Source organism: Quercus robur, chromosome 5 (genome assembly GCF_932294415.1).
Source record: "Quercus robur chromosome 5, dhQueRobu3.1, whole genome shotgun sequence".
Classification (NCBI taxonomy): domain Eukaryota; kingdom Viridiplantae; phylum Streptophyta; class Magnoliopsida; order Fagales; family Fagaceae; genus Quercus; species Quercus robur.
In genome coordinates this window covers 6,178,905-6,239,852 of record NC_065538.1, presented here as the reverse complement: position 1 = coordinate 6,239,852, position 60,948 = coordinate 6,178,905, and the positions used below count along the sequence as shown (strand labels likewise).

The 60,948-nt window shown below is 34.8% G+C and overlaps 4 protein-coding genes and 2 pseudogenes across 6 annotated transcripts in view; 3 read left to right on the top strand and 3 right to left on the bottom strand.

Moving 5' to 3' along the window:
• The first annotated feature begins 1,808 nt into the window (after positions 1–1,808).
• LOC126727724 (uncharacterized) lies at positions 1,809–2,795 on the top strand. The gene has a single exon (XM_050433646.1). It carries the CDS (start codon positions 1,809–1,811, stop codon positions 2,793–2,795), a length of 987 nt encoding a protein of 328 aa, XP_050289603.1.
• Positions 2,796–14,705: 11,910 nt separating this feature from the next.
• Positions 14,706–19,546, top strand: LOC126724941 (40S ribosomal protein S3-2-like; annotated as a pseudogene).
• A 5,944-nt stretch (positions 19,547–25,490) lies between these two features.
• On the bottom strand, positions 25,491–32,297 carry LOC126724936 (uncharacterized). 2 transcript variants are annotated; one of them, XR_007655198.1, is made up of 8 exons: positions 31,892–32,297; positions 30,493–30,787; positions 29,929–30,226; positions 29,020–29,082; positions 28,751–28,924; positions 27,696–27,791; positions 27,405–27,548; positions 25,491–27,199 (listed from the first exon to the last, which is right to left on the bottom strand). XR_007655198.1 is itself a non-coding variant. In XM_050429361.1 (7 exons), the coding sequence occupies exons 1-7, from the start codon at positions 32,058–32,060 to the stop codon at positions 27,116–27,118; spliced, it is 1,179 nt and encodes a 392-aa protein (XP_050285318.1). In that variant the 5' UTR covers positions 32,061–32,297; the 3' UTR covers positions 25,491–27,115. The 2 variants fall into 2 exon arrangements, 1 of the variants encoding a protein (XP_050285318.1); XM_050429361.1 differs by lacking the exon at positions 27,405–27,548.
• A 4,095-nt stretch (positions 32,298–36,392) lies between these two features.
• Positions 36,393–47,304, bottom strand: LOC126727723 (DNA damage-binding protein CMR1-like; annotated as a pseudogene).
• A 7,513-nt stretch (positions 47,305–54,817) lies between these two features.
• LOC126724934 (protein ELF4-LIKE 4-like) lies at positions 54,818–57,005 on the bottom strand. Of its 2 annotated transcripts, none has more exons than XM_050429350.1 (2): positions 56,554–57,005; positions 54,818–55,508 (listed from the first exon to the last, which is right to left on the bottom strand). In XM_050429350.1, the coding sequence occupies exon 2, from the start codon at positions 55,467–55,469 to the stop codon at positions 55,125–55,127; it is 345 nt and encodes a 114-aa protein (XP_050285307.1). In that variant the 5' UTR covers positions 55,470–55,508; positions 56,554–57,005; the 3' UTR covers positions 54,818–55,124. The 2 variants fall into 2 exon arrangements, with proteins under 2 accessions (XP_050285307.1, XP_050285308.1); XM_050429351.1 differs by lacking the exon at positions 56,554–57,005 and adding an exon at positions 55,745–55,929.
• A 2,902-nt stretch (positions 57,006–59,907) lies between these two features.
• The window catches only part of LOC126724932 (uncharacterized), a 16,565-nt gene continuing 15,524 nt past the window's right edge, over positions 59,908–60,948 (top strand). The window contains exon 1 of the mRNA XM_050429349.1: positions 59,908–60,454. Within this exon, the coding sequence (XP_050285306.1) occupies positions 60,081–60,454 (374 nt within the window). The 5' untranslated portion in view covers positions 59,908–60,080. The remainder of the gene's footprint in view (positions 60,455–60,948) is intronic.

The window sequence follows — 60,948 nt, the reverse complement described above, 5'->3', positions numbered from 1 at the left end:
CTTCAGCCCAATTTGGTCCACTCAGTCAATTTTGGTCACCTTCAGTCCATTTTAGAGTAATTGGGCTTCAAGTAGCTCTAATGGTTGTATAAGAGATCTGGGGTTCAATTCCCGCCTACACCAAAAACTGATTGGTGTCTTGGTCTGATGATAAAGAGCTATCATCAGGAGCGGACGCCATAAGTTTGAAACTCTCTCAAAAAAAAAAAAACTTACCACTTAGAATTTGTTGTGAAAATATTGTGGACATAACATTTTTGACGAAGTTTCTCTGTAGTAAGTCTAGGGTCAAAAAAACCCTAGCCGCTCAGTAGAAGGTCGTGCCTATCTCTAGGCTTTACAGTTCTCCACGCTTTGTGTTTTTCAAACGTTGTGAGACGGTTGTTTTCTTGATTTTGTTTTGCAATAGTATCAAAAATGGAAGATCTCTCAGTGATGTGGAAAAATCTCTCATTAACAGAAGAGGAGGACAGTGAGTACAGTGGTAAGCCAGTAGAAGCACTCAGAGGAAAGGTTATAGCGGCCAAGTTTCACACACGACGTGTACTCAATATGGAAGCCATTGCGCGAACCTTTAAACAACTATGGTTAACGAAGAAGGGTTTTGAAGTCAAAGATATGGGCAATCACGTAGTTCTCTTTGTATTTTCGGACAAAACAGATGCGGACAGGGTATTGCTAGGTGATCCTTGGAGTTATGACAAGTATCTAGTTTCTCTGTGCAGGTTGGAGAAAAATGGTGCGTTGAAGGACTTAGTGTTTGACCGAACGGCTTTCTAGGTTCAAATCCACGACATCCTAGTCTGCGATATGAATCCAGAAGCGGCTGCTGAGATCGGTAAGGTCTGTGGGGAAGTGCAACCGGGTATTCGGGACTGGGGCAATCAAGATGGTAGCACGTTCATGCGAATTAAAGTACGGGTTAATACTTCAAAGCCTCTGTGCCGAGGATGAAAACTCCGTAGAGAGGATGGAGAGATTGGCTGGATACGCTTCAAGTACTAGCGGCTGCCGATAATGTGCTACTGGTGCGGAAAACTTTCTCACAGTGACAAAGACTATGAGCTATGGGTTAGGAGCAACGGGTCACTTACTGAAAGCGACAGACAATTCGGTGCGTGGCTCCGTGCCCCGCTGTTCAACACAAAAAAATGCTCGGCAATCTGAGTGGGTGGCGAAGATGAGGTGAACCTTAAGCATGGTGGATCGGACCAGGGGACGATCGGAGAGGTAGTGGAAGATTTAGGACGCCAGAGTGGGAATGGAAACAGCCCTGTGAACGACCGGAACCGCCGGCAGAAGGAGGAGACCTGTGGACCGTTTCCTACAAACAAGGAAACCGGCGCAAATTCCGTTACCGTTATCCCAGGTACAGAATTTAATGCAGAACGTGATTCTTGCGGAGTAACGGATTTTCAGGAGACGTTACGCGGGATTGACGAAGCCATTTCAAAATATGATAATTCTGGGGTGGACCTTAAGTCAAATGGACATACATCCTTTTTGGGCCAAGCTGAGGCCCAGAAAACATCAACCATGCTGGGAAAAAAGGGCCGTGCTTTAAGTGAAGATGAAGATATGCTCCCAGTAAAAAGCCCACAAGGAAATGATTTTAAGGCTCGTGGGTGGAAGAGATTAGTTAGTGACCGGCCTTATGCAGAAGTCCAGAATACACCCATGCAGAGAAAAAGAGCAGTACGTGACGAGGAGGATGAAATGGAAGTCGGGGTTTTGAAGAAGAAGCTCTGTTCCTTTGACACAACACAACAGCAAACGGTGGAGGCTGCGGGACAGCCCTGCCGAGAGCAATGAGTTGCCTTGCTTGGAACTGCCGTGGGCTTGGGAACCCACTGGCAGAGGATGAGCTTGAAACCATCATTCGAGCACAAGATCCCCTAATTGTTTTCTTGTCGGAAACCTGGTCTAGAAGAAAACGGTTAGAAAAGTTACGGTGTAAGATCAAATATGCAAGCTTGTTCACTGTTCCTAGTCCGGGTAGGGGCGGTGGTTTGGCTCTTTTATGGAAATCGAATATTTCGGTATGGGTAGACAGCTTCTCTAAGTACCATATAGACGCAGTGGTGAATGGAACAAGTCCGGAACCTTGGCGTTTCACCGGATTCTATGGTGAACCCAACACTCATTATAGGGAGGAAGCATGGAGTATGTTAAGGATGTTACGATCAAAACCGCACTTACCGTGGTGCTGTATGGGAGACTTTAACGAAATTCTACAGTCGGAGGAGAAGAGAGGTGGTAGAATCAGGCCGCATGCACTGATGCAATCTTTCCGTGATGTGTTGGATGTTTGCGGCTTTGTGGATCTTGGCTTCACAGGACCAGAATTTACGTGGCACAGTAGGAGACACGGTCACCTGATTTGGGAACGTTTAGATAGGGGGGTGGCCAACTATGACTGGCTAGCCAAATTCCCAGCAGCTCAAGTCCGCCATCTTCATTGTTTTTTCTCTGATCATCGTCCCATTAAACTGGTTTTTGATCCTAACAGTGAGTCACAAAGGTGGTTTCGGCGTCCCTTTCGTTTTGAAGAAATGTGGCTAGCAGATAAGGGCTGTAGTGATACGGTTCTAAGAGCTTGGGAGATTTCACAAGAAGGCAACCCCATGTTTAAAGTGTCCAAAGAACTCAAGAGGTGTAAAAAGATGCTTAGGTCTTGGAGTAAAGATCATTTTGGTAACGTCAAGAAACAGATTGCTAATAAAAAGGAGAGGCTGTGGAAAGCTGAAGAGGAAGCAGCCAAGGGTGGGAGTTATGGGATGGTTGTTCAGTTGTGAAGGGAACTTAATGTCTTGCTGGACAGAGAAAGCAAAATGTGGAGGCAGAGAGCAAGAACACAGTGGGTGGCAAAGGGTGACAAAAATACAAGATATTTTCAGGGGTGGCTACTCAAAGGAAGAGGAAAAATTTTATTAAGGGTATCAAAGATAGTGAAGGAGTTTGGCAGAGAGATGAGGAAGTGGTTTCGGCAATCTTTGTGGAGTACTATACCAGATTGTTTACTCAATCACATTTCCATGATCTTGACCGAGTCCTTGAAGGGGTTAAAAGGGTAGTCACAGTAGATATGAATGCAGAATTGGTGAAACCATATAGTATGGAGGAAGTTGATATTGCTATCAAACAAATGGCTCCTTTGAAGGCACCTGGACCTGATGGAATGCCACCCCTATTTTACCAGTCCTTTTGGCAGCACATTGGCCCAGATGTTACAGAAGCAGTGCTATCTTGCCTAAATTCTGGTACTCTCCTCAAATCCATCAATCACACTTTCATTACTTTGATTCCAAAAGTTAATAATCCTGAATTGGTTTCGGAATTTAGACCCATCAGTTTATGCAACGTGATTTATAAAATTATTAGTAAAGTTATTGCTAATCGATTAAAACCCTTTCTGAATTCTATAGTTTCAGAAGCTCAAAGTGCTTTCATTGCTGATAGACTTATTACAGATAACATCTTGATTGCCTTTGAATCCTTGCATTATATGAAAACTCAAAGCTCGGGAAGGGAAGGTTCTATGGCTTTGAAATTAGATATGAGCAAGGCCTATGATAGAATGGAGTGGAGTTTTCTAGAAAAAATCATGTTAAAGATGGGGTTTCAGGATTCATGGGTGGCTATGATTATGCAGTGTGTTTCTACAGTGACTTATTCCATACTCTTAAATGGTGAACCAAGAGGGTTTATACAACCATCCAGAGGGTTGAGGCAAGGTGACCCCCTTTCCCCCTTTCTCTTCTTGTTTTGTGCGGAAGGTCTAAATGCTCTTCTTCACAAAGCAGCGGATAATGGGGAGATAAGGGGTTTATCTCTATGTCGCCAAGGGCCAAAGATTACTCATCTCTTCTTTGCAGATGATTGCCTTTTGTTTTGCAGGGCCAACAAAAATGAATGTCAAAAAATCCAGCAACTACTTCATTGGTATGAAGGTGCATCTGGCCAATTGGTGAATAAGGACAAAACAACCCTCTTCTTTAGCAGAAACACATCGGAGGAGGTTCAACAAGAAATCAAGGTATTGCTAGGGGTGCCAGCTATCAAGCACTATGAGAAATACTTGGGCTTGCCGTCATTTGTGGGGAGACAAAAAAAAGCTTGCTTCATTCAGATCAAGGAACGGATTTGGGCAAAAATGCAAGGGTGGAAGGAAAAGCTACTCTCTCAAGCAGGAAAGGAAGTCATGATAAAGGCGGTTATTCAATCTATTCCCACTTATTCGATGAGTGTGTTTCGGTTACCAATTGGCTTAATCAAGGATATTGAGACGATGATCCGAAAATTTTGGTGGGGAAATCAAGATAATACAAGAAGAATGCAGTGGGTGAAGTGGAGTACTTTATGCTCTCCAAAGTCTCTTGGGGGTATGGGATTTCGTGATCTTCGACAATTTAATGATGCACTTCTTGGTAAACAGGTTTGGAGACTTTACCATGAGAAGGACACGTTATCGTACAAAGTCTTTAAGCCGAAATATTTTCCAGTGGGGAGTATCTTGGATGCTGAGTTCAACCCGCGAAGTTCCTTTGCTTGGAAAAGTATTTTACAGGCTAGGGAGGTTATATGCAAGGGAGCACGGTGAAGAATAGGAGATGGTTCAGGGATCAACATATGGAAGCACCGTTGGCTGGAGTCTTCAGGGGGAGGCCAGATTGTATCTCCTCAACTTGATCCTTCTCTGATCACAGTAAAGGATCTCTTCATCCCTGACACAAGAGTTTGGAATAAGGAGATCATTGAACAAAATTTCTTACCATGGGAAGCCGAGAGCATTCAAGGAATTCCTGTCAGCCATTATCCGATGGAGGACTTGCTTATATGGCCACACACCACGGATGGAAGCTACACTGTCAAAAGTGCTTATCAGTTGATGGCCGCTGATTCCAAAGCTGCTCTGCCCAGTCCGTCCGCTACAGGGGGTTGCAAAGCCTTTTGGAATAGAATTTGGGATATGCAAGTTCCAAATAAAGTTAAGCACTTTATTTGGAGAGCCTCAAATGAATCTTTACCCACCAAGCTCAATCTATTTACACGGCACATTCTCCCTGAGAACATTTGTAGCCTCTGTGAAGAACACACCGAAGATACTATTCACTGTCTTTGGCTGTGTGATCGGGTTAAATGTATCTGGCTTTCGGAGCCATCTTTCTGTCCATTCCAACCAAAGATTTTTAGAAATTTTGGCGATCTTGTTTCAGCGATTTTAGCTAATGCAAGCCCAGCCATAGCTGCTCTGTTTTCGATGGTTGCTTGGAGCATTTGGATGAGGCGGAATAAACTGAGGGAGAAGCAAAGTGTTTGGGGAGTAGGGGAGACGGTGCAGCGAGCTCGTGAGCTGTTACAGGAATTTTGGGACGTTCAGGATCGTCCATTTCGGTCTACGGTGTCTCGCACAAGACCGCCATGGACGCCGCCAAGTGCTGGTTTTTATAAGCTGAATTTCGACGGTGCCGTCTTCAAGAATTCTGGTAGAGCAGGTCTGGGGGTGGTAGTTAGGGATGTGGAAGGAATGATAATCGCAGCTCTAAGTCAGAAAATTCCGCTCCCCAGCTCTGTAGAATTGGTGGAAGCCATGGCTGCCCGACATGCTATCCTTTTGGCGCAGGAGATAAGTCTCACACGAGTGGTAATGGAGGGTGACTCACTAAAGGTAATTGAAGCCATCAATAGTCCAAAACAGTGTAGGACTCAGTGGGGCCACATTATAGAAGATATTAAAATAGCTAGTCTTTATTTGCAAGCTTGTAGTTTCTGTCATGTTAGTAGGGGGGGTAATAATTTAGCCCACTCCCTAGCAAGAAGAGCAGTTTTAATTGCTGATACTGATGTGTGGTTAGAAGAACTACCACAGGATTTGGATGATGTTTTCCAGTCTGATTTGCCGAAATAAAATTGACTTACCTTATTCTCAAAAAAAAAAAAAAAAAAAATCCCAATGCAAAAAAATCTAGCAGGTTACATCACCTTCTTTTTTTTTTTTTTTTCCACTCTAGCTTTCATATGTCATGAATCGAGGCGAAATCCCCTCCAAGTTCTAGTCAATTTTGAGTGTAGCATTAGTTGATTTTGTGTGTTTATATAATTTATTTTAGGTTTTACTTTTTATCCATATCTCAAGTCAGTCACGTATGAATAAAAATTGAAAGAAATTAGATAATTTGAATGGGTAGAAATCATTTTCTAAATAAATCATCATGTCTTTGAATGTTGTTTTTAGCATCCTATGATATAAAAATAATATTGCAAGATGTTTTTTCGTGCAATTATGGCACATTTAGTGTGGAGAATTCATAAAAGAAGGTAATGTATGGTTTTCTCTTTTTTTGTTTTCAATCTTTTTTACATATTTCAAAAATGCTTATAGGTTCTTACAAAAAAGTTGTTAAATAAATAAGCATTGGCAAGTAAGAGGTGGCTGGCATCTGCAATGTGGATAAGATTTGTGTCCCTAGAATTTGAATGAGTTCTCATAAATGTGTTTAAATATGAGATCTTGGGTGGAGGCACCCAATTTTTTTATTATTTATTTTGGTAAATAAGGAGAATATTAATCATTGATAATAGTACTACTATGAATAAGCCGAGGAGTCACTACAGCAATGCAATCCATGTTTAAAATAGGAGGTACATAATTTGGATCCATAAATAAGAAACAAAAAGGGCAAATTGATATTAGGGAGATCTTTACATTAGGGACGACAATAGGATGGGTTAAGGTCGGATTAGGGGTGCCCCATCTCCGCTCCGTTCTCCTCTTCGGGACAGAGAAAACGCGAGGGGTGGTGCAAGTTTAGGGCTAGTTGGATATATTTTACTAATCTAAATGAGACCGATGAGATAAAGATGAAATATAAAGGAAATTTTTAATATATATTAAATAAAATATGTATATACACATTGAGTCGGGACAGGCAGGACAAGCAAAACCTGTCCCCGTGCCGTGACCTCTTAGGGGCAGAGTGGGGCAAAGACAGGTCAAGCAAAGCTAAGGGTTTTTTTTTTTTTTTTTGAGAAATGAATTATCCAGTTATAATTCTCATTTGCTTATTAGGCCATTTACCAAAGATACTTGTTATTAAAAGTGTGCAAGAGTTGGGTTGTGGTTATTTTCATTTCAATCAAACTTCTTTGGGTATAAATTTCTACCCCAACCCATGATAACTCTTAAAACCAACCCAACCTAACTTGTAAGGATTGGGTTGGGTTGAATTGAATCATTGATTTGAGATCATAAAAAATTAAAAAAATTTTAAAAAAAAATTCTTTAAACTATTTAAATCTATTATTTAATAATTTTTTATAATGTATACAACAGGACATAATATTCCATTTTTTTTTTCAAAAATAAATCAAACTAATAAATTTGATTTTGTTTTAAACATTTAATATTTTGGGTTGAAAATTTTGCCAACTAAAACCTCACTTAAAAGAAGTTTCAAAAGATATATATATGCCCAATGCATCGAACCCATAAAATACCAACCCGAGACTTTGGGTTGGGTTAAGTTAGATTTGTCAAGTTAGTGGATTGAGTGCAAACTTCAACTTGTCAATATAGTAGGCTTTTTGTACCAAATATTCACTTTTTGCACACCAAAAAATAATAATATTACTAAAAAGCCTCTACCTGAAGTTATTTAGTTATATAACCTCTTTTGAAACACGATTTTGCTAAATTTTGAGTAAAGATCAAGTTTAGTGAACTTGAGTTTTAAGCAAACGGGAGTTCACGTGGTCCATGTAATATGATGTGGCATTTTAAAATTAAATATCTCACGTGAAACTCAAATTTAGTAAACTTTAGTTCCATAAAAAAAATTAAAAAAAAAAAAAAAAAAAAAAAACCTTAAAATGGAGAGAGGTGAGACAAAGCTATTTTATGTTTGATGCATGGGGAATTTTTCAGTTAAAAAATGTCATATCAAAAGGTCCATATTAGGGCTCATTTGCTTGAAACTCAAGCAAGGCTATATAACTAAATAATTTCGGGTAAATGTTTTTTAGTAATATATTTTACAAAGATTGAATACTCGGCACAAAAAAAAAAAAAAAAAAAAAAAAAAAAAAAAAAAAGCCCAATATAGCCACAAGCGAAAGACTATTGCATAAGGAATATCAGAGTAGGCAGCTCCTTTTTTTTTTTTTTTTTTTAAGAAAGAATCCTAGTCAACATTTCTAGTCACTCTATCTACCAAAAATAGCTTTTTGTAAATTTGCAAGACATTGAACTGCATAACTTCAAGATACAACAACAGTCATGTTTCACTAACAGGTAACATGAAGTATGAAAAGTGTGGTGCTGAAAGAAACTGAGGTTCCTAGCCCAATTTCCATATATAAACACGGCCCCAACATGTGGCTCCTGCAAGCATGCCAACTTTGTAAGGGTGTGCATCAAACCTGCCTAGAATCGCTGGCATACTCGGGCTAGTTAATATTGTTCTCTTTTTAGTTGAGGAGATAACATCAACTCCTCTCTTCCTATTGCCGATGAAAATGTATGAATCACCCCAACCCCATATTGCTCTGCTCTCACCAAAAAGATACGTTTAATTAATGTCAATCTTATTGAAATAATTGCAAGGTATTATATTCATTTGTCCACAATAATTGGCCATACCTATAATGACATCATAACACAATTACTGTCCAACTTATGCTAATCGCATTGTACCTAGAGCAGGTAAAACCACATTAAGTCTTCTCAAGCATGCAGAATCCTCAGCAGAAATGTTACCAATATTCAATAAAGGTAAAAAACAATGACATGCCAATGCATGACAATTTCAGGAGGGTGGTTGGGGGATGCCTATATCAGCTTCAACAAATGTTGGTAATTAACTTATATAAGTGATATTCATTCTAACATTAGCCTATTGCTCATATCAATGTGCATTGGTCTATGACAAAAAACATATACATTGCAAGTACAACAAAGACTAAAGCTCACATTAAAAAGATAAAATCATTAATGCCTTGTAATTCACCTATTGCCTATTTGTGTACATATCTTATAAAGAAATGGTTCTGCTACTCCAATTCACATCTAACCAATCCATAGTTTTGCATAAGCAAAAAAAATAGTGGCAAACACCACTGATATCTACTAAATCAGTAGTGGCCCTCTCATTTCTAAATTCCCTCACAGAAACTCTTATGTTACTACTAAAAAAATCAGCATCTTCCACAGGATACCATGTGATAGATAGTAAGATTGTTGAATGTTAAAGTTGTAAGGAGAAAATGGGCATTTACCCTTAGTTTTTAAAATATCTGGCACAATGTCCTCGTTTTGAAATTATTTAGCAAAATGTCCCTGTTTTTGAATCTCGATTTTAACAAAATTGAGTTTTGTGTGAAAGTCGATATCCTCAAAATCGAGTTCTGTGTATATTTTTAAGTGCAACTCGACATTAGCAATGTCAAGTTTCACTTAAATGTTTTTGAAAATTTAAGTAATTGAACTTACCCAGAACTCGATTTTTAGAAAATCGAGTTTCAAAAAAGAGACACGGTGCTTAATAGTTCCAAAACAGGGACAATGTGCTAGATATTTTAAAAAATAAGGGCAAAAGCCAATTTTCCCCAAAGTTGTAATAAGATAATACAATCTCAACCCACCATGTCTTGTGTGTATCTCAATGGCTTCATACAGGATTTTTTTTTTTTTTTTTTTTTGATAACGTATGGAACCTTTATAAAGTAGAGTCCTTTGAACTCACCTCTAGCTAGTAAAACTTATGGGAAACTGACCCCACCTGTCCAAATTAGTAGTCAGGCAATCCAAGAGCTTTCACTCCTACCAATGATTTCCTAAATCAATAGACATTTAAGGTCCAAATGCAAACTAAATGTGCATGCGGTTCATAATTTTAACAACTAGTTGACATGCCAACACTAAAATTTCTAGCCTTCTAGGCAATCAATTACAAACAATAGATAAAAATTTAAGTACTATACAACCAATCTTTCAATCAAACCAAATCATTACCTTTGAAAAGGAATGTTGATGCATTGAAATTCCTGACCACATTCACACTGGAATTAAAATCCCAAAACTCAACATTCCCAATCTCGTTCCTGACCACAATCGTTGTCACATTGCTACAAGGCAAAAACCTTAAATTCGTTATGCCCCTATTCCTCACTGGCACAAATTGCCTAATATACTCCTGTTTCCAACTCAAAGAACCCAATTCCAAACCACTCCCATTTTCACACACAACCTTTATGGAATTCCCATCACCAAATTCCTCATGGGGTTTCTTTGAAATTCTTTCGATTAGTTCTTTATCGAACCTGCCTCCACTATAAGCACCACTCATACTAATAGGCCCCAAGTGTGCAAGGGACATTATATTGAGATTGGGGTGTGAGAATTCTGGTCTCATTCCCTGAGTACGCAACGACCTTAGGGTTTGGGTTTCGGGCTTATCTTCCTCCGGACTCAAATTGTTTGATTTGGCTTCAACTCTTAAAAAAAATAAATAAATAAATAAATAATTGAGAAATGGGTTTTCTTTTCTAAGTGAAAAAAATTATGGGTTTTGGTTTTTTGGATGAATTATTACAAAGAAAGTATTTTCATGGAAAGTGAAATTTAGAGAGAAAGACATTTGGCGCTTTGAAGAGGTGGAGAAGAGCTGAGTGGCTTTGGAGTGGATTCTAAGGGCAGCTATCATTTCTTCATTGCGGCGAATGTTCTTGAGGTGCCCGCGCAGTTTTTGAGAAGACGCCATTGGAGAGCTCAGAGAGCCACTCACGCTCACTGTGTGTTTATGTGTGTGAGAGACAGAAGGACTGGTTATATGGGTGGCTTGTAAAGTTGCCTCTGCTTAGAAAACAATTCCACGTGAAAGTTGGTCTAGATGAATAACATTTTTCAAAATAAAAATCATATTATTGTATTATATTATATATCATATATTATATATAATAAAAATTGGGCTTAGATGTCGTGATTGTACCAAGTGGCAGCACCAAACTGAAGAAATTTTGTTAAATTTTTAGATTTTAAAAAGAAAAAATGGATATAATTTTTTTTTTCTTATCTTCTTCTTCTAAAATTTCTAAGTTAATAAAAATTTTTATTTAATTACAAACCAAATTCTTTTCTTCATTTATTTCTTCTTAATTTTATTACAATCCAAAATCTTCATCTTCATCTAATTCTTCTTCTTTTTTTTCTTTTTTTTTTTTCATTTAAATTACTACACCTATTGCTACACGTAAAAAAAAAATAATAATAAAAAAAAAAAAAAAAAAAGTGATATTTAATTGAGTTAACGTGATTATTTTTCACACCTCATTAAGTTGAATCCAAGAGAAATTGAGTTAAACTAAAACTCTAAGTCTACTAAATGGATATAATTTTTTTTTTCTTATCTTCTTCTTCTAAAATTTCTAAGTTGATAAAAATCTTAATTTAATTACAAACCAAGTTCTTTTCTTCATTTATTTCTTCTTAATTTGATTACAATCCAAAATCTTCATCTTCATCTAATCCTTCTTTTTTTTTTTTTCATTTAAATTAAAGTTGGGCTTAGATGTCGTGGTTGTGCCAAGTGGCAGCACTAAACTGAAGAAATTTTGTTAAATTTTTAGATTTTAAAAAGAAAAAATGGATATAATTTTTCTCTCTCTCACTCACTGTATAGCTCTGTTTGTGAGTGAGAGAGAGAGAGAGAGAGAGAGAGAGGAATGAATATCTCAGTCGCTTTTGGGGTTTCAGTTTTTTAATCGTTATAATGATAGTGACACTGATGAGATGACAGGTTTGTCCCACTCGTGCTTGAATTTTGAATCTACCAATTGAATATTTGGAAATAAAATATGAATTTACCAATTGTTAACAAAGCATCAAGGGAAAAAAGGATTAGTGATAACGAAGCACCATTCCTTTGACACAGACTTGCATGCCGTCGGGGATTTCTGGTCTAGCCGATGCAATATTTCTAACACTCAATCTATTGGGAGATCATCAGTGGTCGTCCTCATCTTCTTTTGCGGCTTGTGAATTGTTCTGACAGCCGAATTCTCGTATGAGATTAAACTACTCCTTCTTCTTTTTCTTCTTCTTCTATGATGTTTTTTTTACTTTTCTCATCTCCATCATTAAATCGGAGGATTTCTCTTTCTCTTCTACTTGCTTTACTAAAATAAAAAGAATTCTAAAGATTACAATTTGTTTTTTAAGAGATTGTCATCCTCTTATATGTTTATATGTATATATAGCCAAAGCCACCGACTATTACCATCGATGTATCCGTGTTAGTTACCAATCATCAATATAATTTTTTTTTTTTAACATTACCTAGTGGATGAGGAAACCTTCATCGTCAATTAGTGACTAGAGAGAACTCAGAGTTAATTGTATACTCACTATATATCTCTGTTTGAGAGAGAGAGAGAGAGAGAGAGAGAGAGAGAGAGAGAAGTGGTTGTTATATTTGTTAACTGTTACTGTTAATTGTAATTTCTTACAAGTTTAATGTGAGGTATTAGTTGTGTCGACGGAGCTATTGTCGATAAGAAAATACAGAAAAGAGAACGAGTGGGGTACAAAGAAAGTTGTGAAAAGAGATGCAATATTTTTAACACTAGATCTATTGGGAGATCATCAGTGGCCGTCCTCATCTTCTTTTGCGGCTTGTGAATTGTTTTGACATCCGAATTCTCGTATGAGAATAAACTACTCCTCCTTCTTCTTCTTCTTCTTCTATGATGTTTTTTTACTTTTCTCATCTCCATCGTTAAATCGAAGGATTTCTCTTTCTCTTCTGCCTACTTTACTAAAATAAAAAGAATTCTAAAGATTACAATTTTTTTAAGAGATTGTCATCCTCTTGCATGTTATATGTATATATAGCCAAAGCCACCGACTATTACCACCGACGTATCCGTGTCGGTTACCAATTATCAATATAATTTTTTTTTTTTAACATTACCTGGTGGATGAGGAAACCTTCACTGTCGATTAGCAACTAGAGAGAACTCAGAGTTAACGGTATACTCACTGTATATCTCTGTTTGAGAGAGAGAGAGAGAGAGAGAGAGAGAGAGAGAGAGAGAGAGAGAGAGAAGTGGTTGTTATAATTGTTAACTGTTACTGTTAATTGTAATTTCTTACAAGTTTAATGTGAGGCATTAGTTGTGTCGGCGGAGCTGTTGTCGATAAGAAAATACAAAAAAGAAAACGAGTGGGGTACAAAGAAATTTGCGGAAAGAGATGCAATATTTCTAACACTAGATGTATTGGGAGATCACTAGTGGCCATTCTCACCCTCTTTCGCAGCCTGTGGATTGTTTTGACAGCCGAATTCTCGTATGATATTACAGTACTCCTTCTTCTTCTTCTTCTTCTTCTTCTTCTTCTATGATTTTTTTTTTTAAACTTTTCTCATCTCCATCGTTAAATCCGAGGATTTCTCTTTCTCTTCTGCCTGCTTTACTAAAATAAAAAGAATTCTAAAGATTACAAATTTTTTTAAGAATAGCAAAAGATCATAATGATTTGTCTCTGTAATATACCTTAAGAATGTTTTTTTTTTTGGCAACATGTAAAACCCAAAAATCTGGGGCATTATATGTCCACGAAGAAGGCTATCAATTTTATTTAAGACATCATATATGCTTGCTTCTACGATAGATATGTCTGATTATAAACTCATTGAGAAGAATGTTGTTTTATAATTGCCATCATTTGAGACTTTTTTTTTAATAACTAAATTGATATCAATGTGTTCCTACTTTCTATTAATCTTCTTAAGTTAAGATTTTTACTAATTATAGTAAATTAGGTGTTACAAAACAAAGAAGGAGCTGGAACTGTGGGCCACAACGACTTGGGCAATTTGGAATGCAAGAAACAAAGTATACTTTGAGAAAGTTCAGACACAACCTAAAGTCATTTTGGATGTAGCTCTAGCATTGCTGGTGACATATCAGATGCTCTCGGCCACTCAAGCAAACATGATTATGGTGCAGAAGGGTCTTCGTTGTTTTGTTAGTTTAAAGGGAAGCCTTGTATGTTTTTTCTTCATAATTTGTATGGCTAACAAACTAGCCTGAGCTGTGTGCCCAGGTCTTTACCTTTGAACATGGTTTTTTACTTCTGAAAAAAAAGTCATTCTATTTGGTATCTCAAAAAAAAAAAAAAAAAAAAAAGGTGTTACAAAACAAACTGGTTGAAATTTATAAATCACCTTATTTGCTATAACAGATATATGATTGATAATTAAATAGACACAGACGCCATTCATTTCTTTAATTCTCCTGTGCATCGCACGAGCTAGTGACTAGTATGTATATATAGCTGAAGCTACCAATTATTACCACCCACGTATCTGTGTCGGTTACCAAATATCAATATAATTTTTTAAAAAAATATACATGTAATTTTTCTATAATAAAATATTAATGATTTTACACTAAAAACAAGGTTTTCCATTTCTAATTTTATATCACACAAATTTATTAGGCATTGTTTATTAGTCATGTATTCATATGTTTGCAAATCCAATTCTACCCTCACAACAATAGATAAATTCACATAATAAAAAATAGCAAAATAAGACACTTTTAATCACAACTGTTAAAAAAAGGCAACCCTCAGCCACTGACCGTCCGATCATGATTCCTCAGTACTACTAATACAACACAAAACCATAAAACTCTTCTCACTTTTATCTCTTTTCATTTTTAGGCTCTCTCTCAAAAAAACCAAAACGGCAAAACCCACAAAACACAAAGAATCGTTTTTTCGATCCATTTTCTCTCAACAACAACATGGCGACTCAAATGAGCAAAAAACGAAAGGTACGAAAAATTTTCTATCTTTTTTTTTCCTGCGTTTTCTCGGCTTCCAAACAGACTGTTATTTTGTTATTAATTGGTTTTTGATTGAATTGTTATTATAGTTTGTGGCTGATGGAGTGTTCTACGCGGAGCTGAATGAGGAATCAATGAGCTTAATGCAATAAATGGTGGTGAATGAGGAGTCTGGTGTAATGTAATTGTTTGGCTTCAATGGGTGACTGTTCAATTTTTAGAAATGGAAGAATAATGAAAATGGTCTAGGGTTCTGTGGTTTTGTTTGATGAGAAAATGTGAAGAAAGCAAAGTAATCAACTTTTTGTGTGGTAATGAGAGTTATTTGGTTGATGTAACTAATACTATGTTTTACTCAATTAGGTGAACTATGAAATTTCAGCTCATTGACTTGTGTTCTTTGTTTCCAAGAAACATATGACAATTCTGTGTGCCCATAATCTGCATCTGGTTGTGAAGAAATTTGAAGGGAAAGATTGTACTTGTTGTAGCTTTCTACATGGGGTTGATTTCTATCTGGGTAGGAGTTTGGAAGTTAAGTTTTCTGATTGTGCTTCTAATTGATGGGCTTAGGTGAGAAGGGAAGAAGAATTAGGGAACTCACATCTCTTGTTCAAAAACGTTTCAAGTTTCCCGAGAACAGTGTTGAGCTTTATGCTGAGAAAGTGAACAACAGAGGGCTCTGTGCCATTGCTCAGGCAGAGTCTCTGCGTTACAAGCTTCTAGGAGGGCTTGCTGTCCGGAGGTATATCTTCTACTTACTAAAATTGAATTTTAGCATGTTCATTGAGTTGCCATATTGGTTCTTCTTTGTGTTTGAGATTTTTATAGAATATTTGTAATATAAGAATCATGATTTGCCAAACTCTGCTTTAGAAATGTCTCCCTTGTGGTTAGCATTGATTATACTGATATACTACTCCATTTCCCAAAAATGATGGGTTAAGAGGGTCCCTGAACCTGAAAAATGCTTACATTTAATATTTGGAGTTTTGTTAGTCTCTTTGAACTGTTCTTTAGTTCTTGGAGTTCGGGAACTGCTAAATTTTAAAGTCGCTGAACTTCAGGGTATCTATTGCCTCTTGGATCAGTGTAACTCTCTCTCTCTCTCTCTCTGTGGCACACATACACATACTTGCATCTGCCCTGACTATTATGTGTATGAAGTTTTGAAAAAAGTCAGAGTGGCTCAGAAGTATTTAATCCTGAACTTATAGTGAGAACCAGCTGGGAAGTCTTCTTTACAGCTACTTATCAAAAAAGAGTTCTTTACAGCTGTCACTGGGATATATTGGGATTGGCCCAAAACAAAAGGATTGGGATAGGATGGTTTATGCATTCATGTACTGCTTGGTAAAATACACAAACATATTATTGCATTATTGATCATGCACAAACATACATATGTTGGTATATCATTATCCTACCTGTTTTCTATATTTATCCATTTCTAATTCTTAAAAATGTCTTGGGACCAAATCTATGTTGACGATTCTAATCATTTTTGTTCTTGTAGATCCATACAATATCCATTATTTAGCTATTTGGACCTACTCTTGTCTTTTTAATTTTGCTGCATGACTGTGTGGTCATGACATACTTTATTGGGATTGAAATGGATTTGTAAGAACCTTCCTGTTAGAAACCGTGGTTTGTCCAACATTATTTTGCAATGTATCTCATGTAGTCAGTATTGACTATACTTCTCCCTTCTCCGATAGTTATGGGTTTAGAGGACCATCAACAATGCTTACATTGAATTTTGGAGTTTGTAAGATCCTTGAATTGTTAGTTAGTGCTTGGAGTTTGCAAGCTCCAATATTTCATTTTTACTCCAGTCATTATCTGTGGAACGTAGTGCCTCAATTACTTCATGAACCAATATGAATCTCTCTCTCTCTCTCTCTCTCTTTCTCTCTCACTCTCACACACACACAAACTCTTACACCTTCATGCTCTCATGGTTTAGGTGTAAAACTTATTAAAAAGAAGTATTGAGAAGGTCGAGACTGCGCAGAAGTAATTTTAACCTTTGAATGGCAATTTAGCATGTTCATTGAGTTGCCATTTTGCTTTGTTTCTTAGATTTTATAGAATGTTTGTAATAGAATTATGATATGCTGAACAACGCTTCACAGAATCTCTGCCTTGTGGTTAGCATTGATTATACTGATATATTTCTCCCTTTCCCAAAAATAATGGGTTTAGGGGATCCTTCAACAATGCTTACATTTAATATTGGGAGTTTTGTTAGTCTCTTTGAACTGTTCTTTAGTTCTTGGAGTTCGGGAACTCCTAAATTGTATTCTCTGAACTTCAGGGTATCTACTGCCTCATGAACTAGTGTGATTCTCTCTCTCTCTCTCTCTCTCTCTCTCTCTCTCGCACATGCGCACGCACACACTCTGACATGTACACCTTCATTCTCTCATGGTTTAGGTGAAACTTGTAAAAAAATAAAATAAAGAGGTATTGAGAAAACTCAAGACTTCTCAGCAGTATCTAAGCTGTTGAATATCAATTTAGCATGTTCATTGAGTTGCCATTTTGCTTCTTTGTTTCTGAGATTTTATAGAATATTTCTTATAGAAGAATCATGATTTGCCAAAAAAGGCATCACCTAATGTCCCCCTTGTGGTTAGCATTGATTATACTGATATACTCCCTTTCCCAAAAATATTTGGTTAAGAGGACAACAATGCTTACATTTAAAATTTGGAGTTTTGTTAGTCTCTTTGAACTGTTCTTTAGTTCTTGGAGTTTGGTAACTCCTAAATTGTATTTTCTGTGAACTTCAGGGTATCTATTGCCTCCTGAATTAGTGTGATTCTCTCTCTCTCTCTCTCTCTCGCGCGCTCACACACACTGACATGTAAACATCATTCTCTCATGGTTTAGGTGAAAGTTGTAAAAAATACAATAAAAGTGGTATTTAAACCTTTGAATTTCAATTTAGCATGTTCATTGAGTTGCCATTTTGCTTTGTTTCTGAGATTTTATAGAAGAATCATGATTTGCTAAACAAGGCCTCACCTAATGTCTCTCTTGTGGTTAGCATTGATTATAGTGATATACTCCCTTTCCCAAAATTAATTGGTTCAGAGGAGCCCTCAACAGTGCTTACATTTAAAATTTGGAGTTTTGTTAGTCTTTTTGAACTGTTCTTTAGTTCTTGGAGTTCGGGAACTCCTAAATTTTAGTGTATCTGAATTCGAACCAATCAAAAAAAAAAAATGTGTATCTGAATTTGATTCCATCTATTTCTTCATGAATCAGTGTGACTCTCTCTCTGTGGCAGTTACACAGGTTTGCATGTGTCCTATTATATGTATAGAATTTGTAATGAAGTGTTGGAAAAGGTGAAAACAGCTCAGAAGTATTAAAACCTTAGACTTATTGTGAGAAAATCAGCTGGGAAGTCTTCTATACAGCTATCACTGGGACAAATCAGGATTGGCAAAAAAAAAAAAAAAAAAAAAAAATCTGCTTATGATGGTTTCTGCATTCATGTTTGGCAAAATGCATGCACACATTATTGAGCTATCCGCACATGCACAGTATATATAATTGTCCAATCAGTTTGTTATCGTCTTTATTTTTATCCATGTCCAGTGATAATTTTTAAAGATGTCTTAGGACTAATATTTGTTGTAGATTTATGCTGTATTTTTTTTTCCTTTCGGTTTTTATACTTCTATTGAATCGGCTTCAACCTCCTTGTTTTTAGGGCTTGCTATGGTGTTCTTAGATTTGTTATGGAGAGTGGAGCAAAAGGATGCGAGGTATGTAAAGGAAGCTTTTGGCCTCCATTGACTGTTAAATGAGCTTTTTTTTTTTGCTCTGTTTTCTTTACATAAGAGTGTCCTTTTTGTCACTATATCCAGGTTATAATTTGTGGTAAGTTCAGGGCTCAGCGTGCCAAAGCTATTATGAAGTTCAAGGATGGTTACATGATATCCTCTGGCCAGCCTGTCAATGAATATATTGACTCTGCTGTGAGGCATGTGCTTCTTAGACAGGTTAGCTTAGTTACTCCTTGAAAAACTCATTTCAGAATTGGATAAATGCAATTAGCATATCAACAACCTGCCTTGGTATGAAAAGTTATCTTTTTATTAATGTTTTTGCATTTAAAATTTGTTGCAGGGTGTTCTTGGTATCAAGATGAAGATAATGCTCGATTGGGATCCTAAGGGCAAGGTAGGCCCCATAACACCCTTGCCTGATCTGGTTACCATACACTCACCCAAGGAGGAAAGAGGAATACAACTTTACACCTGCATTGGCAGCAACTAACATAGAGATTGCAGCAGTTTAAACTAGGTCTCCTCTTGTCCAGGTTGCTTTCACTTTGTAGTGTCTAGGACAACAGAAACTTAAAGATGCCTGTTAAATTTTTTGCAAGGAATAGGATTTAAGTTATGGTTCCATCTAGTTCTTCTACGTGGAGTTGGTGACTTGTGAAGGATCGTGTTTTTGTAGACTGTGTTGCCTTTGTTTAACGTATCTTAGTTGCTATTTGTTGTCCTATCATGTATTATCCTTGAAAAGTTTACTTTTTTTTAATAATCCCGTTATAGACAGAAGCCATCATTTGAATTCCCAGTGTAGCTTGCTATTCTAGGGTCATAGATGGCCTGATCCCGATCGAGTTCATTTTGTTATTATGAAAATAGGAAGAAAGGCTTTGATTCTCACTTGAGCCATTTGGTCAAGCTCCAAGAATGTGTAAGCTACTAAGCTGAGTCCGGTGTGATGCATGAAGAGTGGACTATGGTCCTGTTTCGTAAAGTGGTAACAGAGTTTTCTGTAGACTGTACTTAACATTCGAAATAAACATGCCCTGGAAAAATTCATTGGTGAATAATAAAAATGGAATTAGTTATAGTCATAGATATATGAGAATTTAAACTCAGAAGATTGTTTTTTATTATTAAAAAAAAAAAAAAAGGATAAGAAAGATTCACCGGCCAGTTGAATCTAACTAATCGTTTGGGGGACAAAGGGCAAAGGTATACCCAATGGGACGTAGGAGTAGCCTAGTCGAGTAGGACCTATGATGCTAGTCATTTGATTGCTGAGGCCTTATTTTTGTCGTGCAATAGATGCCGGATGTATTGGTGACAATCCACCAGTTTGGCTGGTAGCAACTTTTTCTTTTTGGGTCATACTTGTGATTTGTGAAACGACTGAACGACCCAGTCAAATTTAAGTGAATTAGCATTTTCTGGGTTGTCAAACAAAGGCACAGAGAATTGGAGTTCATTCTTTTAGACCAGTTTTGTGGAACTGGAATGATGTGCTTGGTTGAGGTGTAAAGGGAGGAGATGAAAAAGGAATAGGAAACTATGATTTTCTATCATTTATTCAGGGAGAAAATGGAGAGAATAAAATAGGATTTTCATCCAGACTATCATTTTTGTTCATTTCAAATTGGGGAGAAAATGACTGTTCCTTTCAAATTGGGGAGAAAATGACTTGGAGCAATGAAATTAAAAAATTCTTCTCATTACCCCCATTGTTTCAAACTACACTAAGTGCAGGGATGAAAAGAAGAATAAAAATGATAGGAAACTATGATTTTCTATCATTTATTATGGGAGAAAATGGAGAGTAGGAAATAGGGTGGGTAGAATTTTTCACCCAGTTATTTTTGTTCCTTTCAAATCGGGGAGAAAATGACTTGAGCAACAAAACTAAAAAATTCTTCTCATTACCCCATTGTTTCAAACTACAATAAGTTCATAATAATAATAATAATAACAATAATAATATAATTTCTATCTTATCTTTCCACCATTTACCAAATATTTATGATGGAAAATTAAAATCTCTTTTAATCATTTTATCATTTTTTATCCTTACAAATTTTATTATCATCCCATACAAAAAGAGCTGAAGTGATGTTAATTTGAGATGTAACACTATCATATTGATTTGCAATTCAAGAAAAATACAATAAGACATATATATATATATATATATATATATTCATACATACATACATGTCTTCCTAGATTAGTTTTAGAAAGAAAAAAAAACATTAAATCTAACAAGAACTAGAATACATTTACAAGAAATAATATTCATAGAAATTAAATATAACAAAGCCACTATAAGCAACCATAAAACAAATAGCAATTAAATTCAACCAAATTAGACTATTTTGGTCAACCATAAATTCAAAATCAATTTCATATCTCTCAACTAAATAGAAATTGAACAATTTTTATTTTTTATAGAAAGTTTCAACCTATGACATCTGCTCTTGATGATAGCTTTTTATCATCAGACCAAAACACTAACTAATATTTGGTGTAAGCGGGGATTGAAACTCAGATTTTTTATACAACCATCAAAGACTTTATCAGTTAAGCTAACTAGAACCCACAAATAGAAATTGAATTAGAGAAGAAGATCATAAATCATAAGATAAATAATTAGGAATCGAACTAAAAGATCAATAAGAAAGAAGTACATTAGGCAAAGTAACAAGTACATCAGCATCTAGAGCAGCTGAAAACGGAGGAATTACTTCTATCCATCTAATACTATCCTCGTTGCCTACCTAGCATAAGAAGCTAATAGCTTGGCTACCCTATTAACAAACTTAACAAGGGACTACACTAAAACTCCAGGACCTGCACATGGATAGGAGAGTATGGACTTAATCAACAGGATGCCCATTAGCTCAAAAATTATCTCGAATTTTCTGCCTAGCACTAGTTCCTACTAATAGTCTAATACTATACCCTCACGGCCTCTCTAATCTCTAATGATAATTCCCACACCAGTACAACATAGATCCTTGAATAGCTATGGGATCTGGTCTCACTCAAGAAAAAAAGTGTGGGATATGGTTGACATGTTTTAGAGGAGGAAAGGAAAAGTCAAATTATGAAAAGTAGGGATTTGGGGTGGGGAATTTTTATGGCTGACGTATTGGAGGAAGGGCCAAGCTTTTCTCATAGGGGGCAGCTCTTAAATGAGAAGGTATGATACCTATTTCTTCCTACTATTATAGAGGTTTTAAAAAATTTTGGGGGGAGGGGGGGGGGGGGGGCTGTAGGACTCGTAAATAGTTGAGAAAATAAACAAAAATTAAATAAAATAAGTAGGTAACTTAGGTGGAACTTGAAAATAGGAGGAAAAATAAACAATAAGATGGCTTACAATCTAATCCTAAACAGGCAGTACTAATCTACTTTTCAAGTTTGACAGCCTAATTTTTTGTTTTCAGCGTACTAATATATGTGCCCACAACTCCTTGGTTTATGCTGTGGAGTTGAAGATTTGGAGTTGGTGTTTACTATGCAACCACAGATTGCAAATGGGTTTGTACAAAATTGAAAGATTAAAACACCCAGTTAGTAATTAGCTTAACTATTCAAACAAGGCCATCAAAATTATTTTTTCTTATTCTTTCTAATCAGTCATCACATCCCACAATAGCTATTCTTATCACCCATCATAATTTTTTTTTTTTGAAATGGAAAATGAGATATAAAATATGTTGCTAATGCTATAACAAATAATCAGAATGAAAATTCGCAAAGAGAGAGAGACCCTCGAAACGAGAAGGGAATTCAAGCTTTGTAGAAATTAGTCCAACTCTCTCTCTTGGATGTGGATTAGTTAGGATGTCAGCACTAGCAAGCTCCAATTGTGGATTTTAAGAGGAAAGCCGCCAAGGAGAGAGACAGAGTGTGTGTGGGTGTGCACCATAAGATAAGGCTCCTGCATCTTCTTTTACACTAAGAAGTAGTAGAAAACAAACTGATATAATTTTTTTTTTTTTTGGTAATAATATATGTGATTTGAATAATTTGATTATCCAATTAATTGGTGACAATTTTGTGGTAACACAATATGAATCCAAAAAAGGCGCCAGTTTACAGATGATTGTCATGCTATTATAGTAGTAGTTCTCAGCCTACAGTTGCTTTGATGAATTACAGGAGTTGCAGCTAATTTGGAAGCAGAGAAAATAATGAATGAAAAGGAATATAAATAAAAAATTTATATTGTTCTTTTTCTTCATTTATTTGAGAGTTTTAATTGATAGAATCTATTCACTTGTTTAGGAGTTTAAGTCCATTCCATTCCTTTATGATCATTTCTTGTGAACTCACAAACGAAGGCTTAGAAATAAGGTTATAATCAATTACAATGGTGACAAATTACACCTTAAAATCTCAATAATTGGTTTTTTTTTTTTGAATCCACAAATGCTCTACAATGATGTAAACGTGGAATATAAATTTTTGAATTAAATCTTTTATGAAAATGTAGTACTTGTTTTCTAGTTTTCAAACTAAAATAAGTGCATAATAATAATAATAATAATTTAATATATATCCTTTTGCTTTTCCATCACTATTACCGAACACAAATGGTGGAAAAAAAAAAATTCTATCATTTTTTATCTTTCAACTTTTCCATCATCCCAATCAATATAGTAGAATTGATATCAATTGAGACGTGACATTATTTTTTTAATTTTTTAATTTTTTGTTAATATAATTTTAGTATACTCTCTTTATGATGCCATATTCATATTCATGAAAATTTTGTGGTTGAACACATGGATATATGAGTTAAACTTGAAAACTTTGACAACTTATGTTAATTTAATTTGATCCACAATTTATTTATTTTTTATTTTTCATAATGCAATAGTTACAACTTACAATAATGGAGAGAGATGATTTGAATCTTAAATATTTCTGTTAGAAACATTAGGAGGTGCTAATTGAACTACAAAACTCTTGGTATAAAAACAACTATTTCATACATTCATATAAGTTACTATTCATTTTTTTTTCTCCTACAAAAAGTATGAAGTTACTTATCAATGCCCCATCATTATAATAAGGTATCTAATGCATTTGTTGCATGCAATAAGTGCCTCACAACTATGTTCCTTGGTTTGTGGATTCCTATTTGCTGTGAGACTTTTTTTTTTTTTTTTTTGAGAAACAAACACACACACACAAGGGAGAGGGAAAGAGATTCTAACACAAAAGCACACCACAACTCCGCTCAAAAGCTACGGTAACTTTTAAAGGAGGGTGGGACAAGTTATATTACACATAACACATTCTCTTAAATAATGTGGGACAATTACCCATTTTCATTTTTGAGAAACAAACACACACACATTGGGAGAAACTAAAATATAAAGATTGGATTAAATAAAATATAAAATAAATAAACTAAATGTGACTTATATTAATAATGAAAAATTAGGAGAAACTACGCTTTTCTTTTTTCTAATATGTGATTTTGACAAAAATACATTTTACCCACATAAGACCTGCTAATGTGGATGTTCATCAAACTTTGTTGTCAAAATATAGAGGCTAAGTGATCACGTGCTTGAGAAAAATATGACACCATTACACTTTGACATTTTTCCCACTTGACACTTGTGGTTTAGAAATTTAGCATTCTACCCACAAAATGGTTTAGAAAAAAAATCAAGTGCTTATCCATATAGTAGTGTCAATATTTATTGATTCCACAATAATTAATGGGAAGATGTGTCCACAAAAACATCTAGAAGTTCATTCAGTTTCAACTCACTGTGAATGTTGCTGCTGTTATTGTTAACTTTGTGGCATATTTGGTAATGAACCTTTCATCTTTGTTTCAAGATCATCCTTATACTTTGAGATGTTCCAAAAAAAAAGGCTCTTATTATTATCCAATGGTTTAAAAATACTAATGTTACAAATAGAATTCATGAAACCAGAAGTCACTTTGATGATGCGGAGCCTATGGCAAGGCATGAAATATTCCGTTTTGTCACATAAATGATAATAAAGTGGGAGATGAGTGTTTTCCACCAAAAGCAACAAATTACAGATTTGAGTTTGAAAATCAATATCTTCAATAAATTGGAGATAAGATTGCCTACCATAACCTCTCTCAGATCTCGTAAAAATAGGAGCTCCAATTTTGAAACAAAGTTCAGAAGGTTGAGTACCAAATATATAACTTAACCAAAAACTAAACCAGGACAATTTAGAAAGCAAAAAATTGAATTTGGTCTCAAAAAGTTCCAAGCACAAATTGAAGTATTTAATATTTGCTTACCCAGGCGGTCCAATTTCTCCTTAATGGACAAGACTACATTTTGTGTCACGAATGTAGCCCCCTCCACCAAGCATTCCTGAGGTAGGCCCTGCCCAATTCAAGCACTGTTGCCTTTCCTGATGTGGGAATACGTCTAGTTTGTGCAGAATATTGGTTAGGGGCGCCATTGCCATTAGTTCTTGACATCTTTTGAGTATTTGTGGCAAGAAGATGAAATTTGAGTTTGATAAAAATGGAGTCAATACTATGATAACAAGTCAACGCCAAGTTGGTATTCTAAAAACAAGAAGTTGTAAAGAAATACTAATAGTCTGAGAATTGGAAGTAGACTGATTTTAAAGACAATACCAGTTGCTGGGATGATTTTCTTGTCCCCCAAAAAAAAAAATTATTAATTTATTTGAACCATGTTATTTTCTTCTTCATTTTCATAGTAACTGGGTTGTCAAATGTTCTCTTATTTGAGTGACACTAGTTGGTCAAAATTTTTTTCTGATGAAATGGTTTGCAAGAGAAAAATGATATAAAAGTGAGTAAAATGTTAATCAAAAGAATATTAAAATGAAGAATATTCAAGACTCAAAGAGAATGCCAGTAATTGCCTAATTGGAACAAAATATTAGTCAAAAAGGATACCGATCTACTACATGAGATTCCAAACTTCCTTTGCTTCTTGTACCAAACTACTCATTCTTATTCCACAATGAAAATGCGCATAATCTATACAAAACCTTCATTCGATCAATGGCCTGGATTTCTAGTCACTCTGCCTAACAAAAGCAGTTTCTTGTCATTTTGCAAGACATCAAACTGCACAAACTCTGTCAATTTTACTCCAAAATAAAAAAATAAAAAAATAAAAAAAAATTCAAGATGCAACAGCAGTCATGTTTCACAGAAAGAAACTAAGGTTGCTAGCCCAATGTTGACATATAAACCTGCCCAAACAAGTGGCTCCTGCAAGCATGCCAACAGTTGAAGGGTGTGCATCAAATCTGCATGGAACAGCTGACATGTGTGGGGGCTTTGTAGAGTGAATATTGTTTTCTCTAGAGTTAGGGAGGTAACATCAACTCCTCTTTTCATATTACCAATAAAGATGTGTGAATCATCCCAACCCCATATTGCTCTGCTCCCCAAAGAATGAGATGTTCAATGACAATCTTATTTTCATGATTGCAAAATATTGTATATATTTGCTCCCAATAATTGGTCATGCCTATAATGACATCAGACCACAGTTACTGTCCAACTTATCCTAATCACATTTTACCTCTTTATGTGTTCTTTTAAAAAGTGGGATTTTATTGTGGTTGGGGAGAAAAAAAAGGGGGGGGGGGGTGGAATTGTGGGTGACGACATCCCATCTTTGTCAGACGGTTGATATCATCCCTCCTAGCTAAGAATCTGTTTCAGAGAATGAATCGACCAAACTTGTTTAATATTTGGCATCCTGATGTTTCTTTGGCTGGACAACTCTGACCCTGATGGAGGGATTGTATGTGATGGTGGGAGCAGCATTAATGCTAGAGATTCTAGTGTTATATGAGGGGGCATTGGAGCTGATTCAAGTTAAAGTGCTTCAGGTAAACCTGGAAGAGAGGGATTCTTTAGAATGGACTGGATTGTTGCAAACTCTAGTATCTTCAATTGCGCAGAAACCTGGGAAGCTATCAGATCAAGGCCGCAATTTGTTAATTGGTGGATGATGGTCAGGCATATTTCTACTACCCCAAGGCATGCATTCACCTGTTGGTTGGCTCCGAGAAATAGATTGACTACCCATGCTAGACTTAAATTGTTGGTATCAAGGTGTCATCTTGCATATATTTCACAGAGGGTATAGAAAAGAAGGGAGAACTTGAATTTTAAGTGCTATTGTCCCATGAGAGAGCATCAGATTGAGATATTATATTGGAATAGATTAAGGAGGCAGTGCTGAAATTTCTGCATGAGAGAGCATCAAATTTCTGCATATCAGAAATTTCGCACTAACACTTATGTTCTCTGAATCATTACTGGTTAATGGTTATGCAGTTCATGTGTAAAACAAACTCACTTGTAATGCCCTTTTCTCTGGCAAAACATTTCATGAGAACACTGCCAAGAACAAAGAAAAACAAATAAACATCAAATGATTGGCACATTTTTTAGCATGGTTTGGGTGTTATTATTGAAGCTGTTGCCCAGCTTTCTCCATCAATCTAGCCATACACTCTTGCCAATCTGAAATCTTTTCATCTCCATTGACCACCTATAGTCACAAAAAGCAGAGAACATTTGATGACCTAGTTTTCAAGAAAATGAAGAAGAAAATAACATGGTTCAAAAAAATTATAAGGGGTTGTTTATCGTGGACAAGAAAATCATTTCACTGCTCTAGTATTGTCTTTGAAATGGGTCGACTACATATTCTCAAACTATTTTGTAGTTTACTTTCAACTTGTTTTAGTATATACCAATTTGTCGATGACTTCTCATAGCTATGACTCCGTCTTTGTTGTTTTACCTTCAAAGAAGTGTATATGACCATATGTTAGACAGGAACCTAGAACTCAACGGCTGGTCCAATGCATGAAACATGCCAGGCAGGATTGATTCATCTGGTTCAACATGATAATAAAGGTAACCATTAAGCAGTTGCCTATAGCTGATGCATTAAAGGAGTTTCATTTGTCACATTTGTACAACAATTCGACCAATCAAATCAGTTTCATTCAATAAATTTGATTTAGTATATGTTTACCAACCTCAAATATAAATCCTCTTTGTGGGACTGCATCAAGTGCTTGCACACAAATAAAGGCAGCATCCTCCTTGCTAAGATTTCCTCTCGCAGCACTACCCTGTTATGAAGAACATTAAGTTTGATACTCAGCAACAGCAATAGAACAGACCTCATTATTGTTATCTTGTAAGGTAATTTTGTTAATATCCACCAGATGCTTGCCAATTCCCTAAAATTTTCAGTTAGAATCAAAATTTCAAGGGCCCATGAGATCAGATTGAACAAATAAGTTTGATAGAATGATCTATCTTCAAAGAAACAAGATTTCTTTTTCCTTTTTTCTGTGCATCAAAAGGGGGTCTATGTTCGTGCTAGAAAATGAAGAGAAGGGTCTATAATTGATTGTCTTTAGTATAACATTAGAATGTTTTGCCTAAATGCTTATGGACAATAACTAAAGCACTTTTGTTTAGTGAAACCAAATAACTTCAATGTCTACAATCAGTTTTTGACTTTTTGTGATGACTATATTTGCTCTAGAAAGGCTCCTTGGAAACAATAAGTTCTGGCATCCTAAAGCTATAGAGAACAAAATGGGACAATTCACTACCCTGCAATTTCCTGATGACCAATGAAAAAGGTCTCCTACAGCAATCGCGTCACTGCTAAAAACCTAAAACACATTGCAATGACCAACACATGAAGTTGTCTCATAAGTAAATTCTTTTTTAATAGTGGGTAGAATTTGCTCCATTATTTGATGACTTATGAGCAAACAGCCTTAAGAATCTTATACATAGAAAATGGTAGTTGCTCTTATGCTTCTCAATAATCATCTGTTGAGAGAGAAAGGAAGTAAATATAATGCAGTCCAAAAAACTAGAAACAGCACGGTGAATAATGTTGGGTATGTAAGGAGACTGCACAAAACACAGCAATGCCTGTTGACAATTATGCAAAATTTCCTCATGAATCTGACATATTATTTCTTTTCCAAACAATTGATTTGAGTAACTGAAAACCAAGCACCATAGATTCAATTTTATCCTATTCATGGTAAAAGGAGAAGAGTAATACCTCCTCAAAGCTAAAACCTTGTTGTCCACCTGGAGTGCTTTGTAACAATCCAGCCCTGATGATAGTGTAAGGGATTCCTGAGGCCATCAACAACGATTCATCTTGCTCAGCTAATTTTCTTGCATTGCTTTTCATGAGAGCTTGAATGCCACCAGAACCTCTATAAGCAGACAACTGCAACCTTATCAAACCACAATAACAAACAAGAATTTACTTAAATTGATGATGTTTCATGTTTAGACAAGCACACCTAAGAAGAAGACAGATACCTGAGATAAGAGAACTACATGTTGCACCCCTTTCAAGCCCTCAACATTGGATAAGAAACCTTCCTGACAAAACATTAAACAGAATACTTAAGTAGATAGGAAAGATGACCTTAAATAATAGGAATGTCCTGAAGTGGTAGAGAAGCAATTAATCTACGAATAAATAATTTTATATAATTAAGCTGTTGCAAATATAGCCAATATATATATGACTTTTGCATGGACAGCTAAAGCTTGTATGGTTTGAGTTTCAACAAAAACACTGAAACAAGGAGACTTTTTTCTGTTATGGAAATGCCAATATCTAAATGCCAGATTATTGTAAATGTTTTAGAGACAAATTCTCGTGGCACATTGGATGCTCTTTTGTGGCCATGGCAGTGTGGCACCATATCTCATATCCATTTTAAACATTGACACTTCTGCCATTTTAGTTTTAGTGTATGCCAGCTTAATAAAGATTTTGGTTTTGGCAGATTCATCACCTAAAGGATTTTTTTTTTTTAAGTCAGCTTTTAGCTTTCCAATATGAAAGCTTACTTAAGCTAATTAAATGAGAAGACCAGGGGCACTAGGACAACATGAATCACAAAGATAATAAGGATGGAAGATTCAACCCCAAATAGCACAATTGGTTGGGGAACATGGTTCATTAAGCTAAGGTCACCAGTTTGAATCTCCCATTTCCTTTTCATTAAGCAACACATTCAAATTAGTAAACAAAAATGTAGTATAACAGTTCCTCAATCAAAAATATAGTATGTCTCTCAATCAAAAAATCCTATAGGCAGCAAAAATTTCTTTGCTAGTTCTCTCAATCAATATCTAGTCCACCTTATGAATAACAACAAGTTTCACACTGGACAAGAACCAAAGTGTAAATGGATCATCTTCATTAAACATGTCCACCTCTTCCACAAGGACTGGCTCGTAAGTCCTGCTATTTGCATGATAGTACCTCGCATGATAACCGGGCCAAGGACAATTTAGGCTTAACCCCACTGCTAATGGTGAGCCCCACAAGTCATGCAGCACTAGAAGGAAATCAGCTACAGTCCTGATAGAGTCCATTTCAATGCCAGCAACGAATTCAAGTTCCATGCCTTCAAACTTGTAGATGGACGCAAATTTAATTGGCTCTTGAGCTGCTGTATGATCTAAGGCCGCCACAACATCCCCCATATTTCTCACAAATTTAGCGACATAGCTGAATAAAAAATTTAAAAAAAAAAAAAAAAAAAACAAACAAACAAACCATAAGCAGTGAAGAATAAAGTTTGATGCAGGGCAGTGAAGCAAAAAATTTGATGCAGGCAGTGAGGGAAAAAAAAGAACTAAAGTTTGATGCAGGGCAGTGAAGCAAAAAATTTAATGCAGGCAGTGAGGGAAAAAAAAAAAAAGAACTAATGTTTGATGCAGGGAAGTGAAGCAAAAAATTTGATGTAGGCAGTGAGGGAAAATAAAGGAACTTACAATTTTCTGCCATATATTGTTGTACCATTCAGATCATGCACAGCAGAATCAGCCGCGCTATCTAGCTCAAATGATACAGCACCTCTCCTCTTGCCACTACGTCCAGAAAACTCGCATTGGCGGACAAATCCATAGACAGAAAACAGGTCATTCAATTCCTGGTCATCAAGGAAAGGTCCATCAATTCTAATCCAAACCTTAGAACTAATGGACGGCGTTTGAACTTCGTTCCATACAATAGTCAATTCCCTTCCCTCCATTTTGGTGTCCTGCAGATTTTCTAATGCCTCCCTTGCTGAACAATTACAGTAAGAAACACAAAGAGAAAGAAAAGTAGAGGTTAAGAAATAGAATTCGAAAAGGAAGAGAAGAACACATATAATAGACAGACAGTTTAAATAAACTTATAGTTGTAAATTATTATTACAAATTGTGATTAGTCCTCCTCTTTTTGTCTTCATTCTGTTGATACTTACTGGTAGGACTGCATATTGAGAGTGAGCAACATCTAGTAAATTACTGAGAATTGTAGGCATTAGAGCCCTGGCATCCCAAGTCAGTTTTGAACATTCTGAACCCCCCCCCCCCCCCCCCCTTCCTCTCTTCCTCTATCTGTAATGTAATTCTGAAAATTATTGTCTTAGTGAATGGAAATGCTAAACTTTAAGATAGTCTCTCTTGTGGTGATAGCTCTACTCTACTATTGGTTTTGTCTTGATCAGACTTTCCAGTCTTGACTACATATGCTACAAAATATTGCCAGTGTTCTAGTAATACTTTCAGTACTTTATCATGTGAGTGTAGTGGTTGTGAAAATTTTTATATCCACGCAATAGTTTTTATCGTCTTATTTTTCTATCTACTCTATCAAACACTTTCTATCACCCAAAAAAAAAAAAAAAAAAAAAAAAAAAAAAAAAAAAAAAAAATCAACCAAACAGAGCACACTAGAAAACTTATTTCACGAAAACAAATGGAAGGCTACCTTTTCTTTTTCCTGCTAAATTTATTTTTCTTTGTAGAATACTAAAGCTAAAGACACAAACAAAGTCATTAATTTTTCAAATTTTACACCCGAAAGCAGGAAAAAAAAAAAAAAAAAAAAATCATGACGTATGAATATCAAATTATTTTAAATTCTATTTGTTGTATATATTATTGCCCATGAAATTTGACTCAAATGAAACTTTTTCCTTCCATAAATACGGATAAATAAAGGAAAAAACTCGTTAGTTCAAAACGCATAGAAAAAAAAGCAACAACAACAATAGTAAATAATTTAATGGCATTATCAAAATAGCACATATAAATGTCCACATTTGATTGCAGAAATGCAGAGAACAAAACATAAACCCCACTAAAACCCCAATCAAAAACCAGACCTCATCAACACACTCACCGTGGTAAAAGTTAATGAATTTCACCAAGGCGCAAGTAGACGTTTCGAATTCGATGCATTCCAACCGCCCAAAATTTGAGAACAGTCGGTGTAGGTCTTCTTCGGAGACATCCTCACCGATGTTCGACACCCTTAAGGTGTTAGGAGGCATTGGGCCCTTAATACCCATGGTGGTGGAGACAGAGACAGAGAGAATGGTGTTGGTGTTTGTGAGAGAGAGTGGCGGTGGTGGTGGTGGTGGTGGTGTTGAGAGAGAGTGGTGGTGGTGGTGGTGGTGGTGTTCGTGTTCGTAAGAGAGAAAGAACGGTGGTATTCGACCGTTGGTGTTTGAGAGAAAGGTGGAATTCGACCGTTGGTGTTTGAGAGAGAGAGAGAGAGAGAGAAGGGAATTTTGAATTTGAGTGAAAAAAATAAAAATGGGATTTTGAGTTTGAATGGTTTAATCCCTTTTTATAATCACTCGTGTTTATAAAATATATATATATATCTCTCTCTCTCTCTCTCTAATCGCTCGTGTACTATTTTTTTTTCTTTTGTTAGGCTAGAGATTAATTTAAATTGATTTTAAAACACCTTTTTTATCTTTTCCTTCTTTTTTTTTTTTAATTTGTTTCATTTCCTCACGATAACTCCTAGAATTTTTCACCATTTTTTTACTATTTAATTTTATTCACTTCACACTAGATTAGTCACCAATATCCTTGGAACTTATGGAAAAGGGAAGAAAATAATAATTCCTAATTGTCACTTAATACAGGATAGATTTTTTTTTTTTTTTTATACCACAAGATATATGAGTAACATTTTGTCCATTCCTAACAAGTTCTTAAATTAAACTTACGAATACTTTTTTTTTTTTTTTTAAAGGAAAAAACCTAAGATTGCTTTAATCTATATATATTAATAGACAAAGCTTAAAGATTGCTTTAATTTATCAATTATGATATACTAGTGGAAGACCCATGTAATGCATGAAAATAAATAATTATTTTGTATTGTAATATTATGTATAATTTTTTCCCTAAAAATTATACAATTTCTATTCGGTCTAATTAGATCTACTTCAACCCAATTTGGTCCACTCAGTCAATTTTGGTCACCTTCAGTCCATTTTAGACTAATTGGGCTTTTTAAGTTGATTCTTTTTATAGGTTTGCTTTTCAAGTTTAGCTAAAAATTTCATTTTTTTTTCTTAATTTTTGGATTGGAAAGTATGAAATTTTATTATATTTGGGCTAAACTCTTTAGTTTTGAGTAAAAAAATTCAAAGAAAATCGACATTAGAAATTAGAAATATGAGCCCTAAAAATGCAATAAAAATAATGAACATTTAAAAGTATTATTCAATCCACATTGGTTCCATTCGGTCCATTCTATCCTCTTCGGTCCATACATCGTAATCGGTTAATTCGGTCCTATTTAGTCCATTCTGTCCACTAAAGTTCTATTCGGCCCATTCGGTCTTATTCAGTCCACTTCGATCTCATTAGGTTAACATTGGCTCTATTTGGTCCACATTGGTCCTATTCTGTCCACTTCGGTCCTATTTGCTTTATTCTGTCCACTTCGGTCCATTCCTTGTGTCTATATATATATAAAAAATCAAATCTGAGAGAAAATTCAATTAAATTCTAACCTAATTAAATTTCAATTTTGGGTTAATTTTGTGACATCTGTTCACTTAAGTATTTTAATTTTTGTGCAAGTGAATTAATGAGTGCAAAATACTAAGAGTCTAATATTAATGAACTAAAATAATAATAATAAATCAATCGCATATCTACTCAACAAAATCACCTCACGTTTTATCTTATCGAAAATTAGAATAAAAATTATCGTAAGTAATATTAAATTTAGTTAAGAATTTTAATATGCATCTAATTACGATTATATTTCTAATAAAATTTGATTAATTATGTATATTTTGATGATAAAAAATGTGTTTATTTTTAAATGCATCCATATATATACATGGGTTATAAACTAATTATATTTATATCGCTAGAACAAATAAATACAACTTTTTTATTTTTTTTGTGCATTATTATGAAGTGAAGCAACCATTAATATTTATTATAAAAAAAAATAAAAAAATAAAAAAAATAAAAAAAAAAAACACACACACACACAAGTAATAGACAGGTAATTGGATTACGTTGATCTGACCAATATTTCTCAAGGTGCAATCTTTATTTCATGCTCACATATCTCTCTGGCCAAGGAATAATAAATCTTTATTTTTGACATACCTTTCTCTTGTTCTAGGTTCTTGCCTAACATATGCACTTCTTTGAAGGTACACTAAATCGACAAAAATGGTGTAATTGCTATGAGAAGTAGTCATCATCACCAAGTTGGTACGCTAAAAACATGTAAACTACAAAATAGTTTGAGAATTCGAAGTTGGCCATTTCAAAGGCAATACTAGAGACAGTGGATGATTTTTTTGTCCATGAAAAACAACCCTTTATTAATTTATTTGAACCATGTTATTTTCTTCTTCATTTTCTTTGTAACTGGATTGTCAAATGTTCTATGTTTTATGTGGCAATAGGAGGTTATTGGAGACCAGAAAATTTCATATTGGAAAGAATGTTAGGCTTGATTGATGGAGAAAGCTGAGCAACAACATCGATAATGACACCCAAACCATGCACAAAGATGTGCCAATAATTTATTTTGAATTTTTTTGTTGCTGGTAATGTTCCCCTGAAATGGTTTGCAAAAGACAAAGGGTATACAAGTGAGTTTACTGTGCACATGAAATGCATAACTAGTAATTATCGTTAAGAGTGATGATTCAAAGAAAAACATAAGGGTTAGTGCTAAATTTTTCATTTCAAGTAGTTCTTAAATCCCAATGCAAAAAAATCTAGCAAGTTATATCACCTTCTTTTTTTTTCTCCACTCCAGCTTTCATATGTCATGAATCGAGGAGAAATCCCCTCCAAGTTCTAGTCAATTGTGAGTGTAGCGTTAATTGATTTTGTGTGTTTAATTTATTTCAGTTTTTACTTTTTATCCATATCTCAGGTCAGCCGCGTATGAATAAAAATTGAAAGAAATTAGAGAATTTGAATGGGAAGAAATCATTTTCTAAATAAATCATCTTGTCTTTGAAAGTTGTTTTTAGCATCCTATGATATAAAAATGATATTGCAAGATGTTTTCTCGTGCAATTATGGCACATTTAGTGTGGGGAATTCATAGAAGAAGGTAATGTATGGTTTTCTCTTCTTTTGTTTTTAATCTTTTTTAGATATTTCAAAAATACTTATAGGTTCTGACAAAAAAGTTGTTAAAAAAATAAGCATTGGCAAGTAAGAGGTGGCTGGCATCTGCAATGTGGATAAGATTTGTGTCCCTAGAATTTGAATGAGTTCTCATAATAAATTTGTTTAAATGTGAGATCTTGGGTGGAGGCACCCAATTTTTATTATTATTATTATTAATTTTTTTTTTTTTGGTAAATAAGGAGTATATCATTGATAATATTACTACTATGAACAAGTCGAGGAGTCACTATATATAGCAATACAATCCATGTTTAAAATAGGAGGTACATAATTTGGATCCATAGATAAGAAAAAAAAAAAGACCAGATTGATATTAGGGAGATCTTTACATTAGGGACGGCAATAAGATGGGGTAAGGTCTAATTAGGGGTGCCGCCCATCTCCGCTCCATTCCCCTCTTCGAGACGGAGAAAACGCGAGGGGTGGTGCAAATTTGGGGCTGGTTGGATATATTTTACTAATCTAAATGAGACTGACGAGATAAAGATGAAATATAAAGGAAATTTTTTAATATATATTAAATAAAATATGTATATACACATCAAGTCGGGACAGGCACAACAAGCAAAACCTGTCCCCGTGCCGTCACCTCTTAGGGGCAAAATGGGGCAAAGCTGAGTTTTATTTTTTATTTTTTTTTATTTCATCCCTAAATACTCTTTCTTTCTTATGCATGGAAGATTGAACTATATAATTATCCAAGTATTTTTTTTCTTTTTTTTTGAGAAATGAATTTTCCAGTTATAATTCTCATTTGCTTATTAGGCCATTTACCAAAGATACTTGTTATTAAGGGTGTGTTTGGATAGAACTTATTTTGCTGAAACTGAAAACTGAAAACACTGTAGCAAAATAATTTTTAAATATGTGAATAGTGATGTGGGACCCATTTTTAATGAAAAAATTGATAAAAAATGAAATTTGTGGGTCCGTGAACAGTGCATATGTGCACTGTTTACGGTAGAAAGTCCACTTTTGCGGTTACTGTTCATTGAACAGTAACCGCAATACTCAAAACGCGTGAAAAAAAAAAAAAAAAAAAAAAAAAAAGGAAAACACAGCAAACGCAGGAAAACGTGGATCCAAACATACACTAAAAGTATGCAAGAGTTGGGTTGGGGTTATTTTTATTTCAATCAAACTTCCATGGGTATAAATTTCTACCCCAACCCGTGATAACTCTTAAAACCAACCCAGCCTAACTTTTAAACATGGCCCAATTTCCATATATAAACATGGCCCCAACATATGGCTCCTGCAAGCATGCCAACTTTGTAAGGGTGTGCATCAAACCTGCTTGGAATCGCTGGCATATGCGGGCTAGTGAATATTGTTCTCTTTTTAGTTCAGGAGATAACATCAACTCCTCTCTTCCTATTGCCGATGAAAATGTAAGAATCATCCCAACCCCATATTGCTCTGCTCTCACCAAAAAGATATGTTTAATTAATGTCAATCTTATTGAAATAATTGCAAGGTATTATATTCATTTGTCCACAATAATTGGTCATACCTATTATTGTGGAAAGAACTAATTGTTCAGGGGTCCGGGTTCTTGGTTAGACCACTGTAAATTTTATTGTTTTTTGTTTGAGTTGGTTTCAAAATTAATATCCAAGGTCTAATATCATTCAAGAGATTCGTTTTTTGGTTTCAAAACCATTTCTAAAGGAAAAAATAAAACATTTTAAATGCTATTATTTTTATTTTGATGACAAGATGGCAGAATTTCTTCGTTAATTAAGTGCTCAAGCAAAATTTAGAGACCAGCAAAAGGTTGTTATTAAGGAACAGTAACAAACTTGTTTAGCAAATGATTGTCATATTTGCCATAGAACATCAAGAAAATGGTCCAACAAAAGAAAGACATATTAGCATTTGATAATCTGGCAAAAATTCATACCTAAAAAAAGTAATCCGTGAGTTTATCTGATTATCAAGCTCAATCATTGAAATGTGCTCAAAATTAACTCCAGTCACTATACCCACCGTGTTGTCCACGCTACATGAAGACAATTGAAAATTAATTCCTAGAATTCAGGTCATATATAGATCTGTTCAAACTAGACCCACATTAGATTCCATACCCTAACTCTAAACAAGATAACTAACATAAATTAATTAGTGGCTAGAATTTTCAATTAGGGGAAAAACAAAAACAAAAACAAGAATTTGAATGTAAATATACCTAAAAACAGGAAACTAATTAGTAGCTAGAAATCCCTATAATCTCGCAACAACTATAAAATAAAGGGATCGACTTGAAGTCTTGAAATTTGGCTTTTTCAGCAAGTAGCTTATAAGGTAAAATTATATAAAGAAGCATAGATTATAATCTCTAAAGTGTACTTAATTTCTAACAGACTGTAAGATATTCAATCTGAAAATCAAAGGTTTAATACAACACTACATACCTTGTTGTTGCAAGGGAGCTTCCGGAGGGTGAGAAGTAAGCAGAGTGCACAGCCCTATTGTGACTAAATTCCTTTAGAGGTTTGGGCTGATCTCAAATCCCATATGCAGGCTGTTCCATCAGAGGAACTAATAGCCATGATGTTAAAGTTTTCGGAATTAAAGTCTATTGAGTTAATCGTCCTTTCATGCAAATTCCAACAGGAAGATTGTAAAATGTTAAAGTTGTAATAAGACAATACAATACAATCTTGGGTGTATCTCAATGGCTTCATACAGGTCTCTTTTTTTAGGACAACGAATGGAACCTTTCTAAAGTAGAGTCCTTTGAACTCACCTCTAGTTAGTAAAACTTACGGGCAATTGACCCCACCCGTCAGAACCAATTGTCGGGGGAATCAAAGAGCATTCAGTCCTGACAATAATTTCCTAAATCAATAGACATTTAAGGTCCAAATGCAAACTAAATGTGCATGCGGTTCATAATTTTAACAACTAGTTGACATGCCAACACTAAAATTTCTAGGCAACCAATTACAAACAATAGATAAAAATTTATGTACTATACAACCAATCTTTCAATCAAACCAAATCATTACCTTTGAAAAGGAATGTTGATGCATTGAAATTCCTGAAATGGCAGAAAGATGCGGGCGATACAAATAAATCCTTTCCCCTTCCCCTTCATCCACACTAGAATTAAAATCCCAAAACCCAACATTCCCAATCTCGTTCCCGACCACAATCGTTGTCACATTGCTACAAGGCAAAAACCTCAAATTCGTTATGCCCCCTATTCTTCCCCGGCACAAATTGCCTAATATACTCCGGTTTCCAACTCAAAGAACCCAATTCCAAACCACTCCCACTTTCACACACACCCTTTATGGAATTCCCATCACCAAATTCCTCATGGGGTTCTTTGAAATTCTTTCGATTAGTTCTTTACCGAACCTGGCTCCACTATAAGCATCACTCATACTAATAGGCCCCAAGTGTGCAAGGGACATTATATTGACTATTGAGATTGGGGTGTGAGAATTTTGGTCTCATTCCCTGAGTACGCAACGACCTTTGGGTTTTGGGTATTGGGTTTATCTTCCTCCGGATTCAAATTCCAAAAAGCTGCTCTGAAGCAAATGCGAATGGGAATTAGAGAAGAATGTGTTCTTACTTGGAAAATAAAAAATAAAAACCCCGAAACGGTATTGCTTTTTGAGAAAAACGACATGACGTGCAAAATATTAATGCAATTGCAAACGGGTATGTCGTTTTATTGCGTGCAAAAGCAAATTTTCCTAGTCTATATCAATATAACTATTATATTATACTAACTCGTTACACGCATTTTGCGACTCTTTTTATTTCCAAATATAATATTCAATTGGTAGATTCAAAATTCAAACTTGAGTGGGACTCACAAACCTATCATCTCGTCCTTTGGTCCATCAATCTAATTTTTCTTTTTTCTATTACTCTCCTATTTGTGGAATAACCTAGTATTTTTGTCTCCCGCTGGAAGCCATATTGCTTTGGACTGCTGTCGCCAAAAGACTTCTTCTTGGTGTAGTAGCTTGGTGATCTCTGCCCTCTTTTTTTGAATCTATTCCAGGTTGTTTGCATATCCTAGATTGATAAAGGTCTCCACCTCCTTCCATTTCTCATTAATTCTGACTTTAGTGTTGCCAAAGGTCATATGGCTCCATGCCACCAGTTTAAGACGACAATGCTTTATTTTCTCAAGAAGTCTGAACATTAGGCTACCGCTTTGTGGGTGTATCCTCCAAGCCTCTCTTATTACTTTCTCACAATCTTAGTGTGCTAACCACCTTTCTTCAAAATGGTGGAGCCACCTTTTTCGATTTTGCCTTGGCTAGGTAGTATGCTGGGTAGTCAAGAGTATCTAGTCATGGTCTTAGTAGGATACCCGCAAGTGAAAAATCCGTGCTTCAGGAAACAACACTTGCCAAGGAGGGGCGGCGCAGGCTCTGTCCAGCCTTTCTTGCACAAAAGCATCCCCTGGTCATCCATTTCTCCATGTGAAGATATGTTCCTAATGCCAAGGTCTTCAAGGCCATTTTGAAGTAGGGCCTTTTTGAAAGCAAGCATCGGAGCCAACGGCTTAGGTATGCCACCTTGTTTCTCATGAAAGTGTAGAATCTCATTGAAGTCTCCTCGGCATACCCATGGTAGCAATAGTAGGTGGTTGAGGAATTCCCATGATTCATGCTTCCTATGTCCCTCTGGTCAACCATAGAAGTCGATTATGCGCCAAGGTTTCTAGTCAGGTGTCAAGATATGTGCATCAATGTGATTAAGGGAGTAGGTTTGGATGTGTAGGTTACACTTTGCCTTCTAGAACATACCCAGTCCTCCACTCCGTTCATCATTAGGTACTGCCAGGATCGATTGAAAGCCGAGGTCTAAACATATATTCCTCATCTGTGCAATATTCTTCTTTGTTTCCATAAGGAACAACAGTGGGTCCTTTACTTCTCACCATGTTTGTGAGAATGTCCACTACCAGCTAGTTCCCAAACCCTCGGCAGTTCCAACTTATAATGATCATTGCAATCAGTGGGGCTGCCTTGCAACCTCCACCGTTGATGAGGTTGGATAGGGACAGCCCACATCCAATTTAGTTCTTTTTTCTTTCCCACTGGTTTCATCTTCATTTTCCACCCCTCCTACTACCTTGGCTCTTTTACGGCCCACTGTCACCTTTACCTTTGTTTCCTGTTTTTTACCCTCCTAATATGGTCCACGAGCAAGTCTCACCCACGTTGGTTGTTTTGGTTGAGTGCTAGTATAAATGGTCACGTGCCCTGCATGGTCACTAAAGTTGTCTAACTCCATGTGATTTGCATGGCTATGTTGCATGCTCGCCTCTTGTTGGTTTGTGATTATAGGTTTTTTGTGCATGTTTGTACTAAGTGGTCGGTCATGTTCAACAATCATGTGAGATATTCATTCATCTCCCTCTCTCTCTCTCTCTCAAACAAAGCTATCTATAACGAGTTCATTCTCGGATTATCAACCAATCCTTCTCTACTCATCGATTGAGCTTCTTTCGTAAAACTCCTTCCTGTTCTCACATTTTTGCTGTTATTTTTCCGTTAACACTGAGTTCTCTCTAGTCGCTAATCGACAGTGAAGATTTCCTCATCCACTAGGTAATATTAATATAGTTTGTTGTTGTTTAAAAACTTTAATTCGATTTCAAATATTCTCATTTGCTTGTAACCTGAATTGAATGAACTTTTTTTTTTTTTGGTTAATTAAAACAAAGCTAGGATTTTTATTTTTCCTCCCCAAAAAAAAAAAAAATTGGTAACCGATACAGATATGTCGATGGTAATAGTCGGTGGCTTGGGTTGTTTTGGTTGAGGTGATGAATTCTGGATCCATTTGCGCCCACAACCAGGAGAATTTCATTGCTACAATTCAAAGGGCTCTGCCCAAATTCTGAAATTCCCTTTCTTTTTTTTCTTTTTCATTTTTTAAATTCAAATAGAAAGACATATTGATGCTAATGTGGTGGAGGTGTGGGTTTTGGGCCCTCTCTTATGGCCTATTTAGGTTGAATAGGGAGGAGGGGGAGCATGGGGAGTAAAGTTAACCTGATCATTTGAGTAAGCATTTTTAAGAATTATACGAACTTGATGAGCCAAATTCGCCTCCATGAAGATTAAGGAGGTGTTTGGTTTGTGTTTTCAAACAACCATTTTCAATCTTTAAATAACATTACACGTATTTCCACACACTTTTTTACCCACATGTATTTTCACAAATGTTTTCAAATAACAATTTTCAGTTTTTAAACACATGTACCAAACGAGCCCTCCTAAGCATTTCTTTCACAAAACCAACTAGTTAATAGGCTTGCTAAGAAAAATACTACATTGCAACACAAATTTTTTTTTTTTTTGGAACTTTTAATAATCCTCCTACTAAATAGTTGTTTATTGTTATTTTATGCCTCTTTGGATATGTAATATAAGGGAAAATTATAGAATACTCAAGAGTACAAAAAATGCATACTCTCTCCTTTTACATGAATACTGAATCTCACCATAAATTTAATTAGTGATACACACTATTATGTGAGAAGAGAGAATAAACATTTATTGTACTATTAAAGTATTATATAATTACATGTACTATGAGATGCTCTATACTCCTAATTTTATCCCCCCCCCCCCCCCCCCCCCAAAAAAAAAAAAGGTTGGGGTGAATTTGAATTCAATTTAAACTATGCATAGCTTGTAAAGTTGCCTCTACTTAGAAAACAATTCCACATGAAAGTTGGTCTAGATGAATAACATTTTTTCCAAAATAAAATTTTATTTATAAATCTATTCACAAATTTAATATTTTGTATTGATTTGAAAATTATTTGCATATTTAACAATTATAATATGATAAGAAGATTTAGGATGAGAATTTATACATGTTTGTACATAGGAGTTTGTGTGAATAGCAATTCTTTTTTCCCAATGGACTACTTATGGATAGAGTTGTGGATTAGGTTAGGAAAGATCAATGCACAATAATGAAGAATGTGGTATGTTTATAACTTTATATGACTTCTGTGATATCAATTAAATTTATCTTGCAAGAACATATGCTTTTAAGTTTTAACATTTTATTTCTCTTGTACATACACACAATCACCAGAAGATCAACTGAACTGAAGCAACCATTATTTGAGAAAACACATGTAATTGGATTAGGTTGATCTGACCAATATATATCTCAAGGTGCAGTCCCTATTTCATGCCCACGTATCTTTAGCTAAGGAATGGTAAACCTTTCATTTTGATATACCTTTCTCTAGTCCTAGGTTCTTGCTTAACATATACAGTTCTTTGAAGTTACACTAAAACAAGAAAAATGGAGTCATAGTCTGAGAATTGACCAAAACAATAGTGAAGTTGTATTCATTAAAAACATTCAATTCTATGTAAAGTAGTTAAAAATAAGGATAAATGGCATATTTGGTCATGAACCTTTGATCTTTGTTTCAAGATCATTCTTATACTTTGAGATGTTCCAAAAAGGGCTCTTACCATTATCCAATGGTTGAAAAAAGCTAATGTTATAAATAAAATTCATGAAACCGAAGTCACTTTGATAATGTGGAGCCTATGACAAGGTATGCAATATTCCATTTGTCGCATAAATTATAATAAAGTGGGAGGCAAGTGCCTTCCACTAAAAGCGACAAGTCACAAATTCAAGTCTGAGAATCAATCTCTTTAATAAATTAGGGGTAAGGCTACCTATCATAACCTTTCTCAGTTCTCACAAAACTGGGAACTTTGTACACTTAGTACAACATAGGTAATAATAAAAACCATTTTAAAATAATTTTGAAAATATAGGAACAAAAGTGAAATATTTTAGAGTGTGTAAAGACAATTTTGAAACAAAGTTCAAAAAGTTGAGTACCAAATATTTAACTTAACCAAAAACTAAACCAGGACAATTAAGAAAGCAAGAAATTGAATTGGTCTCAAAAAGTTCCAAGCACAAATTGAAGTACATAATATTTTCTTACACAGGCGCTCCAATTTCTCCTTAATGGACAACTTTACACATTTTGTGTCACGAATGTAGTCCCCCACCAAGCATTCCTGAGGAAGGACTTGCCCAATGCAAGCACTGTTGCCTTTCCTGGTGTGGGAATACGTCTAGTTTGTGCAGAATATTGGTTAGGGGCGCCATTGCCATTAGTTCTTGACATCTTTTGAGTAGTTGTGGCAAGAAAGACGATGAAATTTGAGTTTGATAAGAACTTAGGGAGACTTGTCAATCATAAAAATGAAGTCATTCTATGATAAAAAGTCAACGCCAAGTTGGTATACTAAAAACAACAAGTTGTAAAGAAATAATAGTCTGAGAATTGGAAGTAGACTGATTTTAAAGACAATACTAGTGGCTGGGATGATTTTCTTGTCCCCAAAAAAAATCTTATTAATTTATTTGAACCATGTTATTTTCTTCTTTATTTTCCTAGTAATTGGGTTGTTAAATGTTCTCTTATTTGAGTGACATTAGTTGGTCAATGGAGACAAGGTTTCAGATTGGCAATTTTGGCTAAACGGATGGAGAAACCTAAGCAACAGCTTTAATAACAACACCCAAACCGGGCACAAAGACGGAAACTTCTAGAGTTCAAATCCCCCCTCCCTCATTGTAACTATCAAATTATCAACCAAAAAAAAAAAAAAAAACTTCAAATCATCCTATCCTCCTAATGCCAATAGATCCAAACAAAGCACAAATCATCCAAAAAGGAATCCACAGATTCCAATTCCCAATCATGTGCTGCTTGAGTAAAAGATGGATGCCAATGACGAAAACCATCAGACAGTTAAATAATTAGCCACCGTGGCTGCTTTATCTCTAGCAATTTGAAATGATTCAAAATACTGATCCCTAAAAGGTTCAACTCCCCACCAATGAACGAGCCAAAACTTAATTCTAACCCCTGTGCCTACCTCATATTTCACATATTTAGAAAACGTTCTCATCCCTTGCTTATATACTTCCAAAGACACACTCCATAGGTCCCTCTCACAAAAGTTGTGCACTAGCCACCCGTGTGAGAGCCCATATAGGTAGCAATCGCCCACCAAAAAAAGATTTGTCTCCACTCCGGAATCCCATAGCCATTTCCCTAACAAGGCTTGGTTGAAGATCATCACGACTAATCCCCAATCCTCCCTCCTAAAGGGGATAACACATGAATCCCAATTAACAAGATGAAATTTAAATTCATCCACCACACCATCCCTTAGGAAATCCCTCTGACAAGGCTTGGTTAAAGATCATCATGATAATCCCCAATCCCCCCTCCTAAAGGGGATAACACATGAATCCCAATTAACAAGATGAAATTTAAATTCATCCACCACACCATCCCATAGGAAATCCATCTGACAAGGCTTGGTTGAAGATCATCATGATAATCCCCAATCCCCCCTCCTAAAGGGAATAACACATGAATCCCAATTAACAAGATGAAATTTAAATTCATCCACCACACCATCCCATAGGAAATCCCTCTAGGACATAAAATATTTAGGGGATTGGAAAGCGTACTTTAAAAATAAAGCCCTCCCCCTTTTGAAAGATTAATCCTCTACCACCCTGCCAACTGCTTCTCCATACATTCAAAAATATGTGCCAAATAGCCAACACTTAAAACGAGCTCCTAAATAGAAGCCCAAATATTTCAAAGGTAGGTTCAAAACTTTACAATCAGTAGTATCTGCTAGAGCACCCATATCCTCCATCTCTCCCATTGGGACCATTAGGATTTGCCCAAATTTATTTTCAACCCAGAGACTCTTTCCGAAAAACAAAAGGGTACAACGAAGATAACTCATTAGAACTGGTGCATCACACATAATGAGTGTATCATATGTGAATAGTTAATGAGAAATCATCATCGTATCAATATTCTCTTAACTGAGAACCCGAATAAATGGCCAGCTTCCTCCGACCTGGAGAGCATTCTACTCAGTGCTTCCACTACAAAAACAAAAAGAAGTGGAGATATCCCCTTGCTGGAAACCCCTAGTGCTTGCAAAAAAGCCACTCAAAGTTCCATTCACAAACACCAAAAACTGAACAGAAGAAATACAGGAATACATACACTTCAACCGCTGTTCCCCAATCCCACATCTCCGCTATATAAGAAGAAAATACCAATTCACATGATCCCACGCTTTTCCTACGTCAATTTTACAAAGTAGGCCAAGAGCTTTTTCTTAAAGCCTACTATCCAGGTATTCATTTGCAATCAAAATAGAATCAAGGATTCAAAAGTCAACAATTTTGAATCAGCTGTCACCATATGAATCTATGAAATTCAACATGTGTCAAATATTTCTAGGGTGTAAAAGCATGTGACCAGGAAGACACAGCTAGAGTCGAATGACATTTTACAAGAGCCAGAGCAATTATATTGTCCTGCCCAAAGCAAACAACTCAACATGAAGATAGAGTCATACAGACCAAGCAAAGTCATGTGCATTCTTTTATTCAAATTCAATGGAACTAAGGTATCCTAGAACATGTACAGCCTCATCAAGTCTTCTCAAGTATACAGAACCTTCAGTAGAGTTGTTAACTGAAATGCTACCCATATTCAATAAAGGAAAAAAGAACAGTGAAATGCTGATTCATAACAATTTCAGGAGAGTGGTTGAGGGAAGCATATATCAGCTTCAACAAATGTTGGTCATTAACTTATCTAACTGAAGTTCATTCTAATATTAGTCTACAGATCAAATCAACGTGCATTGTTCTATGACGAAAAAAATATACATTGCAAGTACAAGCAACAACTTCAACAAAAATTTAAAGTTTACGTTAAAAAGATCAGCATTATTACATAATGATTAATCTGTACCTAATTGTTGACATATCTGATAAAGAAATGATTCTGGTACGCACCAATTCAATCCTAACCATAGTAATGCATAAGTAAACGAATCAGTAGAGTCCTTTCCATTTCCAAATTCCGTAACAGAAATTCTTATGTTGTAAAAAACTGAGCATCTATCTCAACCTACATGATAAACAATAGCAAACATTTAAGTAGTATAAAAGCAATCTTTGAAATCAAATTATAACCCTTGAAAAGGAATGTTGATGAATTGAAATTCCGGAAATGACACCGTGATGTGGGTCATACAAATGAAGCCCATCATCTATACTAGAATCAACATCCCAAAAGCCAACATTCCCAAAATTGTTCCCAACCACAATCATTGCGGCATTGCTACAAGGCAAAAACCGCAAATCTGTTATCCTCCCCGGCACAACTCTTGCAATATTCTCCGGATTCAGACTCAAAGAATTCAATTCCAAACTACTCCCAGTCCCACTTTCACACACACCCTTTATCGAATCCCCACAATTAAACTCAAACTCCTCATGGAGTTTCTTCGAAAAACCGAGAATTCTTTCCATTAGTAGTTTATCAGAGGCGGTTCCTCGATAAGCATCTCTCATAGAAAGAGGCCCCAAATCAAGCATTGGCGAAGTGTTGGAATTGGATTGGGAAATTGCTTTGACAGTATCATCTGGAGGCATTCCCTGAGCGCGTAAAGACCTTCGCGTTGCGATTGGGGTTTGAGTTTTGGGTTTCTTCTTCACTGGCCTCACTTTTTTTGTACGATTTGGTTACAACTCTGCCACAAGAAAAACAAACAAAATTGAGAAATGGGTTTTGTAAATTAAGTGAAAACAATGATGGGTTTTGGTTTTTTTGGATGAATTGTTACAAAGACAAAAAAAAATGAGAAATGGGTTTTGTAAATTAAGCTAAAACAATGATGGGTTTTGGTTTTTTTGGATGAATTATTACAAAGACAAATAAAAAAAATGAGAAATGGGTTTTGTATTTTAAGTGAAAGCAATGATGGGTTTTGGTTTTCCATGGAAAGTGAAATTTAGAGAGAGAGAGAGAGAAAGAGAAAGACCTTTGGCGCTTTGAAGAGGCGGTGGAGAGCTCAGTAGCTTTGGAGTGGACTTTAAGGGGGGCCATCATTTCGTCGTTGTGGCGAATGTTGTCGAGGCGCTTCCGATTGTACTCTGTCAATTTCTGAGAGGACGCCATTGGAGAGTTCTTCAAAGTTCAAAGTTCAAAACCCAAAGAGGCTCACTGTTTCTGATAGAGATAGGGGTTATTTGGCGGGAATGAAAAATATTAGAAAAAGAGTTTATATATTTTCACAACTCGGGCTTTTATTGGTTTTCATGGCCCGCGTCACCTAACCATATTTAATTAACAATTTTTTTTTTTTTTTTTTTTGGTAGCAAAAAAAAAAAAAAAAAAAAAAGAAGATTAGGGACCAATGTGGCTTCTTACCTGGGCTTTGCCTAAGACACTGTTGTGTATGGGTAGGAGTAGCAACGAATTATTAGTGCTTAAGTGAAACTCAAACCCATGGCCTTAGTTGTGTTTGTCCAAATGTCTTACCACTAGACTACTAATCCAATTGGTTATCATGCACAATTTATTCACTTTAACAATGGTGTAAAATTTTGTAAGAGCTTCCATAAAAAATGAATTTATTGGTAAAAGCAACAAAAACAAATAAGCTAGGGAAAATTTAACTAAAGTCTTATGGGAATTGCATTGGTTTAGGAAATATTTTTAAAATTTATTTATGAAAAAAAAAAGTATTTTTTTTATATTTTCTATAAAAGTGGTATAAAAAATTTCTTAAAATATTCTATAATCAAATACCCTAAGAGCACCTATTAACTAAACCCAATAAACAAATACCGCTATTTTTTTAATTAACCCACATGCAACTGCACACAAATTTTATTATTATTATAATAAATAACTCAACTTTAACTATGGTCTGATTCTCAAAAAAATAAATAAATAAATATGGTCTCTAGGCGATAGTTATCTAAACCCATTATTAGGTGTTACTCTAAACTCTATTTATATTAAAATAGTGAAAGACCATTTTAAACAAAACTTTCCTCTCAACTATCATATGAATATATTTTTTTTTTAATAATTCAATAATTGGGATGGAGAGAGATTCAAAGATTGGATATTTTGGTTGGAAATACCAAAAATACCATTTGACTAGAAGGCTGTGGGTATCAACTGATTGAGGCCAAAAGATAAAAAATTTCATTCCTACATTTTAATGGGTGGGCTCTGCCCTATATATATATATATATATATAACAACAAATCTTGACATTTCTTTCCATTGGTCTGGAGCCTATGGACTAAAGGACAAAGGGTGACTCTGGATATTCACTGGAGCATAGGTCTTGCAATTATTGTGGTCCTTGTGGATACAGATTTTTGGACTTTTATAGATGGACTTAGAATATGTATTCAAGTAAGTCTACGAGATAGAGAAATAGTACTAGCCCATTAAAAAAGAAAAAGAAAAAAGGAAATAGTATTAGCTTCCATAATAATAATAAAATAAAAAAGATATTTAGCTGAGGTGGTGGTGGTGTGGGTTTCTGATTTCTGGCCCTCTCTACAATAGCATTTCTCACTCTGCTGATATTTGCTTCTTATTATTTTAAAATTCTTTATGTTTTTACTATGACAGTCTTTTGCTTTAGCTCTATTAGAGCATCCACAGCAGTGGAGCTAAATATTTAGCTATTTAGCTCCACTAAAACTTACTTTATCTATTTTACCTATACATATGCATACATACGCTGCAGCAGTGGATCTATTTTAACTTTCAACACAATAAAATAATATAAACATTACAATAAAATATTATAACCACTACAATAAAATAATATATTCTACTACCCAAAAAAAACATTCACAGTCCCAACCACACCCGCCACCACCGCCACCAATCCACAGCAGGAAAAAGCAACCACAGCGAACCACACCCGCCACCACCACCACCAATCCACAGCAGGAAAAAGATAAATAAATAAATCCAAATCTCAAATCTTTTTCCTCAGCCACCGCCACAACCACCACCACCACCACCACCACCAGAAAAAAAAAAAAAAAAAAAAAAAAAAAAAAAAAAAAAAAAAAAAAAAAAAAAAACTCCAAGTACAACACCAGCAGTCAACAGCAGAAGAAAAAAAAATGGAAAACCCAAATCTCCAAGTACAACACCAACAGTCCACAGCAGAAGCAAAAAAAAAAAAAAAAAAAAAAACCCAAATCTCTGTAATAGGCGATCGGCGGCGTGGGTCTGCAATTGGCGATGTGGGTCTGAGATCGGCGGCTTGGGACGGCTGGGTTGGGCCGGCGGCGGGGAATGAGGGATCTTGAGAGAGTGATGGTGAGAGAGGAGAGTGACGGTGAGTTTGAGAGCTGGTCGGGACGGCTGCCGGAGTGAGAAAGAAGATGAGAGCTTGAGGATTGCTGGTCGGGCCGGAGTGAGAAAGAGGATGAAAGCTTGAGAACGGCTGGTCGGAACGGCGAGATTGCACAGTGACAGAGAGGATGAGAGCTTGAGGGAGTTCTGGGGAGAGGAAGAGAATTCAGAAGAGTGAGAGAGAGGCACAAAGTGAGAAAGAGATGAAAGAAAATAAAAGGCAACGGTATTATTTTAATCCCGGTAAAGAATTAAATAATATTATTTTTGTTTAGCTTAGATGAACAGTACACATCTATTTATAGATGTGTACTGTTCATGTGGAGCTAAAAAATTTAGATATAGCTCCACTGCTGGAGTGTAATTTTAGTATCAGTGGAGCTAAATTATAGCATTATAGCAATATAGCACCACTGCTGTGAGTGCTCTGAATATTATATTCTACCCATTTTACCCAAAAAAAACGGGTGACTTTGGATTAAATTTAAATCATATATATGGCTTGTAAACTTGCCTCTACTTACTCAAAAAACCAATCCACTTGAAACTTAGTCTAGATGAATAACATCATTTTCACAAATTTTATTTATTAGTCCATTCACAAAGTTGATATTTTGTATTGATTCGAAAATTATATGCATATTTGACAACAATAAAATGTTAAGAAGATTCAGGATCATAATTTATACTATTTGTATACATGAGTTTGTGTGGATGGGATTTTTTTTTTTCCGATGGACTACTTGTTCACATGAACAAAGAATGTGGTATGTCTATAGGAATATTTTGATATCAATATTATATTTATCTCTCAAGGACAGAGTTTTATTTCTGTGTGTATTACTAGAAGATGGCCTAAACTGAAGCAACCATGTTATTTGAGAAAAGACAAGTAGTAATTGGATTAGGTTTTGATCTTTATGTCATGCCCACATATCTTTCCGATCAAGGAATTGTAATAAATCATTCTTTTCGAGATACCTTTTCTCTACTACTAGTTTCTTACCTAACATATACACTTCTTCAGTTCTTTGAAGGTAGTACACTAAAACAACAAAAATTGAGACATTACTATGAGAAAAAATCGTCGCCAAGTTGGTGCACCAAAACAACAAACTTTAAACTAAAAACTGAGCAACAGCTTCAATAATGATTAATTACACCCAAACCATGCACAAAGACGTGCCAATCATTCATTTTCATCTTCTTCTTTCATTTTCATTTTTGTTTTTGGTGTGGGTGATGTTCTCATGAAATGGTTTGCAAAAGAAAAGGGGTATAAAATTGAGGGTATTTTTTTTCAATTAATATAATTAACCTGTTATTTAGATTAAAAAGAACTTAGAGCACTTGCAGCAGTGGAGCTAAATAGTTATATAATTATTTTACCTCCACCAAAACACAAAAAACCACCATCCAGCAATGGAGCTAAAGTTATTTTTTTTGGCTTCATTACTACATTGCACAGCTATCTATGACATGAGGCCTAGTGTTAAATATCTGGTAGCCGAACACAAAAAATTTATAAGACTACATCAAACTTCTTCTTTTTTACTACTATTATGATATGTCAAGAATCAAGATAAGATTTCCTCTCATTTTTAGCTAAATGTAAGACACGTGACATTTATTCAATTTTGTGTGATTTACATGAGTCTTCCAACATCATTAGATTTTTTAAATGTACAAAACAAATTAACTTGGAAGATTTCAATTGGAGATGATTCTTTTCAGAATGAATCATCTTGTCTTTAAATGTCTTTGTTTTATTAGCATCATATGACACCTTAAAAGTAACATTGCACTATTGCAAGATGCTTTCTCATGCAACTAAGGCATATGTAGTGCGGAGAATTCACAGAAGATGCATTGGATAACAAGTAACGTATGATTATCTTCTTGTTTGTTTTTGGAGATTTTAAGAGAATGCTTAAGATATGGATTAAACAAATAAGCATTGGCAAGAAAAGGTAGCATCTGCAATGTAGGTCCTACGTGGGTAAGAATTATCTCCCTAGAATTTTCAATAAGTTTTCATAAATGAGTTTAGATTTGAGACCTTAGGTGGGGGCACCCACATTGACACATACTCTTTCCTCTCTTAATAATCAACAATATGATAGGAAAGAGAAAATTAGGGAAAAATAAAAAATGTTTTATGTACGGACACAATCTTTACATTCCTTGCTGTCTGATTTCTTCCCTTCATTTGTAAAACAAGCCCATGTTATTTTTAAAATCAAATCTTCTTTCCCATCCTTATCACAAAGCTCTTGAGATTCCCTTTTTCCTTTATCTTTTCCAAATATAATATTGTCTTTCTTTATCAATTTTGTCCCATATTGCTAAAGTACAACAAATTTAAGTACTTGTAATCCACTACATAGTAACATGTTAAACATATAATAATTGAAAGAGATGCTATTGCTATGCTGCAATTTGTTAAAAATGCAAGTAGTAAATTAAAAACATTATCTCTTTTCACATGATCTGGCACTCCAGGTTTGATTTGTCTTGGTCTGTCCCCAAGTTCAAGAGATCTAATTTGCTCGACTTGAGAGAGTACATTAACCAAAGTATATATTCAACTAGTTAATCTGATAACCTATTAAAGCCTTTTTATTGTGTGATCTGGAGGAATTCAGCTGTATTGCATGTTAGTCATCTATATTGCTAGCCAGCAACCATTCCATTTTGCATTGTTTCATTGGTCCAAGGATCAAAATATATATAAAGTGAATCTTAAGAGTAGAGAAGGCCTTTGTTTTTTTAGAAGAAAAGTCAATCATGTTTTTAGAATAAGTTCTTAGAAAGTCCAGGATTGTGTAGCCTTTCTTGGCCATTTGACTTGGATTAATGTACATGGGAGAATGTACCTCTACCAACGTGGACAGTGGTTAGATCTAACCCATTTTTATTGCATGCCATCGCTACTCCCTTTGAAAGTAGTCACCAATTCAAAACTTAACTAAAAAGTTATATTTAAACCTGTACATTTTCAAGATGCCCTTAACAACCAATGAATGACAAATGCTTTTCCTTGTGCATTGTGTAAATTTTTTGAAATGAAAAAATAAAAAATCAAACAATTCTCTATGGTAGAACAAAATATCTCATATTTCCACTTAAAATATTTTATTATTTTTTGTTTCCAAATGAATATTTGTATTACCTTGAACATTGTACTAATCATTTTGAAGATTGAATGATTCCTAAGAGCGGATTCATCATTTTTTAATTATTTGTACTTGCAGTCTTTTTTTAATTTGGTAATTGTAATAAAGGCAATAAGATAACAAATAGAATAGGAAGAAATTAATATTAATAGCTTGAATCATGTATCAACAACCAATATCTGTTAGAGATAGAAAGGAAAATTCCATCAAAACAATTTTTTATTTTTATTTCAAGAGATGAGAAATCATATAATCATATATCACACAAGAAAAACTTATAAACTAGTTTATCAAAAAAAAAAAAAAAAAATTTAAAAACTAGCTTTTTATCTAGAAACTTATTTTAACTTATTTGTTTATGTATAAATTTTATAATTCTCGCCATTTTTTTTCCCAAATACACCTATAATTTTACATACTTTCAATAAATTAGCAAAAAAAATCCCAAACCCTCTTAGGTTAATACCTAGGTCAAATTCTAAACCAGATTTTTTTTTTTTTTTTTTTTTTTTGGAGAAGTAGAGAAGGGGGGACAAACAAGAAAGCACTAACCATATAAAGCAATCATCCACATGGGTCTTCCAACTAAATCTAGAAAGGATATAAGTGCTTCTAAGAAAAAAACAAAAGAGATAAAACCAAAGTTACTGGGTCCACCAACAGAGGTACCACCATCAAATAGTGTGTTAAAAATGCAGAGTTTAAAAACAAAATTTTTTCCAACATTAAAAACTTCAGAGGAATATGAAATTAGTGAGACAGAGCGCGGGCTTGTTTGGTGAGTGAGTTCAAACTCATATTTTCACATTTTAAATAATATTATACACATTTTTTCATCTATATGTATTTCAAAAAATTTCAAACAACAATTCTCAAACTATTCTACCAAACACCCCTAAATAACCCAAATAAAGGACAAGCAATTTCTGCGAATTCCCATCTCTTCAAAATTTTACTGGGCCCTTTTTCTGCTGTGTAACCATCTTTTTGTCTCTTCAAGTACTGTATTATGAGCTTTCTTTAAATTTTTTTTTTAATCCCAATTTTCTCAATGGATCATTTTAAAATTAAGAATATTCAAGACTGAAGAGAACGCCAGTAATTGGGACAAAATATCAGTCAAAAAGATACCAATCCACCACATGAGATTCCAAACTTGTGGTGCTCTGATAAAAACAAAAACATTTCACTCAAATTTTGCTTTCTCAATTTGTCTCTTTCAGCCCAAAAGTCCAATAATTCTCAAGGGTCTTTATAGACTTGCATGTTTTTAGTTCTTCACAGTGACATAAAGCAAGTTAGTGATATATAGGAGGTCATAAACACATAGATCTTTGCTAAATAGAGGGGGGGTGTTAAAAGACTGTATATTCCAAACCTCCACTACAATTCACAACCAAAGGTGAGAGTAAGGACACTAAAAGGAATCTCTTTTGACAAACATGGGAAAAGAATAAAGTAGGTCATTGAAAGTCCCCATCAAAAGCAGATCATGGATAAGAAAACTAGTGGTGAAATATAGTTATAAATACCAAAAGTTCCAAAAACCATATTTAAGCCATTATGATAATCTAAATTTTTGTGGAAGTCATATGCTATTGGTCCAAACTTCAATTAATGACAATTAACCATTCAAAGTAAGGTTTTGTTAATCATACTTGATGGTCACTCAAAGTAGGGATGAAATTTTCCAAAGGAAAAATGATAAAGTTGTGACTACTTTTATTACAAAAGAGGCTTACAAAATGTAACAATGAAGTTAATTGGTTTAAGTTCAACAGCATATGCTATTGGTTCAAACTTCAATCAATGAAAATTAACCACTCAAAACTAAGGTTTTGCTAATCATACTTGATGATCACACAGTACGGATGATTTTTCCAAAAAGAAAAATGATTAAGCTGTTTTAGTTTTACTACAAAAGACTTACAATATGTAAAAATAAATATAACTGGTATTACTTCAACAACATAATAAATTAATTCTTGAATTGCATTTTTTATTTATTTATTAGTGAAGCATTTTTTTTAATAAACAATAATACTTATTAAAACACACATGAAAATAATAATAATAGCGTAATAATAACAGTTTTCTAAGATTTATGTAATAAAATTTGTGATATCCCTAGTATCACTTTAACAGGTTAAAACAACCGACAAGGTAAAAACCAAGTAAATGGATAAAGGAATGTAGAACTATCCAGCATTTATTATTACAGACCTCAAACTTGAAGATTTTTAATAACAGAAGCCTGTTTGATTCCCAATAAGTTACCATAGTCACACAGAATTAAAATAACAATTTTGTAAAAAAATGTTATTTCAATGGAAACTGTGAGAATTAAACAGAAGCAAAAGGCCTCAAATACATTATAACTAACATAGGAAGAGTTACACAATATCATCAAATCCTTTGCTTCTGGTACTAAAATACTCATTCTTATTCCACAATGAAAGTGTGCAGAATCTATACGAAAGAAATCTTCATTAGATCAATTACCCGGATCTAATTCTCTTCTGGCTGGCTTTTCCATTGGATTTGAAACTCCCACCTGAGTCTGCTTCTGATGAAACATCCACTGACTTGGTAACTGAGCTTGAAAGATCAGCATAGAGATCAACCACCCTTCTAATATTGTTATTAAGCTCTCTAATCAATCCCACATTTCGGCTCAAGTTATCGGGGATTTTCGATTCATGATTCTGGTTAATCTCATTGATTAGCAGCCTGTTCTGATCTAAAATGTGCTGGACTTGCCCAAAGCTCTTCTGAAATGTCTGCAAAACCTTGCCATCTACTTGTGCTGTACTTCCTATGCTTGAAAAAATATCACCATCCATTTCAATTACACTTCAATTCAATCAAAACCAGCCCCAGCCCTGCATTGGAAACACCATTAATGATGAACATAGAAGGAGGAATAAAACAAGAAATAAGCTAAAATCATTTTGAAATTTAATGAATACCCATAATTTTATTAGATTTCTAAATAATGTCCAAGGGAGAGAAAAGAACTCAAATGCAAACATGAGAGACTATGAAATCTTAACCTCTGTTTGGTTTCTTAGAAAATGCAGGAAACTAAAAAAAGTATATAAAAGTAAAAAATTCAAACCTTGCATTTTTCTAGTACCCAGAATTCCATTGAAACAAAATATCCCACCCAGCTCTGCCTAAGAGGAATTTGGCTTGTTTCATGTATATAATATGTAATTCCAGTGGAACCAACATAAACCAAACCCTCAAAATTTCTTGCCTAATTTTATTTCCTTAGTTTCTCAGCAACCAAACAGTTGGTAAGAAAAATGGAGCATAAGAGTCAACATAATATGATTGAAGTAGAAAATCCAGACACGGGCATTAGTTTGTAACGTAAAAGCAAGCCCCTTTTCCGAAAAAAAGAAAAAAGCAGACTTTTTCTGTTTGTTTTATAAAAAAAAAAAAAATAAATAAAAATCCCAAGTTGCTGATTTTGAATGGAGAAGAATCTGGATGACCACCAAGTCAATGCTAGAAGAAAAGTCTTCAGCCAAGAAAACAATTTTAAAAAAATTGATTATATTACGTTAAAATTACAACAAAATTAATAATAATAATTATTATTGCATAAATCTTCTTTTTTGCTACAGAAATGATACCCAGATGTTCAAATTGTACACTGCAAAACAAGCAATTGTTTATATATAGACAGACATTCATATTAATCACAAGTGGCAAAAAAGGAAAACAAGTGGTTTGAGAATTATCCATTAAGAAATATTAAACTAGAAAAAGCAAAACAAAACAAAAGCATTGGAAATTCAAGAAAAAAAATTTCTTTAACCCAGATAGAGAAAAAAACACAAACTCATAAACCCCACAATAAAGAATATCAAAGAAAATTCCCATAATGAAAAAGAACCAAAAAATAAAAATAAGGATTACCTTGAAAGCATGTACCATTTCAGGGGACAGAGAGTTTGAACAGAAGGAGAGAGTCAGAATTTTTCTGAGGAGAAGGTAAAAATGAGACTTTTGTGGAGAAAGTAAAATATGGGAAAGGAATCAAATCTTGGTCTGAGCAGATAGAAGAAGGAGGCCCTGAAATCATGAAGGTAACAGAGAGAGACTTGAGAGAGAGTTTGTGCAAAGATTTGATTGACAGTACTCTCTCTCTCTCTCTCTCTCTCTATCTATCTATCTCTCTGTGTGTCTTTTTGTAAGGCTGTTTAATATAAGAGAGTAAAATAGAGATATTTTTCTTTCTTTCTTAGTCTTGGTTCAGGTCCTCGTTTACTTCACACCTGCAGTACTTGCGGTTCATTCATTGTCTGGTGGTGAGGAAAGATTTGTATGTTGTGCAAGACACAGCACACAGGACATGTTTTGTTTGTGTGTGTGTTGTGTTGTGTTGTGTTGTGGATATGATTGTGATACAAAAATGGGATGGCCACGTGGGATTGTCCACTGAGATAATCCTGGCCATTCATTGGGGGGTTTGAGGACCATATTATAGGCCGTTTGATCTGAGGTTTGGCAGTGATGAGTTTTGTCCATCAAGAAATGAAACGACTGTCGTTTGTGTTGGCAATAAGTCTAGAGATAGTATCTTGTAACATGTATCATGGGGGGTGGTGACCTAGTGGTTATTGGGCCTACTCCCAAATGGTTTAAGAGTTGGATGCCCTAGATTCAAATTCCACAATGGAAAGTGCTTAAGAAAAACTTCATGCCTCAGACACAATGTTTACTAGTGTAATTGTGGGGCTTAGGAAATAGTTATGGTTCACTGGTTTCTTACTTGCATGATCAGACTTAGATGTTACTATGGTAATGCTTAGGTAAGAAAGTCATTTTAGTCTACCTTTCATACTTTTTTTTTTCCATTAAAAAAAGGTGTTTTTGTAACTTGTGGGATTTATAGACACGTGATCACAAGAACAATGCTATAGGCACAATAAATTTCACAATAGTTGAGTTAACAAATTTATATTGATTTTTATTTGAATTCACCATTGATATCACTTTTTTATTTACTACTTACAATTTATCACATTAACGAGTGTGAAAATTTTTGCCAAATTTTTGTGTGTCTATAAACTTTCTCATGATCCCATTAACTATGGAATATCGCTTTGTAAACAATTATGTATGATATAATTCTCCACAAGTCTAATGATATGAATTTCTTTATGATCATTGCCGTAATTTGTTAATAATGAAAATGATGTTTCTACTATCATAATTTGCTTCTTTTCTTATGTTAGATGTTATGTGAGGAATGAGAATGACTGAACACAAAATGAACAACAACTATCACTTTATTTTAAACTAAGAGAAGTATTATTTAGCTACAAAGATCATTAATAACTAACTAACTATTATTTTTATTTGATTTTTGGTAATTTAGGATTTCAATCAAGCAAACATCATTTTGTTTTTTTGTTGATACAGCAAACATCATTTTAGATTCTATCATAACAATGACCCATCCTATCTATGTTCAAAGTTAAAAATATATATTTCTGAAGAAAAAAAAAGGATAAAAAATTTGATTGGTCCAAGTTTTAAATCGCACAAATCAATGTCAAATTTCTTGTGATTTAACTAGCACTTCTTGATGTTTCTAACAAAAACATCAACTATTGATGTAAAAAAATTAAAAAAAGAGCACAAAATCTTGTTATAGTTTGGCACATATCCACTTAACTCGTTAGTGCATCAGTACATGTTTGCTTCCTTGAAGGCTGAAGCAGTGTTTCATCCTTGGATGAGGTGTGTGATTCAAAAGTTTCCTGAAGTCAACAATCTCCGAAGATATATACCACCATTAGTTTTGTAGAATAATATGAGTTGCTATCAATGGATTTAAATTAACCTTGACTGACTATATGAATTGAAGAAATAAAAAATATGTCATTGGATCTTGAGTTGACAATGGACATGATGTTACTAAATCGGCCTTGACATTAAACAAAACAATACTCGTTTTTCTAATATGTCCTGAACCTTAAACAAAAGCAATGGCCAATTGCGTTCACTCAGAAAAACATATTTTTCCAAGTCAATTGGAAACATATTTTTCCAACAATTGCCATTCAATAAGAAGCTTAATTGGTGTTTTTTTGTTTTTTTTTTTTTTCCTTGAGGAACAATGCAATTACCTTATGGTTTGATGAAGGAAGCAATTTTTTTCTTTTAGCTGAATAAGTCGTATTTGTTGCTTGAAAGATGGGGACAGAGCAAATAGCCCTCCCTACAAGCTAAGAGTGCAGATATTCATATGACATATGCAATTGAAGAGAAAACATGCACAATCTTTCTTAAATTATGTCCATAGGTCTTCATATCATTACTCCAAGCTAAAAGCAGAAAATCATTACAATTATTGTTTAATAATCAAGTGATATCTCCTCCCCAAGAAAACACCCTTGATATTGCATTCCTTTAGAATCGGTGCAAGCTTGATATCTTTCAGATCTCTTATTCAACCATCAGAAATTTTATTAATTGAGCTAAACTTGCATTCCATTAATTATAGGATTTATAATATAATATATTTTGGACAAAATTTAGGTACAGTACTTAGGTGTTATTCCTTATGTTCCTCTATTAAAATTAAGTCAAGTGACTTTTTTCTCATGAGATAGAACTATATTTTTAGTTAAGTATTATCACGTGACTGAATTTTAAAAAAGGAACTTAAGGAACAAGGTTTTGCCCGTATACTTTTCTTGAAAAAAAATATGAATAATGCAGAATTTTGATAAAATGTCCCAAAATTCTGAAAAAAAATATGGGTTTTAATTTATAAAATAAAATCCCTAGTAGAACGGTAGAACCTAAACAACAAAACAAAAGGATCTCAAAGCTTGAGATCATTATACGGTATAGGCCTAATTTCCTTCTTTTGTGCGATAATAGGCCTTTCTTTGGGGGACTTTTTAGGAGAGTTGGAAGTCTTCTCTCACTCAGCATTTACAGTAAACCTTTTTTTGGACCTTTTGACACAAGGCGTGGCCTAGAGCCCAATTTGCCTGAGCCACACCAACCCAAACCCAAACACCAATGATTCACAGTTTTTTTTTTTTTTCAAGACTTGTACAGTACAGTATTTAAGTACGGTTGCTTATGTTTACCTCTTAAAATTCTGAAATTCTGTCATATGTATTTTCAGTCATGAGATAGAAATTTCTTTTTTCACGTGGATCAATATTAAATGAAAATTTTAAGAAACAGTAACTAAAATATTTACCAAATTTTGTCATTTTTATTTTTATTTTTTGTTTTTGTTTATGTGCCTTTGTTTTGGAAGAAGTTAGAAATACACGGTTTTATTTCTGCCAAATCCTTCGCTACTCGTCCCGCCATTAACACCACACCACACCATCATCAACCTCAATTATTTCATTGAATCAATGAAATAAAAAAACACTCTCTTTTCTCCTACATGTTCTCTCTATTTATTTTCAATGGACTCAATCCTCAACTCAGCCCTTGAAGAAATCTGTTCACAGGGCCAAAACGGTGTCACTCTCCCGACCCTTTACACCAAGCTCAGCCCTCTACTCTCTTCCTTCAACCTTGATCTCTCACCAGGAGTGAAAAAAGCCATCTGGGTCAGGCTCTTAAGCGTTCCAACCCTCCAATTCCAGGCTCACAATGTCTCGTACTCTCCCTCTGACCCTTCAATTCAGTCTTTTGAAGATGCCCAGAAGCTGAATTTGAAGGTTTTTGCTAAAGAGCACTTGAGGGACAACTTTGTTGGGCTCTACAATGTCCAATCCGCCAATGCCAACATGTCTTCACCACAAAGGCGTGCCCTTGAACGACTTGCTATTGCTAGGTATGGTTTAGTTTAGCTGTAAAGTTTTTTTGGTTTTTATGTGGTTAAAGTTGTGGTTTTTGTTGAATATGTGATTGAATGTGAAGTGGGTGTTTTTGAGTGTAGCTCAATTCAGATGATATGTGTGTGTGTGTGTGTGTGTGTGTGTTTATATGAACTGGGTATTTTTCCTTTTTCTTTAGTAATGGAGTTATGGGGTGGAAATATAGTGTGGGTTCTGGTGACAATTTTGTGTGAAAATTTTAAATTTTCAGGATGCAAATTCTAAAATTTATATGAATTGGGTGTTTTTGAATGTAGCTCAATTAGATGGTGTGTCTGTGTGTTTTTATATTAAATGGATACTTTTTTGATGTGTTAATGGACTTATGGGGAAGTTAGTTTTTGTAGTCTACTTAAGCCATAAAGTTCTTGTTTTTATGTGGTTTTATTGAATATGTGATTGAATGTGAAGTGGGTGTTTTTGAGTGTAGCTCAATTCAGATGATATGTGT

What these genes read in the sequence shown, in the direction of transcription:
- LOC126724934 (XM_050429350.1), bottom strand. Translation starts at nt 55,469, where the DNA reads ATGGATGGTGATATTTTTTCAAGCATAGGAAGTACAGCACAAGTAGAT.
- LOC126727724 (XM_050433646.1), top strand. Translation starts at nt 1,809, where the DNA reads ATGAGTTGCCTTGCTTGGAACTGCCGTGGGCTTGGGAACCCACTGGCA.
- LOC126724936 (XM_050429361.1), bottom strand. Translation starts at nt 32,060, where the DNA reads ATGGGTATTAAGGGCCCAATGCCTCCTAACACCTTAAGGGTGTCGAAC. An exon ending in ACAATATATGGCAGAAAATT is followed by an intron (nt 30,227 to 30,492) that starts GTAAGTTCCTTT and finishes TTTTTTATTCAG; the next exon opens with CTATGTCGCTAAATTTGTGA. An exon ending in AAAGAGGATTTATATTTGAG is followed by an intron (nt 27,200 to 27,695) that starts GTTGGTAAACAT and finishes TTGTGACTATAG; the next exon opens with GTGGTCAATGGAGATGAAAA.